The 72089-nt window shown below is 42.0% G+C and overlaps 2 protein-coding genes across 2 annotated transcripts in view; one reads left to right on the top strand and one right to left on the bottom strand.

Annotated features, from left to right (window-relative positions):
• LOC149287831 (phospholipase ABHD3-like) overlaps nt 1-11063 on the bottom strand; it is a 21427-nt gene extending 10364 nt beyond the window's left edge. The window contains exons 1-4 of the mRNA XM_089492466.1: nt 10905-11063; nt 10476-10639; nt 7097-7282; nt 4717-4762 (exon numbers count right to left, since the gene is read on the bottom strand). Coding sequence (XP_089348592.1) covers nt 4717-4762; nt 7097-7282; nt 10476-10639; nt 10905-11063 — 555 coding nt within the window. The remainder of the gene's footprint in view (nt 1-4716; nt 4763-7096; nt 7283-10475; nt 10640-10904) is intronic.
• Nucleotides 11064-31592: 20529 nt separating this feature from the next.
• On the top strand, nt 31593-56165 carry LOC149287830 (E3 ubiquitin-protein ligase mib1). Its single transcript, XM_089492394.1, has 21 exons — nt 31593-31821; nt 33311-33482; nt 33738-33867; nt 34445-34549; nt 35591-35657; nt 36272-36476; nt 36819-37002; nt 38456-38600; nt 39128-39261; nt 39586-39693; nt 40479-40676; nt 41584-41735; nt 50205-50337; nt 51188-51274; nt 51451-51612; nt 52115-52296; nt 52402-52591; nt 53507-53585; nt 54179-54292; nt 54557-54657; nt 56025-56165. Exons 1-21 carry the CDS (start codon nt 31593-31595, stop codon nt 56163-56165), a joined length of 3018 nt encoding a protein of 1005 aa, XP_089348520.1.
• The last annotated feature ends 15924 nt before the right edge of the window (nt 56166-72089 follow it).

Genomic DNA, 72089 nt, shown 5'->3' with positions numbered 1-72089 from the left:
GATATGATTACTTATTTGCTTCTAAACAAAACAAATCTGACAAATGTATCATGTTTTCTCATTATTATAGGTAATCCAAATACCAAAATGTTTTAATATATTCATGTCAGGAAACTAATAATATAAAGTTCTTGGCATGATTTTTACAATACTGGATATAGCTGAAATTTCAAAATATGGCAGCAAACAAGAAATCAATACAACCCATAAGTTGTCTTTAAAAGGGAAACGGATGCCGTCACAGCGTTTAAGCATAATTAAATTATATAATTGGAACTATTTCTAGCTTTCACTTCTTGTGTGGCAATCAGGCAACCGTTTGCGAGATTCCGTTGACGTTAACCTCATGGAGGAGGAGATCTGTGGCAGGGCTAGCATTATCTAATGTGTTTAGTGTCACGCAGTTATCGCATTTCTCCTCATCCACTCTAACAAAGGCTGCCTGAAGCAATCAACAGCAACTCAACTATAGAGGAGAGATACCGTATTTCCCCAAGTATAAGACGCACCTTAATTTTGGGGCCCAAAATTTGAAAAAATGTATTATCATAAAATTCATCCTCATCACTCCCATCCATTAACTGCCCCTAAATTAACCCTAAAGACCCCATCAACCATAACTGCCCCTTAATTAACCCTAAAGACCCCATCAACCATAACTGCCCCTAAATTAACCCTAAACACCCCATCAACCATAACTGCCCCTAAATTAACCCTAAACACCCCATTAACCATAACTGCCCCTAAATCAACCGCCACCTCCCCTAACTTTCAGCAGCCCAAATATTAATTTTATACTTACTGTTAGATGAGTTCCTGTCTGAGCAGTGTGGATGCTATAAGGAAAGGGGCGGGGGCAATCAGTGAATCAGAAAGGGGCGGGGCCAATCGGCCGTGTGACTGCAGGGAGGGACTGGGAAGTAGTAACTGCAATCTACAACCCCTGTATAAGACGCACCCAGTTTTTAGACCCCACATTTTTCGAAAAAAGGTACGTCTTATACATGGGGAAACACGGTAATATAGTGGTGAAGAATTATCATGCAGATCTTGCAGAAGGGAAATTAATATATATATTTCCTTATAGTATACATATAAGAAGAGTTTTTTAGTTTCAGGTTCGTACTAATTTTAGTGCAATTTGTCAATTTTGTTGAGATGAATGAACAAGATGAATGTCAGACGATGAGGAGCGATCAAAACAAAAAAAGAAATGTTGTTCTGTCTTCTTTCCTTGTCTGCTTTTCCCTGATATTCACTCTGGTATCCTGGCCTCCCTGAGTGCTTTCACACTCTAGGCACCCCTCTTTTGCAGAAGCACTCCGAGAGGCCAGACAGACAGACAGGTTTGCCATTCTGTCTTCATTATTCTGGCCTCTTGGAGAGGGTGTGCCCAGATGCTCTGCCTTTTTGCGGAAGTGCTCCAAGAGGCCTGGTTAACGGAAAGGATAGTAGTTAGAAGTGGACGAAGAAAGAAGACAAAAGAACAAGAACAGGCAAGAGGTGAAGCAGAACCGTGGGAATTGAGATGGACACAGAAGCGGTTTGGTGGAGAAGGTAGGGAGACATTGAAAGAGAGTGACTTTTTTCCCGAAACGGCAGGAAACTAAATTCATTGTCTGAAAACAAATGGACCGCAAACAAAACGAAAACCGAGAATCGTTTTTACATCTTATTTGTCATCAGAGGTGTATTTGTGGCTACAGAAAAAGGTAAGCTGGCTCAAAGATCTAGGTTTAGTATTCCTTCACTGAGCACCGAGCCAGAGGCAAGAAGGAGCTTGCTTGTGGCAATAAACAGCAGCAAGTCTGGGCAAGGCTGCCAGAGGAACCAAGTTGTCTGTATAATTATCAGTGATTTCTTTTCCAATTACATCATCTTGTTCTTTTATTCTGAAAACATGTTTTATGATGTGTTTCTTACTTGTTGTATTATAATGTTAACTGAAACTAACCGTCCCTGAAATAATAGAAGAATACAACCAACTACAAGGGGAATTGTGTTGCTACAGATTAAGTAAATACCTTACTTTATTGTTTTACTTGGATGTTATGTTTAAATATCTATATAGTCAAAGTAATAGTGCCGCGGTGTTTGAAATGAAAATATTATTAGGTACTCGGACTAATGCCTTCCAACCCTGTGCTGTACTCTAAAACAGACATATGCAAATAAGGAGCCTGTGTGATTATGGGTAATTCATCATAATGTGACATACCAAGTGTCTTTACGCACATGTCCGGGTCGTACCCATTTTAGCATAAACGCATTTTTTATGCATGCTCAGTACTTCATGCTCAGAGTACAACTCAGATTGTAAGATGATGCCCCACATCCAGCAGCCCCCACACCACGCTGCATACTTGTATGAACATCCCAAATACACCCTGTGGCCAGATCCCTGTATTATGACTTTAAGGTTTTGGGACTGAGCACTGGCAGCTATGCTATTACTAAATAAAAATCTGACACCTAACATGTGAGGATTTACTGAACGTTACTATGCAGGACAAACCCAGTTGTATTCAATTAAACTTTTTAGCAACAAACTTGTTCCCAAGTTCCAGCAAGATAAATGGAATAACTATTCTTTGGGGAATTCGGCAAACAGTGAATTCACTTCTTACAATTAAACAAGTGCTGTCTAAACATGGCTGGGCTTCTGCCTAATTGGCCCAAGTTTAAAGCTACCAAAACTCAATAACTATACATGTGGGACATAATCATTAGACACCTCCCTGGGATTAACAACTTTGTACCTTTTCTAGATTTTAATAAGGTAGCTGGTCATTCAACGTAACTGTGTGTAACATAATTCTTAAAAACGCACAATACATGGTCCCAATGGCGTATTCTAGCTTAAGCCACCTTGGCCAAGGCCTAGGTTGGCAGGTCCATTCGGAAGGCAGCCCCTCTGCCACATAAGAGGGAGCTTGGTCACTCTATTGGATGGTCAGGCTCTATGTCAGGGGCGTCCAATATGCGGCCCGCGTGACCTCGAGGTGCGGCCCGCGTGAGATCGGCAGCCAGGATCACAAGCCCTGCCGCTTACTTGTGGGAGGGTCTATTTTCTGCTCCAGTCCTGCCTCCTCTGTGGGGAGAACGAGGGAGGCCGCGCCCCCTGCTGAAGTCTGTGAGCGGTATAGAGAGCTGTAGTAGGTAAGGGAGTGGGGGAGGTTGTTTGAATGAGTATGCCTGTGAGGGAATGAATGTGGGAATGAACGAGTATATGAATGAATGAGTGTGTGTTATAGCATGGATGTGTAAGTGCTGGAACCTAGGCATGATGGGACTGTGATTGCCGTTAGCAATCACACTCCTATAATGCTAAATCAGCCAGTACATGCTGAAACCTGGCTAGCTGCCCCCCTTGTGTATTGATGCTGCCATCAGTATGGGGTATGCACTTACAGCCACCCTATACCAGCATGTACTGGCTGACTTGGCATGATAGGAGTGTGATTGCTAACAGCAATCACAGTCCCATCATCAGGTTCCAGCATTTACTGGTTGCCTGGGTATAAAAAGAGTGTGCTTGCTGTTAGCAGTTACACTCCTATCATGCCAAGTCAGCCAGTACATGCTGAAACCTGGCTAGCTGCCCCCCTTGTGTATTGATGCTGCCAGCAGTATGGGGTCTGCACTTACAGCCACCCTGTACCAGCATGTACTGGCTGACTTGGCATGATAGGAGTGTGATTGCTAACAGCAATCTGCTAACAGCAATCACAGTCCCATCATGCCTAGGTTCCAGCATTTACTGGTTGCCTGGGTATGAAAAGAGTGTGTTTGCTGTTAGCAATCACACTCCTATCATGCCAAGTCATATTGTTGATTTTTTTTTGTCCAATTATGGTGTGTTACTTTTAATAAAAGTGTGGTTACACATTAAAATTGGACAAAAATTACTGGTACAATGCCCAGCCAACCAGTACATGCTGGAATCTGGGTATGCCTGAGATTGCTGTTAACAATCATAATATATAATTTTTTTTGTACAATTTTGGTGTGTAACTTACTTTTATTAAAAGTATGTGGGGGGGGGTCATTTTCAGTTTCGGCTAAGTGAACCCTGAATTTTCGGTTTTGGTCCAAAATTTTCATTTCGGTGCATCCCTAAAATAAATAGAACTATTTCATTTTTACTTATCCAGAATCCTGAATTTGTAGTCACAAAACTTTCTAGGCCCAGAAATCAGTGAGAGGAAAAGTAAAGGTTTTGTGTAATTTACTTTATTTTAATCTGCATATCTTATTAAAGGCCATATTTTCACGCAGTGAAAAATGAGTGCGGCCCGCACACGTATACAATTCTGATGAAGTGGCCCACTGCAGAAAAAACTTGGACACCCCTGCTCTATGTAATGCCGCTACTCAATGGATTGGTTAAAAGGGAGGTCAATGATCTCCCCAACCAGCCCAACACAATGGAGTGCTGTTCTCAGTTGGTACAGTACCCTATAAATATATATAGTTTTCTCCCGAGCCATGCTTCCTTTAAAAGTAGAGTATTAGGATATGATGTCATATGATGTCATCGCCAAAAGTAAATAAACCACTGTAGAGCCTTACCGTAAGAAAGAAAAAAAATAGGCGTGCTTACATATTAAAGCAAAATGTCTACAGCAACAATCAGAGCATTCAAGTTGCTGACAACTGTCGATTACTGTACAGCACAAGTGCATTCTACAGTAATAAGTAGTGATGAAGCCTTACCAAGAGTTCCTCACCAGCAACCCCTCGATTGTTGAACACAACACACCTAAAAAAATAAATAAAAATAAAATAAATAAATACCAAACTGAAAGAGACAAACTAGGTTTTTTTATATTTAAAGGCATCATATCTGAAGACTAAAAACTAATATCATATCAGCAGTAATTCTCCATCACATGAAATGAGATTCATAGACGAGTTATTGTTTTAGTACATAGTACCATAGTATGTCTTGCCACACTTTAGGGAAACCTGATGTACAGAATGCTTAGGGACCACAAGGGAATGTCCTTTGTCATTACAAACGCGAACATGAGGACAGCTTCATTAAAGACTGACTGACATGGACTGAATCCACATAGAGGATGTCAGCCTATACTAAACCTAGCTCTTCCCCTCCAACACCCCATTTTTCCCTAGAGTTTAAGCCCCTGTTTGACTATGTGGCCACCAGGACTTGTAGGCTAAGGCAAGGTACAGAAAGAGAAGGCAACCCAAAATCCAAAAACAAGCCGATAGGCATGAACCTAAGACAACGTTAAGGACTGGTCCCCAAATAGAAAGGAAGCGCACCCAAAGCTCAGAGAACTGGTAGGGAATACTGGCGTCCTGGACCTATTTGTACATCAGTTTTAGCGTGAAAAGCTTCCTGGAATTGGACAGCAAACATGCATCCAAGGAATATAACAGACATGACTGTGCATATCATATTAAGATGCCAGTCTGCGGCTGCGCATGATGCATCTCACCAGATGAGAACGTGATGCACCAGGTGCGACATCCATTGTGTGATATGGTAGACAGATGACAGCTGGACACCAGAATGGGGCATTTGCAAGGTGGACACCACTAAAATATAAAGAGACCACCAACGTATATGCCCTAAAGTGCATGTAATGGCTGGAGTGTCCATTTAAAGGTTAAATTCAAATGGAAAGGCAATGCCATTTTGGTTCTGCGTTCTCACGGTGAATGTAATCTTCGTATATCAAATGCCTGGACTTTACAAAATATTTGCTTCCTCACAGGACAACGTTATAGGAACACGATAATTAGCAAAAGAGAAAATTAAGTGAAAGAAAATACACTAGACCCTCTTCTACAGGAACAAATGACTATTAAAATGTAAATTGTGAACACACAATTCTAGTATAAGAACAAAAAACATTTTTTTCAAGGTGGATTGGTTTTTCACTATGAAATAATCCCAAAAAACACTGCTTTCAGATAAAAAAAAATAGTAAAAAAAAATAACTATTGAAAAACTTGATACTTTTTACTGACCTACCGTGTTATTTGACAACACACACTGGATTAGGAGATACCGCAGCAAAGATCACACGAAGAACATGCCTATATTCGATAACTTCTAACCAAGGAACACAGGCTGCGTGTATCTAGCATGTTGCAGAATCATGACTCATTGCTTAGCAAGCACACTTACCTATGTGCCAAGCGCAAGCACAAGCAGCAAATACTGTGGCACCAGCTGGCCGGTGGGTGACTTGCGCATTAACGATGCAAAAACAAGCAGGAATAAGTCCTGTTATGCGTTCTGTAAAACATCCTGGACGGCAAGAATCAAACGCTAACTTCCCGAGTACGCTGGAATACCACGACCTGGCTGCAGACGCTCTCTTGTCCTGAAGGGACCCCAATTCGAATAGTATCCGTAATTCCTCCTATTTCCTTAGGCGGTTCTTACCCACATAGAGGCATTGTGATGTAGTGTAATGGTATCAGTCAAGGATTGCACCCTCATTAAAGAGAAGAACTATTGAATACCGGCACAGCCTCTTTCCCCCAGAGGTTCAGCCCCGGGGTACTCCATGGTCATTGGGATTAGGAAGCTAAGGCGAGGTTCTGGTGGGCGAGTTCTGAAGTCTTAATACAAGCCAAAAAAAGTCAAGGCTGTCAAAACTATGACAAAACATGAAAAAGCGGAATTAACATACCTTTCCCCATGGACATACCTGGGAGGGTAAGCTACCTGGAGATCTCCCTCTTCTTGCAGAGTGGCCTTGTGAGGGTCAGGGGGCAAAACCAGAAAGCCTTAAATGGGTGGGCATGGAGAAACATCACTCCCCTGCCCGTAAAGAGACGGCTTCACCTGCGGAGTTCCCAGGTATGCCCATGAAGCACACACCAACGCATAGGTTTAGTTAATGTACAGAACCTTAATATGTAGGCTTACGCAATAATGACATCTACGAATGAAAGATGAAACTCTCTCGCAAAACAGACCCGAAATCTCAAGTGCGGCACTGAGTGCGGGTTCTTCTGGGACCAGCTATAGCGATATAGAATATTATATTTTCCCCATTATACGATATATATGGGGTAGAACCGGCATTATTCTCTGATCTGCAGAGTACTGTACCTGTATCCTAGTCCTTCGCTGTGTTTAATCATGTGAAGGATATAGGACTCCCGACTTGTTCCTGTAAGACCAGGCAGTAGAAGGATTGTGGGTCTTGTGCTGGCGTCGGGGTAAAGTGTATTATCATCATCATTATTAAACCAGTCCAGTGAAATCTGTCCTCCATCTGCTGTTTTAATAAGCTCGCTGTAAGACACAATAAACAAGAAATAGATGCGCCTTCATTAAATTACAGTTATAATGACAATCACAGTAAGCAGAAGGAGGTGTAACATGTATGCTTTGGCAACCAGCCATCTCTACGATATGACGGATACACTGACCCCCTAATAACACAGTGGCAGAATTTTAGATTATAATGATAGAGATTAGAATATGGCAGAGGTGAGACACTGCGCTAGATCAGATAACGCATCCTAACCACAATACGCGATCTACTGCAAGACGAGATGTACATCAATGACTGATGGAACCGTATTCCCTGATGAAGCCATTACAGGCAGCCGTCCCGGATAGAAGACCCGATGTAGAAGATAAGGGCTTTCTGTTCAATGTCTTCGCCAATTACCCTCTTCTCTTCCTCAAGAACGCGTGATATTACCGTTAAAGAGATATGCACTGCTTGTTAATGTTTAAAATAGCACACTGTTTTTAGTCGGGGGGGGGGTCATCAACCCTTCTCAACTCATTATCTGTTTGCTGGTCGGAAATATTGCTGCGATAAGGTCCTTTCCCTGCTTGTTGACAGCTAAACCACTAATGGATGCCTGTATTCTATCCCACATTGATCGCAGTTAATCTTATTACATCTGGTCTATTTGATGGAGTCATTCTCTGTCTCATCTTATGTCTAAGCCTTTCCTTATGAATGTGTCTCCCCATTTCCATAGTAATCCTCTTAGCTTCATTTACCTCCTCATTACTGCTTCCTCATCATTTGCCTCTTCTTGAAACCCGGGTCACAGAACGGCTCTCCCTCGACTTGGGTGGGCAGCATGAAGAACATGCTCTTGCGCGGGAACGGTTGTGAAGACTGAGACATTCACAACGTCCTTGCTGGTCACACTTGTTATAGCGGAGGCACCATATATTTTATTATAATTGCATTTAACACAAATTATTGTTACAAAGTGATCAGCTGTGGGCAAAGTTACCCGCTCACAAACGGTGACCAGGGGCGTAACTAGACGCCTCAGGGCCCCGGTGCGAGAATCTGTTAAGGGAACCCCACAAAAAAAATTTTCAACACACTTTCTACCCACTTCCTACACCCCATTCTCACTATCTACCCTCTTCCCACCCCCCTTCTCACTATCTACCCTCCTCCTTCCCCCCTCTCACTATCTACCCTCTCCCTACCCCCTTTGTAGGTCACTTACCGTGCAGTCCTGTGGAGGGAGCTTCACTGTTGAGCGCCGGACGTCATATGCCGGCGCTGAGCGTGAAGCGCCGGCACCCGAGACAGACGCCTCACGCTCCCACCACTTCAGTCGGGGCATCGCTGAGGCAGGTGATGGCGGACAAATAAATGTCTGACGTACGCAGTCCTACTCTATAACCCAGGCTCTCAATAAAGTGTCCGAAGCCGCCTCCCCGATGAACAATCCATAATTAAATACTTTGTGAGTATACAGTAACGTTGGATTGTAAATGTCTTCTCGTGCTTAGCAAAAAAAATATTTACACCGACATGCAGGTAGGCAGCTTTTAGGCCGTTATGGTAAATATTTATTTATCTTATCCTAATAACGAAAGATTTTATTTTAATAATCTATTTTCAAGTACAGTACATTGGTGTTTATTCACTAAAGGAGATGGGTGAAGAGACTCAGGAGGAGTCAAAGGAGCTGAAACACAACTCACCGTTTAGTGAATACACCCCAGTGTTGTGTCCGTGTAGGCAATATATGCATGTATGTATGTATGTATGTATGCATGCATGCATAAATCATACATAATAACTGAATTCAACCATCGTCCAGTTAAACCAGTATAACAGGTTGAATAGATATGAAAAAAAATGCTGTTCCGCTTACTCTGCTGAATCTAACAGTTTGGATTTCGTCTGAACACAACCTTCCGTACGCCATTGCTATTCTACGCTTGGAGCTATTGTACCTTTTGATTTGATGTCCATTGAAGCCCCTAATGTACGTACCATAAAAATATAATGAACTTCCAGATCTATATAGCCATAATGGTTTATTTCCAATATGCAAGTATTGCAGATAATATTAATTATTTACGAGCCAGTGTCTTTTCTCTGCCGTGTGTCCGCGAGGCCAATTTATATGAAAAGTGACTGAAACCGTGCAAAAATACAGTCGCACACAGTGTAAGAAAACGTAATGTCTCATTTTGAGGATTTAAAAAATTGGTAACAAAGAAATTCCGGTGCAAAGTATGAAAAGTAGTAATGTTTACCATGTTTATTTGGTTGGCATGGTAATACGGCTACTTTTCAGAATAATCCTTTAAAAATAACCCCATCATGTTCATGTTGGCCGCAATCCATTTCAGGAGTCGGAGGCTATTTTTACAAGGCAGCCCATGTATGAATAAATACATTTGTAGATAAAAGCAGTAAATGCTCGTATGTAGACCAGAATCAGCCGGGACCTACGTAGACGTTTGGCAACTGCCTGGAGCAAGGGGAAATCAACAGTCACCCTGGAAAGGGCATCAGGAGTCACCCCAGAAACTGCCCCTAGTGTGGGAGGTCTCTACTATGAGAAGGGCATTAAGCAATCCTGAGGCGTGAGTCTTTACATCAGGAAGAACGGGCAGACTAGACGGTGCGAATGGCTCCGCTGTCACATTCTGTGTTCCTTTACCAGCATTCTAAGACATGGAGTCTACCAGTGTGGGCCAATAAATGGGCTAATTGCCCGATGTACTACTTGATCTGCCACCAGCCAATTTATTTGGTTCAGTTTTGTAAAAATACTCAGCAGCATTTTTGCTTTTATTTATAGAATCTTAAGTAAAATCAGAGTTACATCTCTTCTTATGTCTACGCCAGAAACAGAAGCGAAGCAGGGGGAGGACTTTCCAAGAAATAAAACAATGAAGAATAACGTGTGGGCAGTAACCGTGTAACAAACGTAGATCGCTTGGCCCATCTAGTTGTCGTCTTATTTTCAGGATAGCCTTACACTTACACCATGCATGTATCCATTCTGCTGGGAGGCTGTTCCACTTACCTACCACCCTCTAAGTACAGTTAAAATTCCTGACCCCTGACTTCAGATGGCCTCTTCTGGCGTTTCTCCCCCCTTTAACTAGCCGGGGAGCGCTGCGCAGCGATCACAAAGGCATTTAACAGCAGAGCCGCGGTGATCGGATCGGAGCCGCTGCGCTCCCACCCGCAGGTACTCACTTGTTGTAATGCACTCGTGGCTTGACAGTGATGAACGGTCTCAGCAGCGTCTGGGCTCTGCCCTCCCAGCACCACATCGTGGGGTAGTAGGTTTCCGCCACGGCCGGGCAGCGCTGTTTCAGGAAACGGCTGAAAGCTTCCCCCCCGACCACCACCTGAGGCTTCTGCAGCGTGGAGAGGAATGTGAAGGAATGATTGGCAGTCGCTGAGTGTGCGCTCACCCATAGCAGTAAGCACAAGGAGCTGGCACGATTCGCCCTGATATAAGGCTGACAGATCACGTGCTGCCACCTGCATGTACCCCCCCACCCCATAATTTACTGCCATTAGCTGATACGGACGGGAAGAGGTACCCCACGGTAAAACCCCACTACCCACGGCTACATTCCCATGTAACCTCCCCTCTCCCCTCCATACACTCTCACTCACCTTCGCGATGACAGTCAGGTAGTAACATGCATAGGCTGCCCCGAAGCCCAGCACCAAGGACAAGCCCACCCCGGAGCCGAAAAGCCCCACTCGCACTTGGCTCTCTAGGTACAGGGACAGCTCCCTGGTTAGCCCTTGAAGGTTAATCATGCCCAGCATTATAGCACCGAGTGTTAGCCCGGGGGCTCTGCTGCAGCCGCCGCTACAGGGTACCGGGATCCGAAAGAAGCGGGTAGGCAATCGGCACAGGAACCGGCGTTACACAGGGATGGGGAGACTGTCATCGCTCCACCTACAACCAATCAGAGGGGGGTAAATGGCGAGGCCAGCCCCTTCTTCGTCAACGACCAATAAGAATCGAGCAGTGTTTCCACGGTCAGCCCATTAAGAAACGCAAGGAACCAATACCAGGGCTCTTGTAGAGGGCATCCTCAGACAAAGCCGCCTCTCGCCTGCGAAGCAGTCACATTGCGCTGACAGTATCACCATGTCACAGGTGTGGCTGAGTGTTATACAATGCCTGTCACACTATCTTCCTGCCGGGGGCTGTCCCCCCATTCTGCGATGGTATGTGCCATACTATTTAATCACATACTGAGGCACCATGCACATCGCAAGGGTGAGAAGTACCATGTGGCTCTCCTTAGGTGGATTACAACGAAAAGCAAGTGCCATTACTGCTTGGAGCAGGGTGTTAAATCCCAGAACATATAGCAGCCAGGTGTTTATAGAAAAAGGGGGGTTGGGTTATACTGGAGCCAAGATGTGCCCCCCCCACCCAAACATCCACTTACCCACCCATTATGCTTTCTAGTCTCCCATGATACTGAAAGTGTTAATTCGTAGTGCTGTATTTGTGGTTAAACAGTTAACTTTATAAAAGGCTGAATGAGCTTCTTCTGCAAGGAGTAAGATGTGGACTGAATGTGATGAAGAAAAACGCTTGAAGGTCAAAGTGACTCAAAGTCCAGCCATCAAATGCATTATAGCTGAAAGGCCGTTTCCATGCCATGTAACATGCAGGAGATCCATGTGTTTGGCCGGATGTGTCTCCTTGCATATGTTATACTCGCTAGACTGGTGCAAATGGACCAAAACCAGTTCAGACAAATTTGTCGTGCTGTTTTTGTTCCATTTGTTATATTTGGAGGGCTTTTTCCATTCGTAAATGCAATTTGTTGTCACTCAACCTAACTCGCGTTCTCTCACATTCCCGATGCTCTCTGACACTCTCATGCTCTCATTTACTGTCTTTTGCTGTCTCTCAATGTCTCCCATTTTGTCCGAGGCCCATTTCCTGTTCTTGTCTCCTTTTCCCCAGCTCCACTTATTGACTCTTCTTGTTCTTCTGTCTTCGTCTGCTTCTCTCTGGTAGCAGCTTCATTATCCAGGCCTCCAGGAGCATTTTGAGAAAAGGACAGAACCTCCATGCACACCCTCTCTGCTATTTTGTACTCCAAGAAGCCAGAATTTTGCAGACGGACTCTGCCCTTTTCCGGAAATTCTCCTGGAGGTCTGGATAACAGAGCTGATATCGGAGAGAAGCGGACGAAGACAGAAGAACAAGAAGTAGAGCTGCGAAAAAGGAGCGGAAAGGGGCCGCGGACAAAGAATCGAGGCCCCCAAACAGTCGGCGTAGAGGGTGTGCATGGAGGTTCTGCCCTTTTCCCAAAACACTGATACCAGAGAGAATTGTACGAAGAACAAGAAGAGTCAAGAAGCAGAGCTGCGAAAAAGGAGACAAGGACAGGCAAGCGGTCGGCTTTAATTGAAATTTACAAAGTTCGTTAATTTGTACAGACGTCTGAACACGAAGAGGAAGCCCAATGAAACAAACAAAAACAAAGCAGAGAGCTCATAATTTTTATTTGCATTTCGTTGCTTTCCCACTCACACTCCCACTCTTACTATCTCTAATACTAACTCTCTTTCTTACTCTCATTCACTCTCTCTCACGCTCCCTGTCAATGTCTCCCTACCTCTTTTTCAAATATTCGTGCCAATTAAGGACATTTTCAAATTTCAGGGAAATTTGTATGAATCTGAAATTTGGCTAAACATAAGAACATATCTTGGTTGATTGGTGTCCAATAAGTTACCAAATATCATAACTGTCCCTGTCAGAAGTAAAAACCATGTGTAGCATTAACAAAGGTTTCATATGTAATAGAATACCTATTACCTTTAAACGGCTTCTGTGATCAGCATCGTTCAGGACTGAACGTTCCTACAATAAAGTTGTCATGCGGTGAGTACAATCTCACATAGAGTTACATACCCAAAGGCATCCACAAAATTCACTAGTGTTTGCAATCTAGTCTTGTGACAAGGGCTTCTGTGTACAGTTGGCTTCTCACGAAGTGCAACATTTCAGGATATCCTGACACCAAGGACAGGGAACAATAAGAAACCATTCGCTTTACGCAGTGAAGAAGTCTTGGCCGCTTGCCTTTTGCTTAATACAGCACTACGCTGTTGTTTTGTTCAGTGGTGCCTGTGATCCCATCGCCAACAGAAATATTATGTGATGGGATCACATGTTTAGTGTTCCAGATTAGTCCATATGTACAGAATTATATGAGCAGTCATGAAAAACCACTGTTTTATTGCATCTAACCTCATTTTTAAAAAAGTGATCCTTAAGGAAGTCCGCCTTCTCCAATGCAAAGACTAGCTGCTCTCTGACGTGTTCTTTGTAATTAAATCAGGGGGATTGTTATATATAGCAAGAAAAACATCTCACCTACTTTGGATCTCGTTGGTGTCCATAAAACACTTATGGACATCAGTGAGGTCCATAATAGTTGAGTTTTTTTCTCAACTAAAACACCTTATGTACTAGAAAATAGATATCTGCATGTATGGTCCTTATTCAAAGAGAGCTGACAGAACCGTTTGCAGGAGATTTGTTATTTCAGCTCCTTGACTTTACTAAACTTTATGAAGGTCCAACCCCAATGAGCTTCTGCTGCAGCAAAAGCTTGGCTGGCCCTGTATAAGTTATAGTTAAAGGTATTGCGTTGTGCTATGCTAGCCATAGAAAATGTGGTAAATATGATACCTTTATTTGCTGATGTAGCTTTCAAAACTATCTCTTCTTCAGGCATATTATAATATAGGCATATACAATAGGTATAATATGCCTGAAGAAGAGACCTGGTTTGTCTCAAAAGCTTGCAATCCATTATACATCAGTTCACCAATAAAGGTATCATCTTTACCAGATGTACAGTTAAATCAATGAAACTCGCCTTTGTCAACCTTTCATAGTGAAGTGAGGGCGTTAAAACCACAAGTCAAAGGCAAACTCTCCTGTCGACTCTCCCTTTAGTGAATAAACCCCATTGTAGTGTACACTCTATGGCACAAAACCTGCCAGTATGCAATAGAGTCATATGGAAGAGAAAATAGTGGGGATTGTTATTTTGGTTAGAGCAATTGAGGAGGTTATTCTGACACATTCATGACATATTCTGGCACATTTACAGTATTCCCAAAGGGTTTAAGAATTACCGTATTTGCTCGATTATAAGACGAGGTTTTTTCCAGAAAAAAACTTCTGAAAAACCGACCTCGTCTTATAATCGAGGTCGTCTTGTAATCAGGCCTCAGATCATCCCCCACGATACCTCACAATTCCATCGGCAGCCGCCGCCGCCGTATCAGCTGCAGCCACCGCCGCCGCTTCTGTATTCGCGGCAGCTGCCGCCGCCGCTTCTGTATTCACGGCAGCCGGCGCCGCTTCTGTATTCGCGGCAGCCGTCGCCGTTTCTGTATTCGCGGGAGCCGCCGACTCCGTATCCGCGGCAGCCTCCGCCTCCGTAATCCGCGGCAGCAGCCGCCGCCTCCGTAATCCGCGGCTTCAGCATCCTCCGATGCGGCCGAATCGGAAGCTGTGACCATAACAGATGCGCGGGTCACGTGGGTCGCGCTGTTCTCACCTGACCCAGCTTCGTTTTTTACGTTTTGTGCCTATGATTCTATGCAAATCAGTCCTACCTGACAGTCTGTGCTCCTGTTCACAATTTGTGAAGAGGAGCATAGACTGTCAGGTAGGAATGATTTGCATAGCTGGTTCAATTAGGGGCACAACCTAGTGAACTACATTTCCCATGATTCCCAGACCCCTTTAAGCGTGACTGAGGAGCATGGGACATGTTGATGGGACATGTTGATGGGACAAGTTGATGGGACATGTTGATGGGACATATAGATCTGCTATTCCCACTGACAGGTGAGAAAGAAAAAAGAAAAAAACACAAAAACAGTGGTTTTGATTTTTTTCCCATTAGGGTCGTCTTATATTCAGGCCTTTTCTTTTTTTTCCCCAATAAGATCCAAAATTTGAGGGGTCGTCTTATAATCGGGGTCGTCTTATAATCGAGCAAATACGGTAGTAAGAATCCGAGGAATGAAAACAAATGTGGCTGTAACTTTGTCAAGGTCTTGAGCAAAACTCATTGAGGGTCTGTCCTGTTTTTTTATATACCCTCATCTCTATTCTGGAAGTAGCTTTTTTTTTAGCTTTTTTGATCGTGTATCTTGTTTTGTATTTGCATTACATTTTATCGCTGTATCGGAATTGTCCATTTGGTTTTGGTATGTATATTTTTGGAATAATACAGAATTTGTGGATATGTTTATGGTTGTGCAGCTCACCTTTTACTTTTTGATTAATTAAGAAACTACAATTCAAAGCTATTTCTTAGTTATAAACAGTTACATTAAAGGGATGTAACCCTTTGCTAGCCAGAACACACCTTTTGGAACATATCCTTGAAAACCGTGCTTTCCCGTCTGTACAGTGCAGATAAGTAATAGCTGCCGGCATTCTATAAATAAAGAAAAAGTCTGCAAGAATGTTACATAGTTGAAGTTGTGTTTGTGGCTCTTCAGAGGGGTGTGTGTGTGCCCATGTGTGTCACAACGGAAACGCCTAGTGCTGAACACAAAAAAGGGATACAAAACAAAATGTCAAATGAATCTCTTAATCCAACCTCTTTACTTTCTTGTGAAAAGGATCCTTAGGCGGGCATATCAATATACTAATGGAGCTCAATTCCTGTAAGGTAAAAAAATAGAAATAAAAGTGTTGATAATTATGAAGGTATAGTTTCCTTAACAAAAATCCTCAAAAATGCCATGAAATATTGTAATAGGTTGTATTGCAAAATATCATGTTTTGTACCCACGCACACGTACACAGACACACACATAAGCAGGCACACGCTTACATACCAATACACACAAACCCAGAAACACACAAATGTACAAACACAAATCCAGACAGACACACATATACAAATACAGACACACATACCCACATAGACACAGATATCCAGAAACAAATAGAATTCTTTCTCTTCTCTAGTTTTTCAACTTTTTTGTTTTATATAAATGTAAAACTCCACTGCACAAAGAAACCTCGGGGTCCTCGTCTACCACAGGGAGTGCAGAGGTCTACGTTATACCCCCGCGTCTTGGAGCAGAAGCCCACTGGGGTGGGAAGTTTATAATTCATTGTGAAGCTGGCAAGACGAAACCCCTATATCTTGGTATTAGAACACACAATGTGACAACAGCTGTCATTCTAGATCCAAATGATGTATTATAACAAATCCCAGCAGGAGACTGTTATGCCTCAGTAATAAAAGTAATTTCTGACTGTAAATTATTACCGCTTATTTATTGTATAATAGTCAATAGCACATTGTAAGCACATTAATTAATCCGCACTGGCACACGTATTCACACACGCACATTTACGCAAACTTACACACTCGCGCTTACACACATACATACTCACAATTACACATACTCACATGCATTGGCCCTTTCTGAAGACTTTTGAACTGCCCCTGTGTTTTTATTTATTTCCCCCGGTAAAATAAACCTCTACATCCCTATGTTTGTTTCGATCTTCCTTTTATTGCTTAATTGTGCTGTGCTTTTATTTCCATATTTTTTCAAAACACTAAGACACTGCGAGCAATTATATATATATATAATCATAAAAGGGGTCTGTCTTCCATCCAACTCACATCAAAGACACCTTTCATTTCTAATTCAGTAAATGGCCCCTAGAATCAGCAGCACCCGCATGTAATTAGAAAAGTTTATGAAAGCATAATCTCAAATCAAGTCTTTCGCCCAACATACATGATGGGAAATTATTTAAAGGGGAAGTGTTAGCAGAAAGTCATTACTAATAATTGCCCATTGCTTTTAGTGGGCATCAGTGCAGTTGTATTGGAGTTATTTAGTGTAAATGTCCACTTCATGGAAGCTGAGATTGGTGGCAGCCTATGGCAGGGCCAGCATTATCTGAGCAATTTCCTATTTTCATCACTCTCCCTTACAAAAGCTGCCTGAACCATCAATGGCAATCAGCAAGATCTAATCATGAAGATCCTGTGAAAATAAAAATACATGGTCACATAGAATAGGCATAAGGTGTGTTTTTAGTATATATTGCTTATTTTAATCAGTATACACTAATCAATGAGCTTATTTAGTGGATAGATACATAAAACGTAGGATCTGGGAAAAGTAAAAGATCTGGTTTGAGAAAAGTGAAACATGATAACCACAATCAGGAATGTGTTCTAGCCTGGGACAAACTGACCCACTTAGACCACGGAAGATTTGGTGAACTGGCACAGCCTTCATACGCTGTCTTTATGTCACGGAGTGCCAGGATATTATGGCGTACCCCGGCATTCCACGGTGGAGACAACAGCCATGGAGGTGGCGGCTGGGGGTGCTGCCCTAGGTAAATGTGTCACTGATGGTAACGTTAACATTGGAGAGGTCTAATGTGTAAAGCTCCGCAGGTACAGTGAAAACAAACATGGATGAGATGTTTAGGAAACAAGGAGGGCACCAGAGAAACTCTGAACACATGTACAATCCTCTTCTCTATTAGTTGATGTAGTTATTTCAATTGACAAGACCTCGCTATACAGATACAACTCACTTGTAATAGCCACGGAGGACATAGTACATCTAGTGATAAAAGCTAACTGCATCTTGGAGGTTACTATACATACATCAGTCAAAGTACAATGTGCTAAAGATAGACCAAGAAGGTCCAGTGGCGCAAAGAGTATGTTATCACAAATTAATTATAAATTAGAGAGTCCACATTCTCCTTGGCATATGTTTAATCTCAGAGCTTCAAGCAGAGCACCCAGTTGGCATTTCCATCATGGCACTGCATTTCTACAGGAATATCTAAAAAAAAAACTATTAAAGAGTCTAGTGTGTCATACAGTCTAACCAATGAAGATTGCATATATTGTAAGTGCTTTAATGCATTTGTCACCTCTAGGGAAATAAAAATCTAAGCATTTACCTTCAGCTGCCCATCCATAGTCTGTAGGGGGTCTCCTTAGACTCGTTGAGCTGGTAATGAGTATACCACACATGTGCTCTGGCAAGCAGGAGATATGTTCAGCTGAAGGCAGCTGATGCAATTTAAGGTGGACACTCCACTATCATGCATATATTGACATCATTATTGAGTTTACTCATTACAGATTCACCATACAAAACAGATCTGAGACGCTCACCAAGAACACACGTTCACTTCATAGTCTGTCCTACCATCCGTCCCACTTGGGAGCATCTTACATTTAAGCTCTCTTATGCCATTACAGAGGAAAAACCTCGATCAACATCAGTCTGATTGCCCCAAGGGCAGTCCAGAAATGAAATGTGAGGCCAATTTCCCCTGCACGAGGGAAACAACAACTCCAGATATTTGTTTTGGCCTTCATGGGCCTCGTCAGTGCGGTCCATTTGGTATCCCTCTAGGCACAAGAGAGCAAGGAGGTCCACGTCTTGATTCACCTTCACACTTGGGGTGAGCCCTAAGAGACCCCTGAAGGGTGAAATACCATAGAGTACAAATCTGAGATGCTCACCAAGAGTGGACAACCGCTTCATAGCCTGGGAGCATTTCATGTTATAGCTCTCTTGTGCCGTTACGGAGAAACATCTTCATCAACATATCAGTCTGCACTGTCCTTGGAATGGGGACATAACCTTGAGATGCTCCCAAGCGGGACGCACAGTAGGATGGCTTATGAACTGGCTGTCTATTCTTGGCAAGCACTTCTATGATTACAGATTCACCAAAACAGCTTACAGTAAAAGTGAGAGATATGGTCACATTATTGTAAAGTGACGTATTTGTCATTATAAGACCATCCCATCACAGGTTGTCTAAGCAATATACCGTATTGGCTCAAATATAGGCCGCACTTTTTTCCCCCACTTTAAGTCTTTAAAGTGGTCTAGCGCCTGACGCCCGGGACATGCAGTCCCGGGCGCCGGGCAGGCAGCCGGGTTAGGATACAGATCCCCCGCAGCGGTGCAGGGAACCTGCATCCTACTCCCCGATACGCTTAGACAGCCTCCCCTGCCAGCACTTTCCACGGAGGGGGGGGTGCCGGCACGGGAGGTTGTCTAAGCGCATCGTGCGGATGGTCACCGGCTGCGGAGGTTGTTTACCCGCATCGCCGCAGCCGGTGACGGTCCGCACGATGCGTTTTACCTCTGCCCCCAAGACTTACCAGAGGAAACTCCCGGGTGTCTTGCGGGGCTGGCGAGGGACATCTACGCAATACGCGTATACAACTGCCGGTGCCGTCACATCAGCTGAGTGTCGGCACTGGAAGTTGTGTACGCGTATTGCGTAGATGTCCCCCGCTGGCCCTGCAAGACACCTGGGAGTCTCCTCTGGTAAGTCGGGGGGGGGGGCAGAGTGGCAGCATATCTCGGGGGGGGGGGAGAAGGACAGTGGCAGCATATCTCGAGGGGGGAGGAGGACAGTGGCAGCATATCTCGGGGGGAGGACAGTGGCAGCTTATCTCGGGAGGAGGACAGTGGCAGCATATCTCGGGGGGGGACAGTGGCAGCATATCTCGGGGGGGGGGCAGTGGCAGCATATCTCGGGGGGGAGAGACAGAGTGGCAGCATATCTCGGGGGGGGGGGGAGACAGAGTGGCAGCATGTTTTTTTGGTGCTTTTTTAAAGAAAAAAACTTTTTCTTTAAAAAAGTACCAAACTTTTAGGGTGCGGCCTATATACTGGGGCGGCCTATATCCGAGCCACTACGGTATATATAATAGTGAAGTGTTTTTTTATAGTCTGCTACAAAAGTAGCTTATGTAGCAAATAGCCCCAGCGCGTTTGTCAGAGCGATATTAAAGTCCTTGTCAGAAAGATGCGAAGCTGTTAAAAACATGCTAAAGTCCTTGCAACGCCATGTTCACATTAAATACTTGTTGGCCATAAAGGCTAAAAATCTAAGAATGCATGAGAAATTTCCCCCGCCAAGGCTATGATTTACTGAACTCTACTAAAGAGCGCATAAATACTTTCCTTGTATCAGACACAGCATGCAAAGAAGGACTTTTCAGTGTGCGAGGCATAGTGTGGGTGTGAGAAAACAGGAGCAGCGATAAGCGGCAATATAGAGAGTTTGTGGGAAACTTGTTTAGGTAAGTAGCATCTAACAAGCGAAAGAATATCAAAATACGTGGATTTGTCATACATTTGATAGGACGCAGTTAACACTTTCGTTATTAACGCTGACAAATACATTGAGAAGAGTGTTCTGGGGTCCTAAATAATCATCTCTTATCCTAACGTATTCTTATTTTTTTGGGTTTAGTGCAAAATATTGCTTGTCTCCTGTAGCATCACTTGCTGCAGAGTTCCAAACTGTCTACTGTAAGGTACCAAACTCTGGATAATGGTCTGTGGTTTGGATTAGGCCCCTAGTTTCAGTAAAGGGTTAATGCTACACAGTATAAAGGCATTGTGGACAATGCTACTCTTCTAACTTTGTAGCACCAGTTTGGGGAAGGCACTGTCCTGTTCCAGCATTGCTGGTCCCCAGTGCACAAAGCGAGGTCCATAAAGACATGGTTGGATGAGTTTGGTGTGAAGGAACTCAAGTGACCAGCACTGAAAACCTCCAGGATTGGAATACTGATTGGGAAGATTAACTTCCATAATAAGGCCAAATGTTTCATTTTATATTTTTTTGCATTGATTTTGTTGTAATTACTATTCCAGTGGGTAGCCTAAATGGATGCCAATGTATGCAATACTAATTATAGAATGGCTTAGGACAATCATTCCATAGATTTTGTAAAGTGTAATAACTATTTTTTTCCATAAGTAATAAAAAAAATCTAAATATAAGATCTGACCAGACAACAAAATATTATAGGTAATAATTTAAATTGGAATAATCATAGTCCTTTCAATTCAGTGCCTCCTATGGTCATGATCATTTGATGGCGCTATATAAAACAATAAATAATAATAATAGGCTGCGTTTATCTCCAGTTCAGAAAGCAGACGTCCACCATCAGTAGCAGAGTTTCTGCATCAGAGAACTCGATGTACGTAAAAGTGTAGATAAGGTATCGTGTTCCTTTCTACTTTACTAGTCTGGCACTGCTCCTGCTATTACAAAGGTTGATCTGTATTGCAGCCATACATAGTTAAGTTGAAACAATGATGTGTCCATCGAGTCCAAAAGTTTCAAGATATCTCTAAACCAGCTGATCCAGATGGCTGCAAAGAAAAAGTTTTAATAAGATGAATATTGCACTGAATGTCTGTTAGTAGTCACTTAGCCAATATGCGTGATAAGGTACTTCTCTATATACTGTATAAATAAAACACGTTTATTGATGTTCTCATCACATTAAAAATCAGTTTCGACATACAGCATGGTGATAGAAAGGAAACATTTATTGGTCTTATAGTCCTTCTTACTAATAGCGGCACGGGACATAATAACTGTGTCTGGAATTAGCACACAGACTTTGCACAGCAGGTTCTGTGTATGTTCCGTCTCCCTTGCCTCTGTCTGAGGTTCCGTCAGTGACTTTACTTGTGAGTTGGTTCCTTTTCCACAATACAAAAACCTACAGAGCCAAAAGCTAACAAATCGGTACTATAAAAATCATGTTTAAAGGTGCTCTGCCTACTTTGCTGTGGTTAAAAGCAGAATATCCATCAAATATTATATATTAAAGTACTTTAAACTGCTTTCATATGCACTATTCAAACCTAAGCATTTATCTTCAGGAGAAGTTGCAGCTCGAAGAGGTCAATAAGTGGCAGGAAAGCATTTGCACGGAAATCAAAGGAAAAGATTTCCGTGCATGCACACAGGGGGCGCTCCGGTGGGGGGTCAGTAAGTGCTGGAGCTGGCTGGCAGTGGCAGGAGATGTGTTGGGCCAGAGTAATTTAAAGGAAGCAGCTTATACATTTGATGGTTGGAGTCCTTCTCTAACACTTTTGTAATTAAATGCTACATTGAATACATTATTTGCAGTACTACTCAATGGCCAAACCATTACAAAAATGTGAAATTTTGCTGGGAATAATTAATGGTCAAGTGAAAATAAAAGTTGCCATAGCAACTGAAAAAAAGGTTTTGGTGTTTTTTTTTATGCAGTTAAACAGTCAGAAGAAATAATTTAATGACAGATCTACTAAGATTTATTTGGTAAATGGGACAGAACCTTTAAGGCTCCGCATTGCATGGATTGGGCTGTGATGCTTTAAAGGATTATTATATTAAAGCAAATAAACAAGGCAGCAAATCACAATGAGGTGGTTATTATGGGGGACTTTAACTATCCCGACATAAACTGGGAAACAGAGACCTGTGAATCTCATAAAGGAAACCGGTTTCTGACTATAAGTAAGGATAATTATCTGTCCCAAATGGTACAGGACCCGACCAGAGGGGGCGCCCTACTGGACTTAATATTAACCAACAGACCTGACAGAGTAACTAATGTGCAGGTCAGGGGGCATCTAGGAAATAGTGATCACAATATGATACATTATAACTTGTCCTTCAATAAGGGAACTCTTAGAGGAGCCACAAGAACCATGAACTTTAGGAAGGCAAAGTTTGATCAACTAAGAGAAGCCCTTAACACTGTAAATTGGGAAAATGTCCTCAAAAACAAGAGTACAGACGCTCAATGGGAGATTTTTAAGAATATCTTAAATTCTCACTGTGAAAGGTACATACCGTATGGGAATAAAAGAGTCAGGAACAAGAGAAAACCAATGTGGATAAATAAAAATGTAAAGGGGGTAATAAATGGCAAAAAAAGGCATTTAAGCTACTAAAACAGGAAGGCAGTGAGGAAGCACTAAAAAGCTATCGGGAAAAAATAAAATATGTAAAAATCAGATAAAAGCAGCAAAAGTGGAGACAGAAAGACTCATTGCCAAAGAGAGTAAGACAAACCCCAAAATGTTCTTTAACTATATAAATAGTAAAAAGGTTAAAAATGAAAGCGTTGGCCCCTTAAAAAGTAATGAGGGAGAAGTTATAGACGGGGATCAGGAAAAAGCTAATCTATTAAATATATTCTTCTCTGCTGTATTCACAGAGGAAAATGAAATGCCAGGTAATATACAGCAGGATGAGATAAATGCCCCAGTACATGTCGCCTGTCTAACCCAGGAAGAAGTGCAGTTCCGCCAAAAAAAAATCAAAATAGACAAATCACCAGGTCCAGATGGCATTCACCCCCGCGTTCTAAGGGAGTTAAGTAATGTAATAGACAGACCCCTATTTCTAATATTCAAGGACTCTATAGTGACAGGGTCTGTTCCCCAGGACTGGCGCATAGCAAATGTTGTGCCAATATTCAAAAAGGGGACAAAAAGTGACCCGGGGAATTATAGGCCTGTTAGTTTAACTTCTGTTGTGTGTAAACTGTTTGAGGGTTTCCTAAGAGATGCTATTTTGGAGTATCTCAATGAAAATAAGTGTATGACTCCATATCAGCATGGGTTTACAAGGGATCGGTCCTGTCAAACTAACCTGATCAGCTTTTATGAGGAGGTGAGCTCAAGACTGGATCGGGGTGAATCGCTGGATGTCGTATATCTTGATTTTTCCAAAGCATTTGATACGGTGCCACATAAAAGGCTCGTACATAAAATGAGAATGCTTGGGCTGGGGGAGAATGTGTGTATGTGGGTAAGTAACTGGCTCAGTGATAGGAAACAGAGGGTGGTTATTAATGGTACATACTCTGAGTGGGTGACTGTTGCTAGTGGGGTACCACAGGGGTCAGTTTTGGGTCCTATTCTTTTTAATATATTTATTAATGACCTTGTAGAGGGATTGTATAGTAAAGTATCAATCTTTGCAGACGATACTAAGCTCTGTAACGTGGTTAACACAATAGGACAGTGTACGATTACAAATGGATCTGCATAGGTTGGAGGCTTGGGCTGGGATGTGGCAGATGAGGTTCAACACAGATAAATGTAAGGTTATGCACATGGGGAAGAAAAATCCAGGCTGGGAATATGTATTAAATGGGAAAACACTGGGGACGACTGACATGGAAAAGGACTTAGGAGTTTTAGTTAACAGTAAATTTACCTGTAGCGACCAGTGTCAGGCAGCTGCTGCTAAGGCAAATAAAATCATGGGGTGCATCAAAAGGGGCATAGATGCCCACGACAAGGAAATAATTCTACCACTGTACAAATCACTAGTCAGACCACACATGGAATACTGTGTACAGTACTGGGCACCAGTGTACAAGAAAGATATAGTGGAGCTGGAGAGGGTTCAAAGACGGGCAACCAGAGTAATAAGGGGAATGGGAGGACTACAGTACCCAGAAAGATTATCAGAATTAGGGTTATTTAGTTTGGAAAAAAGACGGCTTAGGGGGGATTTAATAACTATGTATAAATATATAAGGGGACAGTACAGAGATCACTCCCAGGACCTATTTATACCCAGGACTGTATCTATAACAAGGGGACATCCTCTACGGTTGGAGGAAAGAAGGTTTCTACACCAGCACAGACGGGGGTTCTTTACAGTAAGAGCGGTGAGATTATGGAACTCTCTGCCAGAGGAAGTGGTTATGGCAAACTCAATAAAAGAGTTCAAAAGGAGCCTGGACGTGTTTCTTGAAAGCAATAATATTACAAGTTATGGATATTAGATTAATAGGGACAGAACGTTGATCCAGGGATTTATTCTGATTGCCATATTTGGAGTCGGGAAGGAATTTTCCCCCTGGTATGGGGCAATTGGCATCTGCTTCATAAGGGTTTTTTGCCTTCCTCTGGATCAACACAGTAGGGACACAATATGTATATAGGTTGAACTTGATGGACTTTGGTCTTTTTTCAACCTTATGAACTATGTTACTATGTTACTATGCTTTCTTTGGGTGAGCCAAGGTACTACAAAACAAGGCATAAACCTGGAATATGGTCATTCACAGTACGGTAGTATTTTACTGAGGACGCTAATGATGATTGATATTTATCTTTTTTAAAGCCCAGAGGTCATTGCTTTTATGTGAAAAAAAGTAGAAAAGTGAAAAAGGTCCAAAATGTGTCCATTTAAGTGGCATGTTGGGCACCAGATCACCATATCTTCTTTCTACCGAGCCACGCTCCCCGAAGGCATATGCAACCCCTTCCTTCCGTCCTCAGCCTGCAGGAGGGACAGGTCTTCTTGGTCCTTTGCTGCAGAGAAGGACCACTGCAAGTGCCTGAGGAAGAGGGCCACCAGCAAGGGCTACCATATCAGAAAGGCCAAATGTTCGGGGGGGATCTGGCTCCATTGTGGTCATTTTCTGTGATTCAAATATAATAAAATACAACGCTGAATATCAGTGAAGTAAACTCAATAAAAAAAAAGAAAACACATACACAATGTAACAAACAAGGCTGAATGTGAAGACATACAAAACATAAAAAAAGTGCTGCATTTCAGGCCCCAGTGTCATAAAATTCATAAAGCCTGGGGCTAATGACACATAAAAATAAAAAGTGCTTGGAGAGGTCCAAGGTGCTTGGTGTACCTACCAGCTGTGTCATGTCATGTTATGGTGACACGTGCCCAGACTTGGACCTTAGTGTTCTTACATTATCACAACATGCTTTGGCGCTATATGTTTATAGGCCACCAAAACCACCTCCTAAAACATACATGTAAATAGTGCTGCAGGGATGGGGGCAAAAGTCACACTTGTAACCTGTACTCACAGAGACAACGCAAATAGATTCGGTCAACAGATATTTAGATCTAATGATATTTTTCTTACTTTACTCCTGAAAATGTACAAAGCAACATGGCTGCCTGTGACGCGTTACTCACCTGCATGAGTTTCGATTACGCTATAATGCTTGATATACCCCAATGCTAGATACATTTTGATCTATACATTTACCAGCAGTATAGGTAGTATATTTCATAATTGCCATCTGTCACGCTTTTCCCTGGAGACAGCTGGCATAGTCCAAGAACGCTTTTGAAGAAAAGGACTCAATTCTCCAAAAAGAGAATAAGTTTGATGATTTAAGGCCTAAAAGACTGATGTAAAATAATATATGTCAGAGTGGAATCTTCTTTAAAATGATGTTGGCTAGGAAATGTGGCCAGGCTAAAGATAGTAGTAAATTGTAGGGCGCAGTCTGTGTGTGTAGGTAATAAGCAATTTAAACCATGTTCTAACATTTTGAGTTAATCCTAAAAATCAGGTTTTAATCTATGTGAAAAAACATTTTATGAAGATAAATACCGTATTTCCTCGATTATAAGACGACCCCCCAAAATCTAAATATTAATTTAGGAAAAAAACAAAAAGCCTGAATATAAGACTACCCTATAGGAAAAAAAGTTGTACTAGTAAATATTAATTCATGTAAACTATTTTTTCATATTTAATAAAAGCTATGATTGAGAAAAAAAAATATATTTTTTATTTGCCAACCTGCCCCCCCCAGTTATATACATCTGCCCCAGGGTTGCCACTCTGCCCCCAGAAATGCCTTATACCCCTATTTGCCACTCTTCCCAATGATGTGCCTTTTAACCCTCTATATGCCACTCTGCCCCATGATATGCCTTTTAACCCCTATATGCCAGAGTGGCATATAGGGGGTTAAAAGGCATATCATGGGGCAGAGTGGCATATAGGGGGTTAAAATGCATTTCTGGAGGTATATATATATATATATATAACTGCTAACAGCAATCACACTCCTATCAAGCCAAGGCAGCCAGTACATGCTGGAACCTGGGGATGATAGGAGTGTGAGTACAGCCTCCCTATGACATGCTACCACCACCACCCCCCTTACACATCCATGCTATCAGACACACACACTCATTCACAAACATTTAAATACTCATTCATTCCATTAATCACACATACTTCACACATTAATCACAAAAACCCTCCCCCACCCCCTTACCTGAACTGCAGATCTCTCACTCGAAGACTTCTGCAGGGGCCCGGCAGTGCGAGCAACTTCTCTGGCCCCGCCCCCAGAGGAAGGAGGGGGAGGCAGAATTATTTGACACTCTGCTAGCTTCCTGTTCTCCTGCTGCTAGCGGCAGAGACGCTGCTCGCGACTAAAGCCCGGTAAGCAGCCTGGTCCCAGCGGACATTTTTTTGAGGTCTGATTAGAAGACAACCTCGATTATAAGACGAGGGGTATTTTTCAGAGCGTTTGCGGTAACACGGTAATTTCACAAGCTTCATTCATTGTAATCTGAGTCTCTGCTGACCCCTATCGGAAACGTAGTGTAATCACTCACAAATACCATAAATACGTGCGATAACAGAATGTGAGTATCACAGCAAGCAACCTCCTTCGCATATGACCCCAGACACAGGTGCGCAGTGGGGCCACGTAATGCAACGTTATGTGACACTACGGTAACAGTGTTATAAAATAATAGTGCTATAAAAGAAAGACTCCGGGCAAGGTAAAGGTGTGAGGTAAACATGTTTAAGTGTGCTCGTTAGAGTGAGTGTTAGCGTGTGTATGTTTGCTAGCATGTATGTTACTTACAGGAAGGGGTGACAGCAAGGAGCTGAAGGGAGTGCTCGGCTTTAACTACCCCAGAGGGTCAGAAGGTTCCAGCCCATTCTTCATCCTAACTTTTTCTTCACAGTTTAGTCTGGTGGAAGGTCATAAATTCTACCAGCCTTAAAAGGGGGATGAATTTAGCTAATGGGTTCAATAAACTTGTCAGCTTTAGAACGCTGCTTCCAATGCAATTTGTTTCCAAGAAATCTAAACTGTACAGCTGTATCTATTTCCACATTACTAAATCATACCTCCCAAATGTCCCATGTTTCCCAGTTTGAGGACTATCCCTCTTTTGTGGGCAGTATGGATCATGAGTCAGTTGGGAAGTATATGGACAGCACTATCATACACATACCTGGGAACTCTCCGGGTCTGACCTGGAGATCTCTGGGTGAAGCACTGCTTCTCCGGATCTAAGGGTCCACACCCGAATCCTCCCGGTCGTGGGGTCTTGACACGCCCCGCTCCCCGCCCATTTTCTCTTTAAGTGGGGGACTCCCACTGATGTCACTGGACCGCCCCCAGATGTCAGTGGGCAGTCCTGGCCGCGTCCCGCAAGGGAAAGCTCCGGGTAGCCGGAGCCCAGAAGCTCCCAGGTATGATCATATATTTTACCGCGTGGTTGAGCTCTTGTGCCGAGACCCCAACCCCCTCACACATACCTATCTGAATCAAACTATTTGCCATCCAAATAGCTATAAATCATTCTTTATAAAATGATATGAAACTGTTCCTTAACCCCTTAAGGACAATGGATTGTACAGAAACCCATTAATGACAATGTGTGACGGATCGTCCTGTGCCCCAGACTGGACACATCCCCCTGTCAGCACCTTCCCTCTCCCAGTAAGCGGACGCGCTGCGGCTGTCCGAAGAAAGCAGTCAGAGACCAGCACTTCCCTCAATCATGAGACAGGACTTCATGCTTTGAGGTTAAAAACAGAACTTATATACAATCTCCATTTACTGTGCACCGAACCCAACCCCCAATCCTATCAGCCACATCCCATCACAAATCCCATCAGCCACATCCCCTCACAAATCCCATCGGTATACAGGGGATGTATCAGGTGAGGGGATTAAGGGATACAATGGGTTTCCCCCACCTGTGTTATCCCCCCTGTAGTGCAGGTGCCGTCTGGGCAGACAGGGCTGTGCTGGCTGATTAAGAGCCCCAGCCAGATTATAGGATCGTCTCTTTGAAGGCTGGAGCTGCAGCCACATTCAAACAGGGTTCACATAAATATAATAATAATAACAGTGAAGATCAGACAGGGTTCTTCACACAATGCATTGTGAGCCATTATATGTACAGGCTTTGTCGTGAAGGGGTTAATGATAACAGAATTCCACATTGTTATTAAACCCCAGGAACCAAAAGTGTTAAAAGGCCCAAATAAGTACCTGGCAACCCTTCTTTTCAAACATGTACCACAGTGCCACCTTTGCCCCCAAACAGCTTGTTAGTGCCCCCAAACAGCTTGTCTATGCCATCATTTCCCCAAACAGCTTGTGTGTGTGTTTGTCCTTAAACAGCCTGGATGTGACATCTTTGCCGTGCCAATTACATATACATCCATACCACAAACACCTACACATGCCCATTAACACACACACCACGGAGTTTCCCCACAGTGGCCAGGAGACCCAGAGAAACAGCGATTCACCCGGGTTCTCCGGGCGAAACCCAGAAAATTGTGAGGTGATTGTGGTGATTAAGAGTGTGTGCTTATAAGGGCTCACCTCCGTACCATGAATCTTGGGGCCCCCAGGGCCAGACTAGGGGTTAAGGCAAACTGCACATGTGTGGCCACAAGCCATGCTCTTCTACTCTCATAGTGTGCAGCCATGCACTGAAGAACCGGATCTACCTAAATAAACTGATAGGGCCGGCAATGACGATGTGGCCTTGGTGCTTTAAGGCCAGCGGCCAGCAAATGATGTAAGTGCGGCCAATGACAGGCTACGAGTGGCCACACGTAACGTGTTTATGCTCACTCAGCCAGACATGTCCAGCCAGTGGCCGCACGCCGCAGCACCCACTCTGCCACTGGAGCAGCTGATCAGGTAAGTATGAAGCGATGCTGGCCAGCGGCCCCCCGGGAACTTACCCCCATGTGCCATATAGCAAGTCAGGGCCTGCCTACAAGCACACAGAATATGTGACTATGATGATGGGATGCAGAAGCCGTCTTGAAGGTAAATGTGTGTTGGCTGAAGATGTTCACACGAGGGTTGTGCCCATTCCAGCTGTGATCATCTCCAGGTAACGGAAGGCATAGATGCAGATCACAGGGGCTACTGGATACATCAGATATGGCCGGCGCGCGGCATTCACCTCAGTACATGGGCTTATTCTTGTTATCCGCGCTCGCTTCCAACATGGTGTGTGGTGACCACTAGGATTCACTCATAACGGCTATGTATGAAAATGGATTGTGACGCAAACCTGGCTAGCTGGAACGCAACCCGTGCAATGATCTCATATATAGGGCCCTATTCACTAAAGGGAGAGTTGCCGGGAGTTGTGGTTTCAGCTCCTTGACTTCGCTATACGTTATGAAGGTCCGACCTGTGACTTTCTGCTGCAGGATGAGCTTGGCTGGCCCTGTATAATGTATAGTTAAATCAGTGAGAGTTCTTCAGTCTCCTTACACAGTGTTAGCCCTTCATATGGAATAGTGAAGTTACAGAGTGAATAAACTCCATGAGGTTCTTCTACTGCAAGAAGAGCTTGACTGGCCCCGTATAATGTATGGATAATATAAACCAGTGAGATTTCCTTAGTTACATCGTTTGAGCTATGCATTATACAGGGCCATCTCTTGGTGTATAGCTAAATTAACTAAGCTGAAACCACAGCTGCTACAAACTCCCACTTTAGTGAATGAGCCCCGTCTCTGAAGGCTATTTTTTAGGGATCATAGGAAAAAAATCAGCCCGTGGCCAGTGATAGCCACGTGGAACCTCTTATAATGCCAGGACTTCCTCCAGAAAACGGGACAATTCTAGAGCCGTCTCTGGGATTATATTGGGGTTTAGTTAAATGGCTTGCACTAAACAGGTAATTACACACTCAGGGCTACATGCATGTTTAAATTCCTCACTGGATTAGCCTCTACCACTTCTGCTGGGAAGCTTTTCCATGTATCTACTACCTCTCAGGTAAATAAAACTTCCTCGCATTACATGTAAGCCTCTGGGTTTATAATATGCGCTCTTGTTCTGTGTTCATAGATGGAGGTAATCAGGTACCCAGAAGCGGTTTATTTGATATAATAATAAAAACACGTAATTTTTTTTCCTTTTTTTGTACTATTTGACAAAAAAGTCACTGGTTTTCACATAACGGCAGCGGTAACTATTTTCCAGGCGAATTCTTCGTGAACGTAATGCAGGTTACGCCGTGTCCCCGGCAGACGTGCCTCCCCACACTGCCCCAGATGAGCTCATTGTCATGTAAAGCGCTGGGTATACCCGCCGGAGAGTCTGCTGTCTCCGCCCCGGGCCTGCCAGCGCGGTGCGCGCCCCCGTATCAGGCTCGCTGCCCAGCAGACGGCTGTATCGAGCGGCTCCCTGGCTGAGGTGGCGGCCTTATCCGTGCTAGTTTGGTCAGACCCGGGGAAAGTTTGTGGCGGCTGCGGCTTTGCGGCCTGGTTTCCGGGTACCTGCGCCTGTGCTAGCGGCAGCGGCCCTCCCCAAAGGCCCGAGCGCTTGTCTGCTGCACGGAAAGCGAGGCAGCCGGGCCCTCGGTCTCTAAATCCCTCCCGGGGGATGAGCGGTTCCCGCAACAACCGGGTCATGGTGGAAGGGGTAGGGGCCCGGGTGTCCAGGGGCCCTGACTGGAAATGGGGGAAGCAGGACGGCGGAGAAGGACATGTGGGCACAGTGCGCAGTTTCGAGAGCCCCGAGGAGGTTGTGGTGGTCTGGGACAACGGCACGGCCGCCAACTACCGATGCTCCGGGGCCTACGACCTCCGAGTGCTGGACAGCGCGCCAACCGGTGAGAGGGGAGCGGGTGTCAGGGGTGTACACGGATAGGGTGTGCGATCGTGTGTGTTTATAAAGGGCTGTGCATGTATACTGTGCCGATACTGACGGCAGTGGGCTTTATTCACTAAACGGAGAGTCCGCAGAAGAGCCCCCCGCCTCACCATTCAGAATGAAGGGCCAGCATTAGCAGGTTTCACCGTTAAGAAGGGCCGGGCTGGCCCTGTATAATGCATAACTCAGCGGGTGAAGAGATTTGGAAGAAAGCTCACTGATTTAATTATACATGATACAGCGAAGTCAAAGATCCCGAACAAACTCCCCCCTTAGTGAGTAGAGCCCGGTGCGTGCGTACTGCTCCCCGTCCGCTGTAATTCGCTCTTGCATTGAATTTGATGGGCCGTGCGGGGCTTAGTGAGCTGGACTTAAAATGATAACACTAAACCTGCAGAAGTGGAGTACACGTTAAACCGCATTAAGGGGCCATCAAATGAAGACCCTCTATGCATTTCACAGTCGGCACACGTCACCCTGTAATGCTTGCATTGGATCTTGGTAGGGTCTTCGCCTGATCAGGGTCCCTTGTTTATAATCCGCTGGACAGCCCTGATCTGTCGCAAATGGCCAATATACGTTAACTGAACAAAACATTAAAAAAATGGTGTCAAAATAGGGGAACCAAAAAGGGAATTCAAAGAAGAATACGGTTTTCTGCTGAAACGCGAATGCTGCATTAAAGGCAGCCCCCAAAAGGGAGTAAAGAATGGCAGGCATTGGGGGTCTTCTATGAATGGACCTGAAGTATAGGTGGGGGATCTACAGTGTAAGTAATATGGAAAGTTTTTGTTTATGAGTTAGTGTGCGTGCGTGCGCGGCGCCATGTGTTGGTTTGGATGTGAGATTAAAGTCATGTTTTTCTAATGGACGTGTAAACAAGTCCTGGATTTTTGATCCACGGGGGTGTTGGCATTGGGGGGGGGTCATTTATTTCACCGAGCGCTAAGAAAGTCTAGAGCTCCTTATGAAGGTCGTGTTTTTGGTATATTACAGTGGTATAGAGGTACCGTACCCACCGTATTGATCCCTCATTTTTTGGGGGGGCTCATTCCTTGAAAAAAATAAATCTGTGAACTCCTCCCATTGAGGAGCCAGTTTTAAGGGATTCTCCATGCTTGGGTTTGTACAGTAACCCAATTAGCATTATTATTTTTTTAATTGGTTTGTCGCTGGCATTTGATCTTAATATTGTAAACAATACACAAAAAGGATGAATCTGTGGCTTGGGTATTTAGTTGGTAAGCAGGTGATTTAATGAGCCAATATTAAATAATATATAAAAAAAAAAATATATATTTAATAATAATTTAAAATATTATAAAAGCCGGAGGGCCGCACACTCAGATATTTGCATTTTAGTTCAGTGTGCACATAATGACCGGAAAATCCAAATCCATTCTCTTATAAATACCCTCTTTATTTGTTTATTTTTTTGTGACATGCAGGTGTGAAACACGACGGGACAATGTGCGACACCTGCCGTCAGCAACCGATTATTGGGATCCGTTGGAAATGCGCAGAATGCACCAATTATGACCTGTGCACCGTGTGTTACCATGGCGATAAACATCACCTAAGACATCGCTTTTACAGAATCACAACTCCCGGAAGTGAACGGTGAGAGGATTTTATGATGAATAAGTAACTTGGCGTATAACGTTTAGTAGATGACCAGAGCTGTAGAGCAGGGCTTTCTGCCGGGCAAAGGGAATATTTACAATAGGAATACTTACAAGATCACTCTGCCTATCCTGCTAATGCTCTGTTATATATGCAATGTAATACCACCCTCTCCAGTATAGATATTGGGGTTCTGTCGCAGTATATATTCATATAATAGGATATACTATAAATATATTTTTCCATCTCTAGTGTACTCTTAGAGTCTCGTCGCAAGTCCAAGAAAATCACCGCGCGGGGGATCTTTGCGGGGGCCAGAGTGGTGCGCGGAGTGGATTGGCAGTGGGAAGACCAAGATGGCGGCAACGGAAGAAGAGGAAAGGTGAGTGCTTTTTAGCTTTTGTTACTTAGTATTTATTAATGCTGGTCTGTATGTTTAATGCGATCCTCACGCCGTACACGTTAGTGCCAGAGAAATCTAAAGCCCAGCGTGATGATCTTTTTTCTTTGACAACTTCGGACTCAAACAATGCAAGGAAGCAAACAAATGAGAGGAAATGCCGTTCGACAACCACGCAAGAATAAATAAAACTAAACCAAATATAGCGACATGAGAAAGGAACCAATGTTACCATGTGTTTGTACATACTTACACATTTATTATACATTTAGTGTTTGTACACACACACATTTTATATATATAATATAGTCAAAACTGAGTATAGGTAAACATGTCTAAGGTTATGTTATGATACCCTTTAGCAAAACAATTATTACCTAGACGGGTGATCCAGAATACTAACACTTAAAGTGCCCGTAATGGCTTAATATTAAACATTGGTGTTTCAGTCAAACTAATGGCAGCCAGATCCTGACTACCTTTTAACATATGCCGAAGCTTTACTATCCCTTAAAATTGTAACTTTTATCCCCCCCCCCCTTTTTGTAACCCCACGCAGGTAACAGAGATACAAGACTGGAGCGCGTCGAGTCCACACAGCGCGGCATATGTCCTATGGGACAATGGAGCCAAAAACCTCTACAGAGTGGGATTTGAAGGCATGGTAAGCGTTAAACATGACAATGGTGGAACCCAGCTGCGGGGGGAGTGTGGCGTCTTCTTTATAGTCCGCGTGCACTTTCTTTTGTTCTGACCTTCTGCCAGCTCGGATCATTAAGAGGGTCCCTTTGTGCGGCGCACGTTGGTGCTAAATGAGATGCACATAAATAGATTTCACGCTGACATATGTTATGTTTGTATTAAAATACATTGAACTTCCGCTAAGGAAAAGGCAAGCGGAAATCCATTCTGAATCGCATTACATTTTAAATATAATTTTTTTCATTTGAGACGTTTGTGGGGAAGGAGGCTTCTTGAAAGAAATTCCTCATGGGAACACAATAGACAACACAACACAATAGAGTCTATATCTCCACGAAAACCTTCGTGTATTGGGACATTTATTTTTCTGTTATCCCGTGTAATATATTAACATTCTTAAATCTTTTTAGTTATACCTTGTCTTTGTTGAAAGAAAATGGCAATTTTTAATTTTTTCCTTTAGTGCACAATACTATTTAATAAGTTGAAAATCATGTATTTTTTCTGAATAAGCACAAAAGGTGTCGGATGTCAGCTTGTTTTTGCCAATATAGCATTAGATTACGAGCGTTCGGTTAGCTGCAGTTCCTCTCTTCTTCTGAAATTGCTTTGCCATTTAATTGTGGTTTATGAAGAATAACCGTTCTCTTGTACATAGAATGAATCTGGTTTCACAGGTTAAGGGAAACGCATGATGCGTATGACGAATAATCTCTTGTTTTCCTTGGCACAAAATAAAAATGGCTTATGTTGTGGAATTAAATGTTTTGAATGCCAAAGTGGTGCAATGCGCACCGCTGTGGGGCAAAATTTACAGCAGGGTCCTTTATGGATCTGTTTCATGAACTTATTTCAGCTAAATATTTGAGAATAGGTTATTGTGCAATAGTGTATATATTGAAGGTTTCTGGTGTCAGAAGCCAGGGAGTCTTAAATATCGCCAAATGTAATTCAATTTAGAAAGCTTACTGTGTTTTGATGTATTTATCAAATTTTTTCCTAGTCTGATCTGAAATGTGTGCAAGACGCTAAAGGAGGGTCGTTTTACCGGGATCATTGTCCTGTGCTGGGTAAGGGATTTCTCTTCGGTCTTTAATGTGTTTACTTGTAGATATCATTTACATATCTTCAGTTCTGTATGATTTACAGTTGTGATGCTCATAGGCTAGTTTTTGATGTATACAAAGCAGACAAAGGAAAAAAACAGGACCCAGCAGGCTCTTGGGGAGAATAATTCTAAAAAAGCATAACAATCTTTGGGACCGATCACGGTTTACTCACTGGCTACCTGCAGCGATACCTCTCAAAAATAATATATTATCCAACAACTATCAAGTACATGGTTATTAAATAATACAACATTTAATGTCCCTGACATCCGACATTAAAGAAGTACTCCAAAGCAGTGTGGGAGAAGAGACAGATGTATATGGGGGATTCTGCCGAGTCCTCCCATGTATTTGCAAAAGCATGGCCATGAAGGTCTAAAGGGAGCACACAGCTGTCATACGCATGAAAGTACTTTAGATGGCTTGTGCTCTTTCGTTATCTTCTGACGCCTCGATTTATAACTAGTACGGTATAACCTAGGATTACATGCTTAGCAGAAAAGAACGTCTGCAATGACAACGGTTAGCTGGCAATCCAGAATAAACTGCTGTCGTTTCTATTTTTCCTTCATTAGGTGAACAAAACGGTAATCGGAATCCCGGGGGTCTGCTAATTGGGGATCTCGTTAATATTGACCTGGAGCTGGAAATTGTCCAGTCGCTGCAGCACGGCCACGGAGGATGGACCGATGGCATGTTTGAGACTCTGACCACCACCGGCACGGTCTGCGGCATTGATGAAGATCATGATATCGTGGTGCAGTACCCCAGTGGAAATAGGTTAGCATAGTCTCCACGGCTCATCCGTTTATTGTGAAATAATTATAAAGCAGGACTAGTTTAAGCCGTAAACTTTAGCAATTTACATTTTTTTTAAATTTCGTTCTATAAAAGTAACTTACCTGGTGAAAACGGTAGGGTTCTATAAAAATTGTTGCCATGCAGTTGTTTGAATAGTAACTCTTTGTTTACCTTACAAAGTAGTGCTGTGTGCAGGTATCTAGACTTTGTGTTATCTCTACAGAATTGCTATTTTTGTTTTGAAAGGGTACGATTAGGCTAATAATTTTAATGTGTCTCGGAATGCACTTTTTATCGTTATTATTATTATTATTATTATAGGTGGACGTTTAACCCAGCGGTTCTGACCAAGGCAAATGTTGTTCGAAGTGGGGATGCCGTTCAAGGTGCAGAAGGTGGAACATCTCAATTCCAAGTGGGAGACCTCGTGCAAATTTGTTATGACTTGGAGAGAATAAAACTGCTTCAGAGAGGTCATGGCGAGTGGGCTGAAGCGATGCTTCCAGTTAGTATTCTATTATGTTGTTATACAACTATATAAGTACTGTGCAAAGGTTTTAGGGATGTGTAGAAGAATGTCGTAAAGTAAGAATGCTTTCAAAAATAGACATGCAATAAGATTTTATCATTTAACAGAATGCAGAATGCATATATATATATATTAGGGCTGCAACAGCTAATCGATAATAATCGATAATGAAAATCGTTGCCAACGAATTTCATTATCGATTATTTGAATCAATTTTTATCGATTATAAAATGAGGGTTTTTTCAGAGCAAACGCTCTGAAAAATACCCCTCATTATATAATCCGTTTCAGTGACTCACAGCAGCAGCAGCTCCTACTTACCAGCCCCTCCCTGTAATCACTGTGACAACTGGCCCCGCCCCCTTCCTTCTCCCAGAAGGCCAGAACCACATGGCTGTGACACTCATCTAACTGTAAGTATAAAATTAATATTTAGGCTGCTGAAAGTCAGGGGAGGTGTGGATTAATTTAGGGGCAGCAGTGGTTAATGGGGTATTTAGGGTTAATTTAGGTGTCGTTATGGTTAATGGGGAGTTTAGGGTTAATTTAATTAATTTTAATAAGGTTAATTTAAGGTGCAGTTAGAGGTAAAGGGGGGGGGCAAACTAAGGGGAATCTAAATCCTGGGGGCAGTGTGGTGTCTGTGTGCTGTGAACGGGTCTGTGACTCTGAGGGGACTATAAGATATCTGGGGGGTATAAGGCATATAGGGTATATAAGGCATATGTGGGGAGGGCAGTGTGGCATGTCTGGGGAGGACGGAGTGGTGTATAAGGCATATCTGGTGGTAGAGTAGCGTGGCATGTCTGGGAGGCAGCGTGGCAAGCTCAAATGTGCATAAATTGGGGGGGGCTGGTTGGGAAATAAAGACAAGAAATGCATTTTATCAAAGTTTTTTTTATTCTGCTGTTTGTATTTAACATCATTTGTTTATTAAATTATTTGAAATAAATGAAAAATTTACATTCATTTTTTTTAATCCGATTAATCGAAAAAATCGGCCAACTAATCGATTATGAAAATAATCGTTAGTTGCAGCCCTAATATATGTGTATATATATATATATTATTCCCAATGCACCCAAGCCATGTAAACAACTCTTTCAGAACTCCTCAAGGATTATTTTCTATAGCAATACTCATTTCGTCTTTAATATAATATATATTGTTAAAGGTTCCAGTGTATTTTGCATTAAACAATCTTTTTGAAAGCAGCATCTGGTGCCGTCGTTGGCTCCATCAGTGTTATGGATTTGCACCTGCAGTGTGGCTCTGCACATTAGCCCAGGTGCAATTCTCTGTAGTCCCATAGGATGTCACCATGAAGTATTAGGCTAGTAATGCTGATGAGTATCTTGAGTCTAATTGTTACATTTTCAAGCAAAGAAATGGTTTAGAAACTAACACAAAGGTATGTTTCTTGTCTTAGACCCTCGGTAAAGTTGGTCGAGTACAACAGATATATTCAGACAGCGATCTGAAGGTTGAAGTGTGCGGGACATCTTGGACATATAACCCAGCTGCTGTTAGCAAAGTGGCCTCTGTAGGATCCGCTATAAGCAATGCGACTGGCGGTAGGTTATTACTGCATGTTTCCATTTCCCTTCGTCATGCAGCTTTTCACTTTTCTATAAAGTGCATATCTGCTGCCACCTAGAATTAAGTTTGAGTGGAAAACGTGACGGATCCGATTCTATAATACACATGCTGATCGTTGGTACACTATAATAGAAATATCAGGAGCAGTCTAGCCTCCCAAATTTTTATTGAATGCGTGTTGGAGTGACTTTTGTTTACTAGTTGCACATGCTCAGTAGCACTCCTGTTGAGGTGTTTCAACCAGCAGCCGATCACATGTATGCTAATGAAACATCAGTGTTCATATTACATACATGTTATTGGCGGCTGCTACTCCCATTAACCAGGTTCTGCTGAGCGTGTGCTAAATGCATACTGCGTTATGCTCCCTGCTTTAGGTAAGGGCATCTGGGGGACGAGTGAAACGACACAGGAGTCATGTTAGTTCATTTCAATAACTAAAGAGTGCAAGCTCATCCGTTTTTGTATGAAAGCTGCCAACCTGCTTGTTTTCATCCTGCAGAGCGACTGTCGCAGCTTTTAAAGAAACTGTTTGAGACTCAGGAATCTGGGGATCTTAATGAAGAGCTGGTGAAAGCAGCTGCTAACGGGGATGTGGCTAAGGTGGAGGACTTGCTCAAAAGACCAGATGTGGATGTGAGAGTTTTTACTATTTTCGTTGCATTTATATCCGGGTGTACTTGTTTTGTGTTCTCTGCAGTGTCATCCTGTTTATGGAACACACTCTGTTTCCTTGTAAATGTGCAATTTTCAGGCTAACGCTAGCGTTGGTTCAACATGCAAGATGCTTATTCATTCATCTAAGAAGTGGTTTAGTTCACAGATAGCATTTGCATGTACCTTCTCTTCCGCTACCCCATATGACAATAGAAAAGGTAAAGTGTTAGAACCACGTTCTTTCTTAAATTGAAATGTACCGTGCTTTCATTCTGTATTCGTCTTTATTAACTTCACATGCAGGTTAACGGACAATGTGCTGGGCATACAGCGATGCAGGCGGCGAGCCAGAATGGACACGTGGACATTTTAAAACTGCTTCTGAAGCATAATGTTGATGTAGAAGCCGAGGTAACTATTTATTTTAACCAGTTTTGTATTTCCGGGACAATAACCAAACACAATGATTTAAAATTCACAAACATCGGACTGAGATGTGTGTCCTAAGAGTTACGAGCCCCTAACAAGACCTTTTTCATGTTAAAATATCATGATCTCTTCTCCTAGCGCGGTAGGTCAGCTTATCCATTTATAATTAATAATTATCAGTTCAGGGGGCCAAGTTAAAATGGGTAGTTGAATAGCAATTTCAGTAGACCACATTGAAAAATGTACGTATATTGGTTCAGATTCCTTAAGGAGAAAATATTTCGCTACCTTTCATTGACATTGAATCCAAAACATTACCTGTCCAGACCCCCCCTTTATGAACATGGAACTCGTAGTAAAATAAAGCAGAAATGAGAAAATAAGAGGGCTAACCCTTACGGGGTGCCAATCTCATCTGGATCCACAACTTATTGTGAATTCTTAGTAGCAAACTGCTCAAACTGTTGGTATTTCCCCCGGCCGCACTGCTAGTCGGTGCTTTCTCTGGGATTAAACGCTCCCCAGCTGATTACACTTATTAGTTTTGTTTTCATCGTTATCTGTGGCCCCAGATCAACAGAGAAATTAAAATAGCTCTCCTGTAAGTTTAACGGTGTGTGTATGCATAGCAATGAGCGATGCACTCTGGGTGTTCTAATAGTTTGTTTTCGCTTTTATTATGCCGGTTCTATTTTATTAAATATGCGTTATGAGAGAAGGTCGTTCTGCGGCATTTCGTGCCATAACGCAGACTGTTGATTCCGTAGGATAAAGATGGAGATCGGGCCGTGCACCACGCGTCCTTTGGGGATGAAGGAGCTGTTATAGAAGTTTTACACAGGGGAGGAGCGGACTTAAATGCCCGCAACAAGCGCAAGCAGACTCCCCTCCACATCGCTGTCAACAAAGGCCACTTGCAGGTTGTTAAAACCTTACTAGACTTCGGCTGCCATCCCAGTCTGCAGGTAATCACATTGCATCTAATGGGGCTCAATCAGCAGTTCACGTTCTGTAAATTGTTACGTGTGTAACCAAAACCAGTGCCTTGTTCATACATTCCACCATTAACAGTTCATTATGGTAAAACAAATTAATAATAGCGAAATTATACACATTTGTTTCTTTGGATGGTGCCTTTAAGTGCTAGATGATCCGTAAGTTTAGCCGCCTCTATTAAGTGGATGTGGTGTTTTTGTGTACTTTCTTGATATTGACACATAAGACTGTTAAACCATGAGCCCTCTTTGATCTCTTTGTTTTGTACATTGATGCCCTTGCTTTGTTCCTTGAAGGATTTAGTATGCTTCTGCTTGGCATGCACTGAAAAGCATACGACATGCAGTGAAAGACACGATAGGGAGGCCGACAGTACAATAATAAAAGCCCCAAGACTGTTCCTAAACGCATTCAATTTACCCCAAAGTAATGAGCTCTGTTTATTGGCAGAAAGTGTCTGGATGTCTATATCTAGGCAGCATGCTTTTCACTGCAGTTTTCCATGTGGTTTGTTATAGAGCAGAACCAACAGTTTGTGTTCTGCTTTCATGTACTTTATTCACTTAAGTGGGAGTTTGCAAGATAGTCCGAGTGAGAGTTCACTCGCTGTTCAGAACCAGCCCAAAATGTTCAAATCTGGTGATGCTCAAGGTCATTCAGATTTTAAATAAGATAATATCTGCTTTGGAGCAAAAAATCTTGTGTTTGATTTCCCCTGAATCAGGGAATATGAAGGTGTGAAGAAAGCACGCTTCGTTTGGAGTGAGTGTGTGATTAGGGACAATCTTTTGCTTTCAGGATGATGTCTCTGTAGACCCCCCAGCAAATGGTACATATTGGAAAACTTTATTAAATTGGGAATTCTGTTTGTTGTAGGATTCGGAAGGTGACACTCCTCTCCACGATGCAATAAGCAAGAAACGGGACGATATTCTCGCTGTGCTGCTGGAAGCTGGAGCAGATGTTACCTTCACAAACAACAATGGCTTTAATGCTCTCCATCACGCCGCGCTGCGAGGAAATCCCAGGTAGGAACCCAGTCTGCTTTATGTCATGGAATTCAAAGTGTGGTGCGGGTATTTTGGTGCTGTGCGCCTGTGCTTTAACAAACGTTAAGCCATTGGTATTTATAACGTATATATATATATATATATATATAATAGGCAATGCCAGGCCTGCAGGTTGAAATGTAGTTCTGTAGAACAGGCAAACGCACCATTCTGGTAGTATTGAAATCACGCATATGATCTGAAGTTACTGAGCTGGAAAGTCTTGCTTCATCCCCTTGTGGCCCAGCTAGAGCGTTTGCTTGTGTACGGCTAGCACGTGCCGTTGCGTTTCAGCCCAGATCATTACTGGCTAAAAACGTTTATATCTGCGCTTGGTTGTTATTGGCTAAAAAGGCACGTCTCTGTAGATGCCCTCAAAGTATAATTGTATTGTTCTACTCCTCTGTGACATGGGAGTAGGTGCGGGGTTTTCATAGAACATGTCACGTGGGCCATTTTATTATTATCTGTGGTTTTGAGTTGATCAGAGACAGCAGATGATTTAGGATAGGATACGGTACCCAGCGTAATTATCAGCATTGCTGTATAATCCAGAAGGTGATTATCCGGTTGCCTCTGAGTTTGAAGTGTCTATGGATTTCAGAAATACAGTACAGACGTGTGGTCGGATTTATTCATTTTTGTGTAAGCCTGACTATTCTCCACTTTGTGGGATGATACACGGCGATACAGCCGCTCCTATTGCAATATCCAATGTCTAAAAATGTCATTTCATTGGAACTGCAGTCCATGCAAAAAGGGGAATTGAAGCTGATTTGTTCCCGCTGTGCCAGTAAGAGAACTTTGATTTAGTTTCTGTAATTGTTTCTAAAGTAGTTAATTAATTGAATATCTGTTTATTTGAAGCAAGGTGTTATTTAATTTAAAGGGACTTTATTTTGTTTATGTTTATTGAGAACTGCGAAGAGTTGCGGTGGGTGGTTTAAAATATATACATTTAATTAATATATGTGTGTGTGTATACTTTATGATGATTCTGAATCTTAAATCCAATTCCGGCGGGGTCGCAGGAACATCACATATGGGTGATATTGCTGGGCTTTTGTACAGGGCCCCTGTTATGGTTATGCTATCTATAGGCCTTTTGAAAGCCCCTATGTTGTTATATGTAGCAGGTAGGAAGGATCTGATTCATACGTCTCCCGGTAGGAAACGGGACATCTCTGCTGCTAATAGTCACTTATCAGAGTTGGTATGCTTGGGATTAGAGGATACTCTGCTAATTACTGTTGGGGAATATTTACCACGCGGCAGTCTACGTGCTTCCGGAAACTTTTGTAACGCAGCACATCTGGTTTTATATTCCCTCGTTATTATTAGGAACTTTGCTTTAGAACTATATACACTGTTTTGCAAAAACATCTATTGGAGAAAGGCTGGCTTTATTATTCTTTCTTTCTTCTTTCTTTCTCCTTAATTGCCGTGTGTTTGAGTAGCCGGAGTAGATTTTGTCCCTGTCCTGGAGTAGATTTTGTCCCTGTCCCTCTGATTTTATGATGGGGGTCTGGCCAGGTTGCCAGATAACATTTTATGGCTAGATCTGGCTTAAGAAAAATGTGAAATGTCTGGCATTCATGCAGGATGGCTTGTTAACCCTTTAAACATAGGCATGTAACATGGCACAAGTCATTTACTCGTGAAGGTGTAGTAATGTAATTTTTACTGGCAGGGTAATCTCATCTGACTAATATATATATATATATATATATATATATATATGTATATATATATATATGTATATATATATATATATATATATATATATATATATATATAGCGGCGGTTGGCAGCCCAGTGTTACTTTTCAGCATCTCTTTGATACGTTACGTATATTTTCTCCTATAGAACCTGTGTTTCGGGGTTTCTTTCAGCATTACTCGTTACAACGGATCTGTATTTGCTGTATAATTCTGTGTGGCTCCTGATGAAGGGACACGCTTCACGATGCACCCTTGGAGCAGCTGCTTAAGAGCTCCTTCAGACGGGTTTTTGGAACTTATTACCCTTCTCCTGTTTCTGTGACACGGTAACGCTTGCCCCCGTGGGGTTGAAGGCGTTCAACGGGGAAGTGTAACCGGTCCGCTCTCTCCGTGTTCAGAGTCATGTTTTATGAATACAATTGTTTGATTCTTCTGTATCATTCAAATACAATACAAACACCTTTTGAGGGATAAATCTTATTTCCCAGTTTTTATATGTTGATGGAAGCCAGAAACAGAATACAGAGTTGTATGGTGCAGGTGGCAAGCTTTCTTTCTTAACGCATATTGTATATAAATAAACGATAGTACACCGTGATGATGCGGACAGCTGTTTATTGGATTGTTTGGTTACACCAGAGAGGAAAGGAACGGCCGTTAGATGCTTATACTTTGTGCTGCAGCTTTCTGGCGTCTGGGTGTTTTTGGGGTATCCAGGGTGTCATCGTTGTCCTCAATGCAATCCTACAGCTGGTTGAAGGGGACCAAATCCATTGAAGAGGTGATTTGGTTCCATTTTACCAGCTTTAGCGAAGCATTGCAGCGCAGAGAGCGTTCACATCAACCGAGAGCCCCGTCTTTGTGCAAGGCGGTGGATACGTACTACCTGCGGTATACGTTCAGCAACTGCCTACACCCATCATACACACATCTATAGATATACGTACCCGGGATACATAAACACTAGTGCATTCTGGGAATAGAAACACGCAGCGCTCTGTACAATAACCCCTGGAAACGCTAGAGCATGGAAAGGTGACAGACAGCAATGGGTTAAACCAGTTTGAAGTTCTGCTAAACGTATTTCAGTAATATAAATAAAGTCTAACGCCGGCACGGCGTGTATATTATAATAGCGCTTACCTCATGTATTTGTTCCATCACACGCAGACTACACACGCCTATCGCCCAGTTTATCCATGATCACGTTAATGCCCCCTGAATGCAGAAATAGAAACCGAGCAGCAGGTGCTGTCTCCCCGATCCGAGCGGCTATTTATACACGCGGATACGGCGCGCGGATACGGCGGCTCAACTGCGCTCTTGGATGGCAATTGGCTTTCGTGCGTTTGCCATATCGGGGCAGAAAAGGGCACGGAGAAAGCGCCGCGCCGTTGGATAATGTCAGCGTCTGTTGGTCGTGTCAGTCAGGCGCTGTTTGAGTTACGGCCACGCCAGCCTGAGCCGAGCGATGGACACGCGATCCCAGGGTGACTGCGGCTAGTGTGTCTGGCTGGGTTTATGTATTCGTGGCCATGGGGCTTATATTTTTAAATGATTAACGAAGGGGTGGGGTGTTAGATTAATGCAAAGCAGAACAAAATAAAATGTAATATTTTTTTATTTTTTTTTAAAAAAGCTCTTGAGGCTAATTGCTGTTTTGTATTCATTGGAGGGGTGGCACTGGAGACTATGCCCTTGGTTGGCAGAATGGTACACCAGTAACACGTTAACTAATTGATTGCCAGAAGGGTGGGCAAAACAGTGCTTTGTAATGCCCCTGTGGCAGAGTATTAAGTGTGACGCTGCACGTGCCTAGATCCGCATCCGGGGAATTAACATCGTCTGCCGGGGTTTTTCCTCCCCACATAGAGGTTTCTTGTGCAAATGGGTGCCAGGAATCTGAAAATGTTGGATTCGCACCCTTTTAAGGTAAACCCGACATTAATTTGTTTCACTGTAAGCTCGGCTAAATAATTCATTGTCAAATGGGACCCATCTGCATTTCATCAAAGGTACATAATGTCCATTTATAGTTTTATCTTACTGATGTTTGCTAGACTTAACCACGTGGGTGCCGGAGCAGAGTGCCGCCGTGAATGCCTGACCTTGAAAGTGTTTGTGAATGGGGGCCTTCATTGAGATATGCAGCGCTTTACTGTCATGTTACCGCTTCCTGGGGTGAGAGAAGCCAGGCTAATACTATAAAATTAACCCCGCGTGTGCTGGGCTTACTGAACTCCGACTGCTAAAAACTGCATAGGATACACCAGACGCTAGGGCATTATTTGGGTCTGGGTACCAGCAAGCTGGCCACTGTCGACTTAACAATAAAAGAAACACAGTCACGCCGTCCTAATTAAAGCACCAACGAGCTGCTCCATCACACAAATAATAATAATAGCCGGTATTTTCCCTCGTAAATCAGAGGCAGGGTTAGCTATGCTTGGAAAGAGATTAAAGCATAATAATAATAATAATAATAATAACGTGACAGACAGCAGAGAGAGAAAAGTCTTCCAACAGTTATCGCCGAAGCCCCCCGCCCCCCATCAGCTGTTGTGTGCACGGCGTTTGGCACCTGGTGAGAATACATACTTCTTTACATTCCATAGCATTGTATGTTCATATGGGTACATAAAGAAGTATGTACTCCAATCAGGCATGGTGTGCGCGGCGGGTCACGTGATGCTGCAAAGAAAACGGTGTTTTTTTTAATACTTGTAGGCTTTATGTTTTAAGTTTTACCGGATTAGACTGCAATGTCGCGTAAAGTAATGTTAAGGAACGGACTTCAACATGCGCAGCTCTCTGTAAAATGCACTTCTCTCTGCGAGTTCTGGCTCCCCGAAAACAAGAGCTATCACTTCAGATTAAAAGAAATATCGTGCAGGAAAAAAACGTTCAACTCTAAAGTCACGTGAAATAATAACCCATCCCCCAGCCTGATGCTCATAGGAATAAAGAAATGGTAAAAATAACATATTTTTTTTTTCACCCCAATCGGATTCTGTATGTGTACATTCATGCAAAGGTATTTATAATGCAGGCCAGATCATTGCATGCAGACATCCAGCCTTGACTCACCTCCACCTGCCTCCTTGTACCAGTCCGCATTCTTTACAACCCCCCCTGCCGCCCCAACTCGACGAGTGCGAGCGAGTCTCCCGACAGCACGCAGCCGCCGGGATCAATGGGATGATGTCATGCTGCTGGTGAGCTCTTACTTCATCTGCATGTCACAGGCTTTGAGAACGCAGGTATTTCCCGTGCCGTCGGCCAGGCGTCCCAACCAAAAGGATACACGAGCCAAAGTAAAAAATCCTGCAGCGCCTGACACAGCTAGAGCATGCAGCTGGTAGAGAGCAAATCAGAGCCGATAGTACGAGGAAAGACAGCATTGCAGCATTACTATCACAGCACACGCTGCCGCTGCGCTTTACACTGCTAGCCGTGCCACGTTATGCCCCTGCCTCGCTGCTCAGCGTGACACTGCAGATGGCATAGGCAATCACATCGGGAAAGACGGCTGTTATTTACGGCATTGTCATAGTGTGCATGGCTCCGTATAGCGCTTGGCATCTCTTCTTACTCACGTGCTTTTTGGGGGGATATGGTGGGATTTCATGCACTTTTGGGAATGACTTTGGAGGCAGCTGTGTCTGCGCAAGATCTTTAAAGGGAAATGGTTAATGATTGAACATGCAGTGGGACATTAACCTTTCCAATGCCACCGAGGCCTGCAGTATGATTGTTGCCCGCCTCCCCTGCATGGGGCATTTAATAATGAAGCTAAGGAAAGCCTCTAGTGTGTTTATGTTCTTATTGTTATGTTTGTTAAGTTAATATTAGTATTGACACACGGAGCCCGCAGCTGTTCATCGTATGTACTGTTTTAGTAGCCATTAGATTGGAGAGGAGGAATGGGCACGGTAACTCACCTTCCGCCCGGCGTGCGTAGGAGCTGACAGTCGCTGCACCTGTTTAGTCGATGAGCCCACGAGTGCTGTATCTTGACCCCGGAGCCAGTGACCCCATTCCATGCTTGAGTTGAGTAAAAAAAAAAAAAAGGAAAAAACACACAAATAGTGCAAGCAGCACGCTAGCGGAGCAAAAAGTTTGGACTGACGCCCTCCTCTATATAAACAACGCGGCTCTTGTGTCAGGATGTCCCCAGAAACGCGAGACATCTTTGTTCAGCAACTTCTCCTCAGAGGTCACCGGAGCCTGTTAAGCGAGGTCAGGACCCCCGCGAGCACCCCATCCGGACGAGGCATTTCCCCCGCTCAAAGGGCACGAGCTAAAGTGTAAGCGCTTTATAGGCAGCTAAGCATTTGAAACACGCGATCCCAGGCAGACGGTCCCTCCAGTGCCTCTCTCTTCCCTGACCATATTTAGTAAACCATAGCAAAAAATAGTCTCTCAGCTGTCGATTGTCGATCCCGGAGCGCCCGGAGCTCTTATCGCGCTCTCTGCTCATTGATTGTTCATCCTGCCGAGCCCTAACGCCGCTTGGCCATTTGTTCTGCTATTTTTAGCACTGCCAAATAAAGCGCTCTCTCGTGTTTCCACTCCCGTTACCCCTGTTCTCACTGAGCCTGCGCGGAGGCCGGTAAATCCCTATACTTAGAAACGCTGCGGAGAAAGTCCCCGCGTTGCCGGCTCGCCGCCCGAGCCTGAGACGAGCGGAGAGTGCTTTGAATAATAATAACGCCTGCCCTCCGCAGTGTTGTCGGGCTGCGGGAGATCCGTGCTCTCCGTCCCCTGGCGTTCTGCGAGGCCGGTCCCCGCTCGGAGCTTTTGTCCTCCCCATTAGCCGTCACGTAGAAAATTCTTCTTCTTCTTCATCAATCATTATCTTTACCTTTTTGAAGTGAGTGTGAAAAGGAGACGCTGCTTCAACCACTTAAACAAAGACAAAGTCTGTAGATCAGTCATTGGTGATACTATGTATAGAACCAATATAGTTTTGTGTTTAACTTTTGTATTTATTTTTTATCACTGATGGGCTCGGTGCCTCTTTGTGGCGCGATATTTATAGGAAGTTTTATTCAACACCAATACTTCATAAAAATGTTAACTTTTTTCAAAGAAATGCGATGATGCGGAGACTTTCCTATTCAGAAGGGTCGCGTCTTTCAGCATATCTGTTTTTAGCAATCGCTGTGATTGGGGATATTTAGTTTAAGAAAGAAGGGACTACTTCACCTTGGGGGGGGGCGACAACTAAATGTAGCATACTGGTAAGTTTCCAGTCTTAGTGTACTCCTCTCCCTACCCCACCATTACAAAGGTAGCCACAACAAACCAGTCACTGTTACAAATATTAGCTTTATAGATGGGGAGGAATAATAGTCCCAGTGCACTGAACAGGGAGTTAAGATGGCTGCTCCCATGGCTTTCACTTAAGTTGGGTTATTCATATATTTCTGTACAAAACACTTCTGAGTTTTATTGTAACTGTAGTATATATATATATTATACATATTGAGTGCTTTTAATGAAGTTTTCCGGTTTCTGGTTAAATACTCGGTTACAGTTGTAGCCTTTTTTTTATGGACCCAACGTAGAAAAATACATAAAGTACATAAGGCCACAAAAGGCCCTTTTCAGTTATAGCGCCGTGACAGATTGGCCTGACCTTTTGTCCTTGCTGCGGTATCGAGATATCCGGTGTGCCGTTTGAGCCGTTTTTTGTACCGAGCGTCCCCGTTTTGGGAGTGAAGGGGTTAAGAGCGGCACGGCTTGGTTGGAGTGGCTGGGGGTGACCCTCGTCTATAATTAGAAGGCTCCTGCCACGAACATGTGGCGTGTCAGAGGCAGCTATCCGTGTCCGGCTCCCATGTGAATAAATGGCTCTCTGCTGTCGGTGTACGTCACACGGCAGGCTGTACACCGATGTAATGGAGCCTCCGTAACTGTCTGTAGTGCAAACGCAGTCCTTGTAGCCACTAAAGATGCTTAGCATTGTTGGCCCGTCCGCTTCTGGGCAGCAGTACACTTTATTCTACGTCTTATGTACAATGCGAGTAATCATTGTAATTACTGTACGGTAAAAGTAGGTTACAGTCGCATTCTACGCTGTGTATACTATTGGGAATTGTCATTTTAAGCTTCCATGAGTTTTTTTTTATTATATTTTTGTTATATTTCTAACCAATCTCTTGCTTGTATTTTCTCATTAGTACATTTCAAGCGGGTTAATTAATTGCTATATTCTAGAAAGTAGCAGCGGCGGTGTTAAACACTAATCCGCGACCAGCAGAGAAATCTTGCAGTGCTGCCACCACTCCAGGGACGCCCTTATCTTACGTCCGTATTACTGACCATATCTGGAGTACGACGGCCATGAATATGGGTGACGTCAGTAACGGAAAATATAATTCATAATATTTAAATCCCTTCTTACCAAATTGTCGATAACAGGCGTGTAGTTCATTTGAAACGGTGTCTAAACCTCCTACAGAGAAACGTGAACACACATGACATGCACCAGAATTCTAATGGTCCATGACAGCTTTACTCCCTGGTAACTGTGGCTTCGTACCAAATCTATATATTTCTCCGTCCTAGAAGAAGGAAAGTACTCTGTAATGCCATCGGAAGAACATGGCTGCATGCTATACATTTACTGGGTGTAGCGTATGCCCCTTGGGGCATTTGCTGGTGGACAGTTTTGTTTTGCCTCCCTCTTTACCTCCGATGATGAGCCGTGTTTATTTTTTAGTGCTATGCGTGTCTTGCTTTCCAAATTGCCCCGGCCTTGGATTGTTGATGAGAAGAAAGATGATGGATATACTGCGTTGCACTTGGCTGCACTGAATAATCACGTGGAAGTCGCAGAACTGCTGGTCCATCAGGTAAGAAGCTGGTTAATGGGAGAAAACATTTTTATGGTGTTTTAGGAGTAGAAACCAGAAAACAAAACTTATCATGAAATAAACTGCTAGAGTTAGCGGTCCTACGTTTGATTAGGAAGTTGAGAGTCTTCGAGAGAGAAGGGAAGGAGAAAGTTGTGGACAAGATTGATATGACGGTGAAGGTCAAATGGACATTAAGGTGGAGACATTGGAGCCAGGGCAGACCATCTACTTCCAGAACGACGAGAGATATATGAGAGAGAGAAGGTTTTGTGGATATTAATGTCCTTTTAAGAGCCTTTCCAGCTGTTTTTATAATCCGAAACACTCATCATCCTCTCTCCAGCAATAGCTCCTCTACACCTAAATAACTGCAGGCAGCCTGGTAAACCCCATTTAGCTTCGTAAATTGCTTAAACTTTTGAAAATAAATAGCGGCTGAAATGTCCCGTGTTGTTTTGTTATCTTTCTAGTTAAAGGTCAGTTCCCTGAGAGGGTTCTTTTTTCTTGCATTATTAAAAACGCTCTAGAGCTTCCCATGGAGAGGGTGCCTAGCAAAACCCTTCTGCTTTGTTTATATGTTCATTCTACCCAGCGTAACACATTCCATAAAAATAGTTCTTAAAGTCATGCTTCTTCAACGAGATCCCTATGAATTCTTCATAACTCCTATTGAAACCCTTGAATGTCAGATATGACGTGAAATCTGCCAACGGTACAAGTTTGTGGGATGGCATGAAGAGGAAGAACAAAATACGGAAAAAAGCGGTGTCCGCTAACCTCGATTTTAGGGATTAGAGCCCTAGCGTGTCTAACTATACAATACAATATTGTCTTCTTACTTTTTCAGGGTAACGCAAACTTAGACATCCAGAACGTAAACCAGCAGACGGCTCTTCACCTGGCTGTGGAACGCCAACACACTCAAATCGTTAGGGTAAGAAGGCAAAACGAGATAGTAAGGTTTCGGTCCATCGGTACTTTTTTTCTGTACCTGGCTTGGAGCTTAATTTGAATGTTGTTTACAAAGCAACAGAAAGTTGTGAAATAGTTTACTACGGCAAGAGAATTTCAGATGACTGGTGACGTTCCAATTCTGTGTTCTTCTCCCAGCTGTTAGCTCGTGCAGAGGCCAAACTGGATATTCAAGATAAGGATGGCGATACCCCTCTCCACGAAGCGCTCCGACACCATACGCTGTCTCAGCTACGCCAGCTCCAAGACATGCAAGATGTCAGCAAGGTAGACACAACCTGGGAGCCATCAAAGAACACGGTAAGGATTTTATTGTAGGCCGTCGGTGTTTAATGCACATGTATTAAGAAGAGAAAATATCGCTACATCTTCATGCCGGTATTTCCAATTTGGTAAAGGAATTGGGGGTATATATTTGCTGTTTTTAAGGACTGGTGTGTCTTATAAATTTATGGTGCCAATTTTTGGTGCACAGTTGGTAACGAGTTGCTCGTTATTCCGGAAACATTTGAGCCTTTATACCAAAGCATATTTCTAGGGAACCAAAATAAGCCCTTAGTCTTCACACTTGCTAGCTTGTCCTTTTGTGTAAGTCTGTCATCCCACTGACAGATACCGTGTATAAATCCAGACACTACAGAGTAGCAGTGTGCTGTCGCTATTTATATTTACTCAGCACCGCAGGGTTTTTTATGTGAGGTTTCCATACTTTTTGACAGTTCTTTTATTTCTAGTATTTCTTTTGTCTCATTGGCATTCATTAAGTAGTGATGGCACACGCCTGTTTCTTTTTTCCCCCCAGCTAATTATGGGTCTGGGAACTCAGGGAGCTGAGAAGAAGAGTGCAGCCTCCATCGCCTGTTTCCTTGCAGCAAACGGAGCAGACCTTACTATTCGCAACAAAAAAGGCCAGTCTCCGCTTGACCTGTGTCCTGACCCCAGCCTTTGCAAAGCCTTGGCTAAGTGTCACAAGGAAAAATCCAGGTATGTTTCAACATGGCCCTTGTAATTCTGCACCGTATGTGGAACTGTCATAGTATGTGTGTAGGACTCCTAACATGGAACTGTTTGAACTCGCTTGTGTTCCAGTGGTCAAGTAGGGTCTCACAGCCCATCGATTAACAACGACTCGGAGACGTTGGAGGAGTGCATGGTGTGTTCGGATTTGAAACGAGATACTCTTTTTGGTCCGTGCGGTCACGTCGCCACCTGTTCTTTATGTTCTCCACGTGTGAAAAAATGCCTCGTATGCAAAGAGCAAGTACAGTCGAGGACTAAGGTAAATATTTGTGCACGATGCCCTATAACTGTATATGATGTATCAGGCATATTATTCCCTTTACTCCTTTAAACACTAGTATACTTTATATTGTGAGGGGCATTGTCTTGAAAATAGAGCTAAATCATTGTGTTATGTGATTTGCTGGGCACTGTTTCTCTACTTAATGATGGGATTTAAAGCAGTAAGGACCACATCTGGCCTGATAGCGCACGGATATTGTGTAAGTTTAACCACTCTGCTTACGTACCAGGAATGCGACTGCTTCCTCTATCCCAGCCCTGGTTTTGTGTAATGCAAGTCGTTTCAGGTTGAACGATTACTACAGCCAGTTTCAGGTTATCGGTTAACTCGTTCTGGGGTCCATTTGGTGTAGTTGTAAGCCACATTAATAATACATGGTAGATTTGGCTTAATATCATTTCTGTCCAAGCCTTTACGCTTATAATAGATTTCAAATAGTACAGTAAAGATGCTCATAGGGAGCATTTAGTTGAAAGTGATAACTTCTCTTGGGCCAACATAGAAAAAGATGTAGAGTCACATATGCTTCAGGAAATCTGGGTCACTAGCAAAAAACCTACATTGGATTTAATGTAAGTATATAAAGTGGTTCTGGTGCAAGCATTGCAAAGTTATGACTTCACCGTGTCAGTCCTTGGAATCTTCCTACTCGTCGTAACATTACATTGGTGACTACGGAGAGAAGACTACATCTCAAACTTTCCACCGGTGTCCCTTTTTCATGGATAACTCCTCGACTGGGTGATGTGGATATAAATGCATTTGCCTTGTTCTGCTGATAGTTTGCTGTAACGGTTGTGTCTGGGTTCTGTCCCAGCCGCTGGCTTGCCTTATATACTGTTATGGCTGTGTAAATGCGTTCTTCTCAACGAGTTTCTCTTCGCCTTGCAGATTGAAGAATGTGTTGTGTGCTCGGATAAGAAAGCAGCAGTGCTCTTTCAGCCATGCGGACACATGTGTGCCTGTGAAAGTAAGTTTATATGCTCTCTGTGGTCTCGTTACCGCGTGTTTCATTATATCATTCTAAGAGCAGCAGTTCCTAATAAAATTCTGACATTACTTGGCTGTGGAGGTACTAAATTGTAGGCCAATGAGTGCAGAGCAGTTGTGATTTGTTATTGTTTCTTCAGTTTATGTCAAAGATTGTTAGAAACCCTGATATTTGACAAACTGGTGTAAAGAAACAAAAAATCCAGATTGGAATATGTCAGAATAGCCCATCAGAAGCCCTCTTAATACGTGGCAGTATGTGTAAGTTTTGTCCCTGCTTAATTGTTCCTGTTAAAGCTCCACTTCCGCCTTCACATGCACTTTAATGCTTGTAATAATTGCAATTATTTATTACTTGTAGCGTGTGGCCTCCTAAAACTACTCCATGCTGCCGTATCCTGTGGACGTTTATCTATATCAATCGCTCCTTACATTTCTATTATGTCTTTTGTTTCCTAAACATGAAAAGTTGTTGTTGGTGTTACAGTGAGGCATGTAATTGCCAATCGGGGAATCCATACAACCACCAAGGTATTGCATTTCTCGAATCTTAATCCTGTATTCCGTCTCCAGATTGTGCGAGTCTTATGAAGAAGTGCGTTCAGTGCCGTGCCGTCGTCGAGCGCAGAGTGCCTTTTGCTTTGTGCTGTACTGGAAAGGGTACAGAAGAAGTCGCAGACGATATAGGTTTGTCTCTTCAGTTGTTTCCGTTACATTTGCAGTATGAAATTTTGATGTGACTGGCAAACGCTTTCACATTTTGGAGCTACACACGGTCTACCTTTAAATTTTAATTATAGAACTTCTTTTAATTAACTTCTTGCCCCTAAAGCAGAGGTTAGTTGATACTTTGCTATTACTTGTACTATAGTACATAGAGTTTTACCCACGTCATAATGCTCTTGTGATACTTCCAAAGACCACCTCTTACTCTTGCGTATTGTGCAATAGCAGGGGGGACCATTCCGGCCCTACAGAAGGATAAGGACAATACAAACGTCAATGCAGATGTGCAGAAGCTGCAGCAGCAGCTGCAGGACATAAAAGAACAGGTAACGGAAACAAGTTGCATTTGTATGGGATCTGTAAAGAAGCTTGCATTAGACTAGGAGCTGTGAAGATTCAAGAGGTTTAAGTATGGAAATAGCGTGTTTGAGGAGAGGATACCCGAGGCAAGGTCCCAGTTTCATTGAGGAGTGTTCCCAGTATACGGGCTATCGGCGAGTCCTCCTAGTGCATAACGTCCAGACTAAAACAATGTAATTAACACATTGCACACTAATGAGCCCAGCAAGAACACAAAGATATATGGAGAGACACACAAAGATGTGTATTCTAAGCAACACAAAATATGAGAAAAACACAATGCCAAGTCCACACAGCCAAATCAGTAAAAAAAAAAATAAATGGTGAAAATATAGCAGATAGGAAAAAAGACAACTTACCGTATTTCCCCTTGTATAAGACACTCCCATGTATAAGACGCACCTTAATTTTGGGGCCTGAAATGTAAAAAAAAAAAAACAAAACATAAAATTCATACTCATCCTCATCACTCCCATGCATTAACTGCCCCTAAATTAACCCTAAAGGCCCCATCAACCAGAACTGCCCCTAAATTAACCCTAAAGGCCCCATCAAACATAACTGCCCCTAAATTAACCCTAAACGCCCCATTAACCATAACCGCCCCTAAATTAACCCCCACCTCCCCTAACTTTCAACAACCCAAATATTAATTTTATACTTACTGTTAGATGAGTTGCTGTCTGAGCAGTGTGGATGCTATGAGGAAAGGGGTGGGGCCAATCACCAGTGAACCATAAAGGGGCGGGGTCAATCGTCATTGAGCCGTAAAGGGGCGGGGCCAATCGGCAGTGAGCCGTAAAGTAGCGGGGCCAATCGGCAGTGAGCCGTAAAGGGGCGGGGCCAATCGGCAATGAGACTTAAAGGACGGGACCAATTGGCAGTGCGCCGTAGAAGGGGCGGGGCCAATCGGCAATGTGACTGCAGGGACATACTGGGAAGTAGTAACTGCAATCCACAACCACTGTATAAGACGCACACAGTTTTTAGACCACACATTTTTCTAAAAAAGTAATTACGGTAATTATAAACTGTGTAAGAAAATATTAAAGGGCAGTTTTTTTCCCCATTTTTCTTTAGCCTCCCCAAGAAAACAATTGGAATAGCTGTGCAAAACTATACAGATGCGTCATTTGTGGTCATACTCCTTTCTTAATATAAATCAAATATATGTTTATATCATGTTATATGTATCATGTATGGAAAACATTCATGCCACGCCGGGGTTTAATCATATTGAATACTCTGTTGCTAGATGTAGCTCGGTTTTATCGCTACTATTTTATAATTGTCCAGGATATTTTAACTGGTTTAACATTTTGCTTTAATGCAGACTATGTGTCCTGTTTGTTTGGATCGACTGAAGAACATGATCTTCATGTGTGGACACGGAACCTGCCAGCTGTGCGGCGATCGAATGAGCGAATGTCCCATATGTCGGAAGGCCATAGAACGAAGAATCTTATTGTACTAGAATTAGCCCTGCTTTATTCTTATATATATATATTTTCCTTTTACTGTACATAGCTTTCCAAACTGCTCCAGCTTAGTGTTAGCAGCGGTTATCTTCCCCAGTACTCAGGGTACTTGAGCTATTTGGGGTTAAAAATCACCTTTTAATATATATATATATATATATATATATATATATATATATATATAATTATTATTATTTTTCTTTAGAAGCAATAAGGCTTCTGCGTTCATTGGGACTTCACACAAATCTGTTTTAGCACATGTATTTCAGCTTGATTAAAGAAAACTGATATTTCTTCATAGAATTTGGCGTGCCAATCTTAATTTACTAAATAGTTTCAAGAAGTATCCTCTTGTTGACTTTTAAGTACGTTTCTGCTTGAGCTCAGGTCTATTAGTAAGTTGTTCTGTCATTTAGAGAGACCTCTGCTCAAGCCAGCACGCTTTTATTTCAGCCCTTTTTGTGCCCTGAGGACTGGAGCCGATTATCACTGTGTTGGCTTCTGTAGTACCTATAAAACATGAGTAATGGGATTTCTTTTATTCATTTGCAGATACAGTATGTCTTGTTAGGAGTGCGAAAATCTCCATGTAAAAGAAACAGATGTTGAGCTCCCAAAGAGTGAAAAAAAGAAGCTAACTTGATATCTTTTTGAGATAACTCCATTGTGTACTATAAATAATGAATGTAACCATGTCAGATCCGGGATGTTTGAGGACAGATACAGGTGTTTGAGGACATACATGCAAGGTTTAAGAGCCATGTAAGAAACCCATCATTTGGTTGGTATATTTGTTACGTAGAATATAGCTGTCTCCATGCTATCCGGCCGTGACGTGCATTTCTTCTGTTTTCCGACATACACACCTTTTCTATAACGAACCAAACTTTTTAAGTTTCACAACACTAGATATATATATTTACTTTTAGTTCCGTGCTGCACCGTTGTTTTTAATTGCTTTGAGCGGGTGTTTTATCGTTTAGGCTCGTGTGCTAGTAGATTCTGTCTTGAAAATGCAAATAAATACAAATGATCTAATAAAGTAACTATTTTTTGAGGTCTTCGGCAGGCTGGGGATCACAGAATAGATGTCATGGGCTTCACGCTTCACATTAGTATGCAGAATTGCGCTTGACTGTTAAAGGTGCTATTCTACCTACATGGCTGAAATCAATACTTTTATAACCCGCATTAGAACCAAGATTCCTAGTACTGTTGAATGAATAAAACTTTCCTGGAAATAACTCTTGAATCGGCAAATCTTACTTATTTGATCAATTTTGCTGAGAATGTTTATTGTTGAGGCAACCCCAAAGCAGACTTTTAAAATGTGTCTTAAGCATTTGCGTCATTTAATGTGACAATCTTCGGGGCACGCTCCATCCATCATATGCTCTGTAATGTATATGACAGCTGGACACCACGTTTTATATTTTCCCTATTTTTATATGCAAATACACAGAGAGACTGATTAGAATCCTCTCTATACGCCAGCTATTGCTTTGCTGACTATGTGCTCCATGGCACACATCTCCTGTTTAGCGGTGGACATGCGCTGCCAGCCAGCTCCATCGCTGACCTTAACCCACCCCGTGCACATGTACAGAAAAGTGCCTCCATTAACCCCTTAAGGACAATGGGCGGTCCCAAAACCCATTGAAAACAATGCCCGTACATGTACATGTTTTGTCATTAAGGGGTTAAATTGAGTGATTCCTGCCAGCCGTCTGCTGACTGAGGGATGGTACACCGCAGGTACATTTATCAAGTGGCATCTGAAGTAGAGAAGTGGCCTGGGGCATTTGTATTCACTTTACGCAAAGGCGGTGGCCTAAAATGTGGTATAGCCAGATTGTCTTGTGGTTATGTCGGTAGCCAGGTGACACCGGCCAACCTCGGATAAGTAACCAAGAATATTACGTCAAGCGAGTATCTTCTCATTGAAAAGGGAAGTGAGGAGTGGTCCTTACGGGGGACCCAGACACATAGAGCCATACCCAGACCCAAAACCCCTGATGCTCTTCTGACTCCCAGCTATCATTATACTTTCAGTACGCTTTATGTACCCTGATTATTCATGACCACTATAAGCCCTGCACCCTTCGGCATAACCAAGGCTTATGATAGTCATGAATAATAAAGGGACCCAGGTGTGAACAGCTAACCATCTGTGCTTTTACATATTCCCCTCCCACTTTTACTTTTACATATGCCCATTATTACAAAATAAACACGTTTTCCTAATTTCACAGTTAAAGAGCTCTGCCATGAACGGGTAAACAAGCCGAAGATCTGTGTTTTTTACATAAGCAAATGCTATATCTAAATATTGAATTGTTAGTGTGAAAAACATAATTAACTAAACTTTATGAAACTCTTAGAGAGACCACGCTTAAGAATGAGTTCCAGAATAGTACACGATGCTATGTCTAAAAATATATATATATATTCAGTCACAGCTTTTGTTCTTATAAACTGTCTGAAATATTGTTTAGTTTAATGAAATACTTTAACGGATATGCTAATAATGACTGATTTTAGAAATGGAGGGAAAATATTAAAGACTTTGCTACAAATGCACTACAGCAAAAAAGAACGACCAATCGCTAGATAGCAGAGTTGCTTTAGGTTTCAGTATAAATGGTGTTTAAAATAATTTGTCTAATAAGCTATCCATTAACTAATTAACCCTTACTGAAATTAAAATGTAATTTAACATAACGAAGAGGCAGCGCTATTAAACGGCCGCTTCATTCACATAGGTGGGTATTTAATGCGAGTGTTAGCTCCGTAACCTTCTTATATTTACGTAGATGCGATCTGCCTCTGATTTAATAGTTGGTTAAGCTCCTTTTTAGATGCGAATTACCTTCACTGCCAGATGATATCACGTGAGATCTATATGGGATATAACATGAGGAGAGATTATTATATGAAAGGGACACAACTATTGTTACCACCTACTAAAAGGCCTGAAAACTTTTAAACCAAAAATACAATTTGATGGCAGATAAGAACCATTCCACCCACCTAGTCTGCCCAAGTGGTTTTGTACCCACTGTACCGAAATACAACAACGTCTGGGTAAGAGTAATGTTGCGGGTTGTATAAATGTGCACGGCCTCTTTTAGGGTTATTTTGATTGCATTAGAAACCATTCTGTCCTTGATCTATTGATAATGTGGTCCGATTCAGAAAAAATATAATATCTGTGATAACTTCATTTTCATATATATATATATATATATATATATATCTCAGCTGTATGCATCCTGTACCAGATGCAGATCCAAAAATGAGTCCATGTGGGCTTCGAAGAACCACCCAGATATTATATACATAATACACAAAGTTTTATATCCTCAGTGGATGCAGGTTTATATTAGATACATATATGAGAACGGTTATATGTAAAGATACATTTGCGTACATCTAGGGTTTTGAACTTTGCCTTACAATACTCATGAAGAATGCGTATTGTACGTCAACATAAAATCACTGCTATGCTTTCTTGCCCATCCGCAGTTAAAGGGCCACACAGTCGTCCTTCTATGATGTCTGTGGTAGTAATATCCCAGCAATAACCTAATACATAATAATTAATAAAAAATAACATTTGGTACACATCAACTACATGGTGCTCTGTTACATGCTGGAAGAGCAAAGGTCACAATGGCGTCATGCCTCCATTAAAGACTCCGTCTTAAGTTATGTTACATTTTCGCTGAATTCATCTGACCTCGTTATTATGACTTTTGCTCATTAATAGTAACGCTACCCCTCCGTTCCTTTCTATTCAGCCTCCTGCATTGCTGTCGCGTCGCATGCTTTGTGGATATACCATTCTGCCAGGTTCAATTTATGTAATTTTTTTTTTTTTTTTTTTTTAATTATCATTATTATAAAACCTGAGATCGGCAACATAACCCGACTGGCGTTTTTTTTTTTTCCTTTTTTTTTTTTCCCTGTCTAAAAATCGAAGTAGCCTTTCATCACCCTTTCCGGGAGCCTAAAGTAAATTTCTGACCGTAGCGTCCACCAGCAGGGCGTCATTAACCCTTTCACTACCAGGGCACAATGTTTATACGTGGCACCAGTTCAAATGAGATCTACGTTAAAAAGTGTTGTATATGGGGTGACTTTAACCATTTGCAGCCCGTTCCTTACGTTGACTGGGATTAGAGTGTAAAAAAGATGGCGATATGTGTTTTTCTTTAGGAACGCATCAGGTGGTTATAATGTAGGTATAATGCTGTTAGAGTAACTTCACTTTAACTTTAGCGCTCTCCTGTGTGTGTGCAGCATAAGGACGTATTATCTTACACCTATATCAGTTACATTAGATACTAACGCCAGCACTTCAGCAGACTCAATGCGGGCTCTATTTTATTTTTTTAGGCGGCTTATACCTAAACGCTTTGCTAGTAGGTTTAATGGCATAAAACAGTGAGTTGCAATGATCAGCAATGCTTTGGGACAACCATGATTGTTTTAATTTTCCTTTGGTCGCTAAGGTTTTACACGTGTATATCGATGCTACATTTATTTCTTGTAATAAAAACAACATACTGCGTCTAATCGTTTCTAATTAGTCTGTAAAGCGTACTTAAAGTCCCTTTGAGTTTCTATTAGCGGACTTTCTGTTTCCCGTATTGGTTTAAGCAGCGCGGGTTGGTAATGTTTTCCGAATTGAGTTTTTTTGTCAGTTTTTTGTAATCTTAACCTGAGTGTAAATGCGATTAACATCTCGTTGAATTAGGAAATACACCATAATGCGTACCCCTGTATTAAGTGTTACGTTGCGTTGGACGTGTTAGACAACCCAAAGGGATGGTGAGACTGCTCAAGTCTCACTGATTAAAGTAGCTGGGGGCCACTAAAATTCGGAAATGAACAGACCCGCTTTCTTTAGTGTTGAATTACATGCTGATATACTGTGCTGGAGAAATCCTGATAGATTCCCTTTAATGAGCGCTAATAAATGCCTTTTGCTTGGCCTGTGTTTTTTTTCTTGTGGGACGAATAGAGCTTTAAATGTGAACTTTTTTTGTTCACAGTGTTTGTGTGTTTCTTGTTTTTGCTACATTTTTATTTGTATTTTTATGGTAACTGGTCAAGGCTGATTTCTTATTGGTCGATGCAATTGTTTTATGTTGTGAGCTAACGGTTGAGGCCATTTTCTTTGAAAGTTGGCAACTTCCATTCATTTGGAAATCAACACAGATCGTGGTTACAGACATGATTAACCCTACAATACTGCACAAAAACGATAATATGAACATCTCATCTAATAACGTGTGTTGTTAGAGCATGAAAGCATGATCATAATTCATCAGCCATACAGTAAAACCAGCTCAGTATGCTTGGCATCTTGCTTTAGTGGCAGCTTATTATTTTTTAAAGTTTTGTTCTAGTTTGATGTAGAAAGCTTTGGTTTATGTAAAAGGTTCTCATTTGTGTTGTAGTTATGTTTCTCCTGTTCCCTGACAAATGCTGTTAAATTAAAATGTATACACATCACTGCTTCATGTAATTATACCTTCTGGCTTGTACTTTGGCAAATACATTTTACATTCATTAAATATATGAAATAAAAGACTTGTTTTGTAGTGTTTTGAATTGGTCTATGTGTGTGTATATATATATATATATATATATATATATAAATATATATTTTTTGCTATATACTTGGGAGGAATGTTTATAAAACATGGCAGAATGACTTAAATGTCTCCTTTTGTAACACTTTTGTAAGATTTGAACACTACAATAAATAAACATACATGCATATCCACCTAAAACAGACTGTGATTTGCTAATTTAAATCAGTTAGGTGTACTACAACCTTTGGTCAACAGGTGGCACCAGACACTTCTGCAGATTATTAGGGCACGATCACTTTAGCATCATAACTACCAAGCGTGTAAAGATGAAATAATGAGGCGCATGGGCAGCTGTGCCCGCTACGTTTCTTCGCACGGCCTCTCCTGTAATTTATTAGCTGACTGTAATTTACTCTTGTATATTATCACCACCTCCCGGGAATCCTGCAACTATTGACAGGAGCAAAGACCCAGCGCTGCTGTTTACCCTTTATTAGGTGGTTGTTAAGGTAAATTTGCCAGAGTGTATAGGTGTAATCTAATCTAAATGTATTTAAAGCACAGCAGCAATAAGTGCTAATTATTATTTTCTCTCCCCTGTCGCCCCATGCTTATCTCTCTGTTCAGCCCATCTTACATTAGGGTTTTGCTCCTTTAGATAAACCTGATCACTAATATCTAGTCCAATACTAGATATACGTTTTATTGGTTTTATCTTTGGCACCTTTGCCTGATCTATTAAACAACCTTTCTGTTTTCTACAGATTCCTACCAAGGAAGATCTCATGTCTTCAGGATCTGTTTTAGATGAAGTATATTCATTACACTGAGCAGCTGAAACCTTAAGAGAAAATTTTAACAATTGCTCTTTTAAGGTCTAATCCACATATTTGGCCATATTGTTGTGGTTCACTCTAATAGAGTATCACATAATCTTATGCATCTCAGAAGCCCCAAAAGCTTTTTCGACTGCAAATAGGAAGCATTAGCGTGTGACTGTTGTGCACGTGCTCAATAGCATTTCCATTGAAGTCATTGAGGCAACAGCCAATCAAATGTACCCTAGGAAATTATCAGTGATAGCATACATGTGATTGGCTGCTGCTACCCTCAATGACTTGACTCGAGTTCTACTGAGCATGCGCGAGAAGCATTCTGTGGTTTTACTCGCTGCTTTAGGTAAAGGCAGCTGGAAAGGAGTTAGATGGGCGATAGTTTTCTAACACTTATAACGTAACAATGCCTGCATTGATTTGCATGGAGTAAGACGCGCGGGAGGCAATGAAATATGGACTTCATTTAAATTAAAAACAGGGCTGCAGCGCTTCATTAAGATGAACTATTAAAGAGAATCATTTATTTTACATGGTTTTGCCCAATTGATATCTAATAATCTGTGCCTACGTGAAGGCATACTTACCAATGTTTCACGGTGGCACCGGTTCCACAGAATTTGATGTAATGTAATGCTCTACCTACAATATTGGGGCAGTCACATTGTTGCCTTCCTTTCCATTCCATGTAGAACATCCAGTTGGAGCCATGATTATACCAAACTACCAACAGTCCTATTAAATGGACACTTGACGGCAAAAGATGGCAAACTTAATCTTCACGTGTGCAAACCTGCCGTTAGAATATTGAGTGCTCTGAAATGGAGTCATACGGGTGACTTTAGCCCTGACTCGATATATCATCATGAGTCGTGATCAAGAAAAAGTTTTGAAGTCCCACAAGGGGCGTCCTTACTTAGGCCAGTGTATTGAGATGCATTCAACACTAGGTGGCAGCATTGTACAAAAATTACGGTTCATTCTTAGCTGTTTAGTGAGCCATGTTCAAAACATGTTATTTGTAACTCTTTCCACCCATAATGGTGCACTAATTATTTTTATGCTGCAGCATTTCTCTCGGCATCATTGCTGCGCCAATTAGAGCTTTTATTGTGGAAAACCTTATGCTGGTTAGCAAAGCCTTAGATTTCCCAGAGCTGTCAGGGCAAAACTTTTAATGATTTTTAAAGGTGGAAATTTAATGACATCACAGTAGCTGTGCAAAAAGAAAAATATAACGGTTAACATCAGACAGATGGAAACTGAAAACACAACTGAACAATGTTTTGTGACATAGGGAAAAACTGTCTAGAAAAGGAGTGACACAAAGAAAAGAACTGAAAGAATGCACAACAGAGCGGTCCATTCACTAAACAGTGAGATTTGTCAGGATTGTACCCCATTAAGGCAGAAACAGGCAGAAAGTCATGGTCAGTGACACATACAGGTACACATACGCCGGCAGTCCGGAGCTCAATGCTCTAGGGTAAAATAATAGCAGGTCATCAAACATATTTAATGTAATAGACACTTTATACAACATTGATTTTTTTTTTTTTGCTTCCCACTTCCGTCGTACTTGCTTCTTTTTACTTACCGCTTAGTTTACCCGCTTATATCTAGATTATATTGTGATTATATTGTGATTGTCTGTTGCACATTTTGATTATATTGATTACCTATACATATGGCGTAATCAATTTGCAGATACTGCTTTTTTTTTGCTTTGGCAAACTATTCCCCTGGAATCTGCCAAATCTTTACCTATGGATGCAGATAGTAAAGGGCAAAGGGGTAATTTTTGCAAGTAATACAGGAAGCCATCCCAGCATTTCAAGTCAATGTTATTGACATTTAGTCCTGAGGATGCACTAATTACGTTGTCTTCTATGTAAGGAATCGCATGAAATAAAAACCTATATATTGGAGAGTGGTTTAAAAATAAATATGCCCTGCATTCTATAATCATTAAGTGTGCACTGTAACAATGCATCGGTACAACTTACTCAAACTTTGTTAGAGTGTTGTAAAGAAGACGTTAAATAGTCATCTTGTTTTTAAAAGTAAATTTAATGCTTATTCCTGCCTAGTAAAAATAAAATATGTTGCCTTCTCAAAAACCCATCCCCCTCTCTAAAAGAAACATTACTAGAAGTGGAATCCTATAAAAGGCTAAAGGTCATGGTATATACATGTTGCCCATTTTCTTGGAGTTCTTGGTACTATCAAGCTAGACTTCTGTATGAAAATAGAAACCCTGTCCGGCACTAAAAGTAATATTAAAATCAATGGACAATGTTTCATGTAATGGGGGTTATTTATTAGCAAAGTATGGAAAAATAATGGATTTATTATTCCTTTTTTACCTTTATATGAATAATCATGAATAACGACAAAAGTAGAATGTTTTGGCAAGTTATGATTTGCCTTGTTTTATTTAAGCCAAATAGAAAAAGAATATAAAAAAAATATTTTTCCACAGGATTTTTGACTTTACAAGTGTTATAAAGTTCCTTACTTAACACTTTGCCGTATTATATAAATATAACATGCCTAGAGCTGTAGTAAAAGTCCCATCACCTTGTAAGCTCCGGTTTTATTTACATATTGTTTAGAAACTAGAGTGACATAGGATGGCCAACAATGTGTGTCAAAGAACCTTGTTTTTCAAGTTTTAAAATCTATAATGAGGTTTCAAATGTTATAGCTCTCTCCTCGATTTAAAAGCGTGTGTCGTGTTTGCCAAAAATAGGGACCTCGGTGAAAGAGACAAACAAGGAGTTGTGTGAACCCTGTCTACTAGAAATGTGGTGAACTAGAATGGTCCAGTTTTTAAGGTAGATCGAGTAGGGAGTGTGTGTATGTACGAGGGATTTATAGTGTATGAGACATCGCAGTAAAACAACAAACTTCCTGTTACACCAACAAAACTACCTTACAGGGCGCATAGAAGATGAAGGCTCGCTTATAAAAATCACACTAACTAAATATTCGGTAAACTGTCAGAAATCTGGACAAAACACCTGCCTTTAACTAGTAACCTGGATTACTGATTAAACAAGAGTCAAAAGTTGACTTGGTCTACAGGCTTTTGAAGCTAAGGGTTTCCACAATAGTTTTGTGTTTGATCGCCTTATGTACAGAACGCTATCTGTAAGCCCAAGCGTATCAGACATTGAATACATAGATATACAGCGCACTACTAACCAGCCACATATTTTTAATTCAGTCATTGGTGCATAGTAAATCACTCAGTGTTTGAGAGCTATTGAGATAAATGAGATGGTCGAGTCTACAACGTTAAAAAGAGTGCTTTGTAGGCGTGCAGTGAGTGTAGCGCCACCTACAGCCCTCCCAGTTATCTCCATAGTCTGCTTATGATGCACCCATAATGCTTTGCAAATTAATATTCTACATATTGTGGCGCATTGCCTGAAAGCGCACAAGGGTTTAAACCCAACACGTGTTTCGCGCTACCCTGTAATAGGCATATAGAGAGCATACAAATACCCAGTCTGAACACGTGAAGCGGATACCGTCCACACGTGGGGAGAAGAAATCCATTTATTTATTAACAAACCCCTAACTGAATGTTTTCAAGGGGGTTGCGCTACACGTATTTATACATATAATTATAATCATCACATATGGGGAGACATTGCTTATTTAGGTAATTATATACATAGTTATGTGTGGTTACTTTCTTCGAATTACATTTCCCATTACACAGCAGTTTACCATGATATGCAACATTCCTGGTCTTAGAAGTGATTATGTATTACGTAGTATTACTAAGTCTCGATAATTCAATTGCGTACCACCCTTGACTGCTTTATCGGTGGAAATAAAGATCTGCTGTCTGCCATCTTGCAGAAATGGATGTGTTTGTAAGCTATTTCCACTTTTAATGTAAAATTATACTTTTATTCTTAATGCTTAGTATTCATGAAATACAGCCCTTTGTAGGCCTTCTGGGTGGGGAGGAATCTGTCGTTACCACCATTAACTTTATTTCTCTATTACATGTGTCTACTAAAAAAGTGGGGAGTTTAAAACGTTATATTACAAGACCATTTTTTGTGTGTGTTGGCCAGGCAGAACCTGCCAAAAGTAGTCTTAGATCTGCTCTTCCAAACTCTGTTCTCAAAATGTACATATTTTTGTATACAAAAAAGTGGCCCCAGCTATACAAGTTAACATCCCACCGGGCAGGTTTGGGGAATTAGGAGGCCTCTGGCTGATTAAAATGCTGAATTATGTGTAATACAACTCAGTTTGGTCCAATATGTTCTGTAAATGGCTACTGTCCTAGCCAACCAGTGCTTTCTTGTAATGCATTTTCCCAGCTATGTTGGCCTTGATTTGTAGTGCTCACTTGTTAAACCAGGCCTTTTCTCCTTACTCCAAACTGTTTTATATATATATATATACATATATATTTTAAGCGTCACGTAAATTGTTGGTGCTTAATAAATAATAATATATATATATATATAACCAGAAACCCAATCTTACCAAGCAACATTTGCTACAGTGCTACCTTTGCCCTAAACAACTCGTTACTGCCACCTTTTCCCCAAACAGCTTGAGTGCCTTTGTCCTCAAGCAGGTTATCAGTGCCATGCCATCCTAGCCCCCAAGCAGCCTGTCTCTGCCATCTTTGCCCCCAGCTTGTCGGTGCCCCCAAACAGCTGATCTGTGTCATCTTTTCCCCAAACAGCTGGTCTGTGCCATCACTGCCCTCAAAAGGCTTGTATGTGATTTGCCCCCTATATATTAACACACACTCTATACATATGGATGCACACAACATTGATTTTGTCTGGAGAGAGATAACACAATGGGGAGGAATACCTGTTACTATTGTATAGTATATTATATACAAGCCTGGGAACTCCCTGGCTCTGGCTACTCGGAGCCCCCGTCTTGGGGGGTGCGTGTAGGAGGTCCTACTGTAGTTAGTTTGCAGGTTCCCATTTTTGGAGGGGAAGTGAGAGGGGAGTGGGGTGTGCAACGCTGCTCCCGTGACCCGGAGTTTCCCGGCGGTGGCCCGGAGACTCGGGAAAGCAGTGTTTTAACGGAGTTTCCAGGTGAAACCCAGAGAGTTCCCAGGGATGAGTATATTTTACTTTTAGAATATAGAACTGTAAAAGTCACAGAGAGGACAGCTTGGGATAAAAACCAAACAGATGGAGCTGTGCCTATAATCCTGTCCATATGACTTTTAAAAACTCTTGTAAAACACAGCGAGTGATAGTAATGTTTAATGTGAGACCAACAAGTCTCACATGGAGAGCAGACCGATTTGTAACCTCCGTACAACAAAATAAACTAGATAAACCAAAGGAACCGATGGTTAATTAAGATATTCGAGAGAAAACAAAACACAGAGGACTCTTCCCTGCATAGATGTCTTGAAAGTTAACAGCGGCAGACATGATACGCTGCTTTGTGTCTCTAACACACAAATAAACCAGGGAAGGAGGCCGACTTGTTTACCTAATGTTGTATCTGTTCTTTCAAAGGGCTCGTTTGCACAGGCCGTGGGCAGGGTCTGGGTGGACTCTGTGTACCTTATCAAGTAGATGGCTGCTTAAACAGGCCTTATCACCCCGCAGTCAATCACGGTTTATGAGGGATGATAAAGATGTCACCTAGATCCTCATCTCTGTGAAATTCATTTAATTACTATTTCACTACAAGGAACAGAAAACCTTGTGTATTCTCAAACATTGGGCTGAGTGTTATGCTGCAAAAGAAATTAAATTTATTTAAAAAAAAAAAACAGCAAAAAAACCCCCCACAGCCGGTGAATGTCAAGCAGTTTCCTGATTATCCTGCGTTATCGTGATTGCTTATTTAATAATTATATAAAAGTATCTTGACTGCGCTTCATATGACAGTAAACTAGATTATGTTTTCTCTGGTAACGTTTCAGGTGGTAGTACAGAAACCGATATAAGAATTTTATGAGGATTTTAAAGCCAAGGGATAATTTACATTAGTTCCCATAATGTGCGGATTTAGTTACTTAAGCACTCGTTTGATTTCATAGTTCCTTTAACCCCTTTGTGTCCAAAGGTTCTATGTACCATAACGTCAGTCGTACAGGGTGACATGAAAACACACGATGGCTATGCTTCAGAAACATATAACCAAGTAAATGGTGCCCTTTGGTTTCCGTGGGACTTAATTGCTTATGAGACAGTTGCTTGTGCCACATTAATTTATATGATAGCGAAGCGGTCCCCTTAAATTTACATGTGGTCCCCGTTGCAAATGCATGAAGGGATTCCACAGAATTTGCCCCCACATGTGTTTGCCCCATCCTCAGCTATTTCTCATGCATCCCCTGTGTGCATGCACAGAAAGCTCTCCAAGTAACCAGTGGCCCGAAACATTGGGACACCTGGAAGGTGTTCTTCTGCAGCTCTAAAGTTGCAGTTTCTACTAAATTGGAATCTATATCCCCCCCTCTGTTTGAAAGTACTTTAATATGCATTCTTTGATGGAAATACTGTCTGGGGTCCTGAAGTGTCCCTCTAAAGTGTCTTGTCTACAAAATTGTTATTGTTTTTTGTTAGTCATTTATTCTGTGCCAACAAATTCTAAACTCTTGTTCCAGTTTGTCTTTGTGTGTCAAAGTTGTGTTGCACCCTTCACACCTTGGACTTAGGACAGCAACATGCAATCACTTTACTAGCTCTTGGGGTTTTGTGATGGTGACATTAGAACATAGGACTGTCTTCTGGTGCCCATGAAAGCCGGTTAGCAGTGATAGTGAATATCACCATTCCTTACATTCCTAACTTTCCTTGGTTCCTCAACTCCCTTGGACTTCAATGGGCGCTGAATTCTGGGTATGCAGCAAACCAGTTCACAAGGAAATACTTTCATATAGCGTTAATTGGCTCTGATCACTGTTCCCAGAAGCTGGTGCTTATCATCCCATGTGAAAATGCCCAATACCCGGTCCTAGAAATACCCCTTGGCCTATGGTTTACCTTCTTGGTAAAAACTACCATCTGGGTGAGCCCAACTCTCAGACCAATAATGACTTTTCTAGGTCTTAAAAAGCTAAACTAGTGATTAGTGATTAGTTTTAAAACATGATGTTCAAACACCATTTTACTTGGTATTAACATTCGTAGAAAACACTTAAAAGCTGCAGATTACAGCCACCTGTTTCACCTATTTTCTAAGTGAAGTTAAAATAACTGACGGCTGAATCTAGCTTTTTGTGTTTGCGCTGTTATAGGAGGACACTTAGTGACCCAAGTATTGATTGAGTTAAATTCAGTGCTAATACAGTAAAATAAACATGTTAAGTATTAACTTTATTAGAGGTCACCGCTGTATTTCTCACAGGCAATATGAAAAAAGATTCCACAATTTCTGAACTCTGGAGTATTGATTTTTCCATTCTTTTAACTCAAGATAAATTACCCATGCTTTATTGTTCCCTATTTAGAGTGCATATTTCCACCAATGTATCTCCTGCCTATAAGTTCCATTATGTTCAGCTGTGCTCAAAGGTTTGTATACCCTGGCAGAAATTGTGAAATGTTGGCATTGATTTTGAATATATGACTGATCATGCAAAAACATCTTTTATTTAAGGCTAGTGATCATATGAAGCCATTTATTATCACATCATTTAAATCAGATTGATAACAGATATCACCCTAATGGCCCTGATCAAAAGTTTACATACCCTTGAATGTTTTGCCTTGTTACAGACACACAAGGTGACACGCACAGGTTAAAATGGCAATTAAAGGTTAATTTCCCACACCTATGGCTTTTAAGATTGCAATTAGTGTCTGTGTATAAATGTATGAGTTTGTTAGATCTCACGTGGATGCACTGAGCAGGCCAGATAGTGAGCGGAAAAGACCTTTCAAAAGGTAATGCAACTTCATTAAGATGGACAAGGATATAAAAAAATGCCAGTCAGTGCTGTTCAATTACTTAGTAAGAAGTGGAAAATTCGAGGAACTCTTGATACCAAGCCACGGTCAGGTAGACCAAGAAAGATTTCAGCCATAACTACCAAAAGAATTGTTCGGGATACAAACAAAAGCCCACAGGTAACCTCGGGAGAAATACAGGCCGCTTTGGAAAAAGATGGTGTGATTGTTTAAAGAAGAAGAATATGATGATACTGGAACAAAAAAGATCTGCTTGGTCGAGATGCCAGAAAGAAGTCTTTACTGATCCAATGCCACAAAACAGCCGGTTACAATATGCCTGACAACACCTTGACGCACCTCACATTTGGAGTGACGAGGCCAAAATAGAGCTTTGTGGTCACAACCATAAGCGCTATGTTTGGAGAGGGGTCAACAAGGCCTATAGCGAAAAAAAACCCATCAAAACTGTGAAGTATGGTGGTGCTCACTGATGTTTTTAGGGTGTGTGAGCGCTAAAGGTACAGGGAATCTTGTGAAAATTGATGGCAGGTTGAATGCAGCATGTTATTGGAAAATACTGACAGACAATTTGCATTCTTCTGCACGAAAGCTGCTCATGGGACGCTCTTGGACTTTCCAGCACGAGAATGACCCTAAGCACGAGGCCAAGTTGACCCTCCACTGGCTACAGCAGAAAAAGATGAAGATTCTGGAACGGCCATCACAGTCTCCTGACCATAATATCATCTAGTCACTCTGGGGAGATCTCAAGCGTAAAATGCAAGATGACCAGAGACTTTGCATGACCTGGAGGCATTTTGCCATGAAGAATTTGCGGCCTCATAGACATGCAAACCTTTGATTACAACTTTATGGATTGTACCCTTTTTATGAATAAACCCATGGCAGACAAAGACCTCCCATGGTACTTTGAGGAAGGGTCAAATCAGCAGTATCACCATCATTTTTCAGAGGTTCCCAACACATTAACTAAGAGCCCTTACGTGCGAATAAAGATACTAATGATAAACACTAATGATAAATACTAATGATAAATACCATTGTTTACATCTCAATAAAGCATAAAAGATATATATTACTATATAAGGAATACATATATAATGCTTTAGCTAAACCCTTAATTCTATTATGGTGAGCCTATAGATACGTAGCTGTAATGGGAATTCATTCTTGTTCATATGCAGGATAGTTCTTCACTCCTGATTACCATGTGTACCAAGTTGTGTAGCACCCCACTTCCATTACATTGATGTTCTATAGGTGGCTGCAAATAGGGATGGCTAGGTGTCCCACTCTTGGGGCTTTAAAGTTGAGAGGTTTGTCTGTTGCAGGGAGCACTTCTAGAGTTTGAGTAGTTCACATTCAAGCATCGGTTTTATTCAATGATACACTATATAGAGTGTAAGCTTGTGAGCAGGGATCTCTTTACTTAATATGTATCGGTTTGTCTTGGACTGTCAATTCAAGATTTCTCATACACATTGAATATAGGTAATGTACGAAGCGCTGCATAAATCGTAGGTGCTATATTTGAAAGATAATATTATGCA

Source organism: Sceloporus occidentalis, unplaced genomic scaffold, assembly GCF_023333645.1.
Source record: "Sceloporus occidentalis isolate IW3139 unplaced genomic scaffold, rSceOcc1.0.p SCAF_56, whole genome shotgun sequence".
NCBI lineage: Eukaryota > Metazoa > Chordata > Lepidosauria > Squamata > Phrynosomatidae > Sceloporus > Sceloporus occidentalis.
Note: the sequence above shows the minus strand (reverse complement) of the source record. Positions and strands in the feature narration are given on the sequence as shown.

What these genes read in the sequence shown, in the direction of transcription:
- LOC149287830 (XM_089492394.1), top strand. Translation starts at nt 31,593, where the DNA reads ATGAGCGGTTCCCGCAACAACCGGGTCATGGTGGAAGGGGTAGGGGCC. An exon ending in TATAAGCAATGCGACTGGCG is followed by an intron (nt 38,601 to 39,127) that starts GTAGGTTATTAC and finishes TTCATCCTGCAG; the next exon opens with AGCGACTGTCGCAGCTTTTA. An exon ending in GCGCTGCGAGGAAATCCCAG is followed by an intron (nt 41,736 to 50,204) that starts GTAGGAACCCAG and finishes TTTATTTTTTAG; the next exon opens with TGCTATGCGTGTCTTGCTTT.